Source organism: Lytechinus variegatus, chromosome 2 (assembly GCF_018143015.1).
Source record: "Lytechinus variegatus isolate NC3 chromosome 2, Lvar_3.0, whole genome shotgun sequence".
Classification (NCBI taxonomy): Eukaryota; Metazoa; Echinodermata; class Echinoidea; order Temnopleuroida; family Toxopneustidae; genus Lytechinus; species Lytechinus variegatus.
The window spans coordinates 35100289-35172377 of NC_054741.1; the positions used below are offsets into that span (position 1 = coordinate 35100289).

General features: G+C 37.2%; 4 protein-coding genes across 6 annotated transcripts in view; 3 read left to right on the forward strand and 1 right to left on the reverse strand.

Moving 5' to 3' along the window:
• The first annotated feature begins 4145 nt into the window (after positions 1-4145).
• Positions 4146-39915, forward strand: LOC121407950 (SNF-related serine/threonine-protein kinase-like). The gene is made up of 7 exons (XM_041599214.1): positions 4146-4962; positions 25336-25477; positions 34188-34394; positions 34884-35045; positions 35763-36039; positions 36424-36646; positions 38177-39915. Exons 1-7 carry the CDS (start codon positions 4368-4370, stop codon positions 39085-39087), a joined length of 2517 nt encoding a protein of 838 aa, XP_041455148.1. The 5' UTR covers positions 4146-4367; the 3' UTR covers positions 39088-39915.
• Positions 39916-50464: 10549 nt separating this feature from the next.
• On the forward strand, positions 50465-60362 carry LOC121407951 (ciliogenesis and planar polarity effector 2-like). Of its 2 annotated transcripts, none has more exons than XM_041599215.1 (5): positions 50465-50684; positions 52762-52927; positions 53565-53720; positions 58004-58128; positions 59215-60362. In XM_041599215.1, the coding sequence occupies exons 2-5, from the start codon at positions 52795-52797 to the stop codon at positions 59653-59655; spliced, it is 855 nt and encodes a 284-aa protein (XP_041455149.1). In that variant the 5' UTR covers positions 50465-50684; positions 52762-52794; the 3' UTR covers positions 59656-60362. The 2 variants fall into 2 exon arrangements, with proteins under 2 accessions (XP_041455149.1, XP_041455150.1); XM_041599216.1 differs by lacking the exon at positions 50465-50684 and adding an exon at positions 50902-50918.
• Positions 60363-61649: 1287 nt separating this feature from the next.
• On the reverse strand, positions 61650-65869 carry LOC121406788 (uncharacterized protein K02A2.6-like). The gene is made up of 2 exons (XM_041597658.1): positions 64892-65869; positions 61650-63749 (listed from the first exon to the last, which is right to left on the reverse strand). The coding sequence occupies exons 1-2, from the start codon at positions 65867-65869 to the stop codon at positions 61650-61652; spliced, it is 3078 nt and encodes a 1025-aa protein (XP_041453592.1).
• A 4039-nt stretch (positions 65870-69908) lies between these two features.
• Positions 69909-72089, forward strand: part of LOC121407952 — a 24521-nt gene continuing 22340 nt past the window's right edge. Inside the window, exon 1 of one of the 2 annotated variants that reach the window (XM_041599219.1) lies at positions 69909-69997. In XM_041599219.1, the coding sequence (XP_041455153.1) occupies positions 69982-69997 (16 nt within the window). In that variant the 5' untranslated portion in view covers positions 69909-69981. The remainder of the gene's footprint in view (positions 69998-72089) is intronic. The other variant, XM_041599220.1, reaches the window with a different exon arrangement.

Sequence of the window (72089 nt, forward strand, 5' to 3'; positions counted from 1 at the left end):
CGTAACTACGGGGGGGGGGGGCATGGGGGGCACGTGCCCCCCCCCAAAAAAAAAATTGTCCTATATTAGGTCAGTATACCTGACAAATGAGCGCGCTTCGCGCGCTCCCTAAGTGACCCGAATTTTTTGCTGGTGCCCCCCAATGCCGTGACCCACGGTACGCCACTGTGTAGGCCTATATGCAATTAAGAAATACAAAATAATATCAAACATCGATATTACACGGCTGAAACATTTTCAGCCGTGAACTCCGAAAAATACTCTGCGTACCCAAAGGTGCCATGAGCCTAATTACATCAGGAGGGCTGAAGATATTCGTTCGACCCAACCCCATTCGATTTTTTTTTCAATTTGATGTTGCTGATTGACAAAACTGTATGAATATGATTCAAAATCTTAAACTGATTCTAGAAATGGTAACTACTGAACTTCCTTCGCCCAAATTGGGAAGATAAAAAAGTGACTTGGAACTATTTTTTTGACTGGCGGACTAATTAGGGCTATTTTACTGTTTGAGTCGATGAATTTGCTCCATTCATAGTTATCTTCATTAATGGCAATTTATTTTTAAAATGAGCTGGCTACGCTACCCTTTCCTGGTCAGATATGGAATGCCAGATATATATCCTATCCAATGGTAGTAAACATTCCACCCTCTAATTTCACATTCATTTTTTATGAATTTTTCAAAAGTGCCATTTTAACACACAAGTCTATGGGGAATGTTTTACGCGCGTGACACCTTCAAAAAGATTACCTGAATCCAATCGGCTGGTGGCGCTGTACAAAACTCTGAAGAAAACCAAACCACAGGGGGCATTTCATCAATATTTTCATCCGTCAAGTTGTCAGATCTGACAACTTTCCTGGATTCTGATTGGTTGAGAAGCACTGTTACTATAGTAACTGTCTGATAAAACAAGACTTGTCAGATAAAATGTCCGACAAGTCCTTTCATGAACTGACGCTCCCCTGATATACGATCTTACGTATACGTAAGCTCCTGAAGGTATCTTGATACGAATGGGCAGAGCGATGCCCCCCCCCCATAAAAAAAAACGAAACAAAAAAACAAAATGAAACTAAAAAAAAAAAGAAAATCAAGTTTTCATCCAAATACCTCAGTAATTCCACTCACGCACACGCAAACATCCAGTCATTTTTGTTTGCGATGGCCCAACGACCGTATACATGGTGTTACTATTACTACTACTACTACTACTACTACTACTACTACTACTACTACGGTCAATTTATTACCATCATAACTTATGGATCTGATTCATGAAACTTTGGCATAAGAGCCCAAAAGAGTAATCAAGTATTACCGAACATCATTTGCGAGTTTCAGGTCACATGACCAAGGTCAATGGACGTTGGCCATGTTGGGGTATTTGTTGAATAACGATCATAACTCTAAAATGTGTGGATCTAAAACTTGGACATAAGAGTAATCAAGTATCACTTAACATCTCATGCGAGTTTAAGGTCACATGACCAAAGTCAAAGATCTTTTAAATTAAACTTTGGCCATTTTGGAGGTAATTATTAGATTGCTGTCGTAACTTTCAAAGTTTATACATTTAGTTTATAAAATGTGGATATAGTGGTAATTAAGTATCACTGACAAGTCTTGGGTCGCATAATCAAGGTCAAATGTCATTTATTGTCAATGAACGTATATATGAATGGTGTTTTTTTTTTAATAAGTATTTAATAGAAGTTTTCAAACTCAGCACTGCTGCTATATTGAATCGCGCGATGCAACTGATACTGCCAGAGGTGCTCCACTTGTTTTATCAGAAATATTTCCCTATTGTAATTTATGATATTTTGATGATACACATACGCAACAAGAAACATACAGACTTATAGCTATCTTCTGTTTCAATTCAATTCAAGATTATTTTTCTCTCTGCATAAAATGAACATATTGTGATAAAATACATGGAAACAAAGTTTACATAACATCAAATACATAAAAGTTAAAAAGAAGAGCATTGAGAGGGAAGCAGACAAAAAAGAAACAAATATCCTTATAAAACGGCCATACTTTAAAAGAATGATAATTATTGACAATATCAAATATGTATGTATTAAATGCCTTTCTTGTATTATGTTATTATTTTGTGTTGTGAAGTATTCCTCTTTCATTTTTTAGTGTTTTTTTTTAAATCTGATATTGTGTATTGGATGTTGTATGATGATTATTTTCAATGTAATGAATTTGACTATTGTGCAATTCATCCACATTGTGCTGCGCTCAACCCAGGTGAGGTGAATGGGTACCTGGCAGGAATTTATTCCTTGAAATGCCCAGCGCTGTTTAAGGCTGCGGGGCTAAAGCCAGGGTAATAATATCCAAGCCCTTTGGAAGCGCATATATAAAGACGTTATTTATAATGTGTTATGCGCTATACAAGAACTGTCTATTATTATTATTATTATGAGTATGTGCACCTGGAAATGAAATAAAATGAAAATAAAATAAATAAATAAAATAAATTAAACTAAATTCAATTCAACAATATAGGATAAGAACAGTATCTTTAAAAATGATTTCAGGAAGCTCTCAAACTGGCAATCAAAGTATATATGCAAATCAGCAAATTTGGAGAGGAAAAATACCCCTTTACTCTATTCTATCGCTGGTAATTGATAGTCTTTAAACGTGTGGAAATTTTTTGTGTAGTTTATGTTTTGTTTTATTTAATTTTTTTTTCCAGATTAAGTTTCTTCATTGGGTTTTGTAGATTTGAATCTACCAAAGATTCTGAATCGTATTGAATCAATGGAATTGAATTGAATATGATATGGGGAACAAAATTTCGGTGTCATTTTGTCCAAGAGCACTTATTCGGCATGTTGAAGGGAATTATTCGATTGTGAAAGGGTTTCTAATTATATCTGAATTTATGTACTTTTGGATGGACTGAGTCGTGCCCCCCCCCCCCCGCTAATGAAAGAAAAGATACTGACGCCCATGTTTGACAACGAATTTTTGAGAGGAAGGGGCAAAGCTCTTTGACCTGCAAAGGTGGCGGTATTTGCTCCGAAGTTATTTGCAATACTATTTCTACAGATTCGTTTTGCATGAACAGGCCAATATTTTTCTATGTCTTAATAGGTCCTAAATTATTGATTATTCAATATGGATATTTCATCTAAAAGTCGGCCTGTAAATCCTAAGCTAGATTAGTATAAAAAGTCAGAATTCGGAATTCATGTTTGACTATAGGAATCAGCCATGGCCCGGCCAAAAGACTGCATTATGATTCATGCATTGGGAGCCAGTTACCGAGCTGAAAATATCAGAATCTATAAAACTGAAATTGTTGGTTTCAAAATGTTTTTCTTGTTGCCTCCCCGGGGGGGCCACTTACATTGACGAGTGGATACCATGCGCGACCAAAAAAACACGTAAAAAGGATGTCCTTTTCACGATAGGGCACGTTACGTACGTAACGTGATAAGGGTGTCAAAAACACAAAAATAATGAAAAAAGGGTATCTATTTCGCTAGGAAAATTACGTGTTTAGGGTCGAATTTGCGGGGTTGATAAAACAAAATTAAAATGTTTTATAAAGGATGTCCTTTTGCCCCAACACTACGTGTTTAGAGTCCTATTTGCGCGAGGTGTAGAAGGTGGGGTCGTACTAAACCAAATAAGGTAAAGCCGACGACCGAAGGACCCGTAACAATAAAACATTCCTGTACTTGTTTAGGGGTTCATTTCAGGGAATATTTGCCAAGAGTATCGTTTTGTTTCCAATACTTGTTAAGGGTAGGGTTTCACACGCCAATACTTGTTAAGGGGTGCATTTTCAGAATACGGAAATTACGTGTTTAGGGTGCTTTTCGAGACCCCATGGTCGCGCATGGTATCCACTCGTGAATGGAAGTGGCCCCTCCCGGGTTGCCTCCCCTCAATAGTCCACGGGCCAGATATATGCCACTGAGTGAGAAAAGTCAACTCTTGAGTGTTTAATTAGCTAGCTAGCTTTGTACCGGTATGCACTGTCAGTCAATATGTCAACCGCGATGTGATTGGATGATTTACGACCTTTTCGATAGGCCACAGTGGTAAATCCAATCAGAAGTACCGTTTTAAGCGAACCGGTATTATGATCACTATATACTCACTCTGCGCATATTGTACGTTGTATATACCGGCGGATAATGGTGGAAATGAACTATGTACCGGCACAGTCAGGGAAGAGGCAGACGTCAACTTGTCATTGTTTGGAATCTTAAAAAAAACGGTTGATTTAAAGCAGGGGAGTGACACTTTTTTGGCCTAAAGTATGACCTGACAACCAGATAGGTAAGACCCTATCAACAAGTTTTTTTCTCCATCTTCCCGCACCATGAGTGGGTTATATTCCAAGCACAATCATGACGCGAAAATCGTCGGTCTCTACGACTTGGAGGAGACGCTTGGACGGGGCCACTTCGCGATCGTCAAGCTGGCTCGACACATCTTTACTGGAGAAAAGGTTGCAGTCAAAGTGATCGATAAATTGAAACTTGATGAAGTATCAAAGGCTCATTTATTTCAGGAAGTGCAATGCATGAAACTGGTGCAACATCCCAATGTTGTCCGGTTGTACGAGGTGATCGATACACAGACAAAATTATATTTAATCTTGGAATTGGGAGATGGCGGGGACATGTATGATTACATCATGCAACATGAAAATGGTCTTGATGAAGAACTTGCCAGAACTTACTTTCGACAGATTGTGGAGGCTATTTCCTATTGCCATAAACGGCGCGTTGTTCATCGAGATCTCAAGCCGGAAAACGTCATCTTTTTCAAAAAGCAAGGTGTTGTAAAGCTGACAGATTTTGGATTTAGTAATTGTTTCGTGCCTGGAAAGAAATTGGAGACCTCTTGTGGAAGTTTAGCATACTCAGCTCCTGAGATTCTTCTTGGGGATTCTTATGATGCTCCTGCAGTTGGTAAGATAGTTGTCACAATATTGAAAAAACAAATGTCTTCTGAATCTGATCCAGTCCAATAAGATATATTGCTAATCAGCTCAGAACTGCAATGAATCATGGGATCTAAAAAGTATGGTAGTGGATCGTATTTACCGAACACTTTTCATGAATTTGATCATATCAAACACATTATTCCAATAAAATTCACCAAACTTTCACCATAAATACACAAATACCTACAAAATATAAACATGCAGAAATTTTGCCGAAATTGTTTTTCATTTTTACGACATCAGCTTCCAATCGGACCCCTCTTCGCAAGTGAAATATTTTGGTCACTTGAAAAGGTATCGTATTACGGAACGTGTGTTTTCTATGGGAAAAGTTGGGAAAATAACAAAGTCACTGATGAGCTATTTTGACCATATTTTATTGTTTTGAGGATATAAAGACTTCGAAATTGTGTTTTTGATAATTTTTCATCATTTTTCTATTTAAGTTCCCTTTTAGTTTTGGAAGGAAGTTGCAAAGGTTTGAGCGTATTTGATTATTTTCTGACGCATATGATGCGCGCGTTTGGTAATACAAGGCCGGTCGGTAATACTCACTATACATGTAGACTAGGTTGTATGTTAACCCAGGGGGCTCCCGGCCGCGTAGCGGTCGGGAGCCCAGGATCGTACGTGCAATTTGGCATACTCACCTGACAAGCGTGAAGTATGGTCAAAATAATTATCCGAATAAATAGTTAAAACAGAAATCAAGCACTTACCACGATTATATGGATGATGGTCTAACGAGTGGCAGTTTTTCTGACATCTGGGCACAGACTGGAACCTCAAAAAACGAAAAGTTCTCTCCTACCCCGTCTCGATCGGCCATTTTGTTACAATTCATAAAAAAAATGGCAGATCGAGACGGGGGTAGAAGGAGAGAACTTTTCGTTTTTTGAGGTTCCAGTCTGTGCCCAGATGTCAGAAAAACTGCCACTCGTTAGACCATCATCCATATAATTGTGGTAAGTGCTTGATTTCTGTTTTAACTATTTATTCGGAGAATTATTTTGACCATACTTCATGCTTGTCAATTGAGTATGCCAAATTGCACGTACGATCCTGGGTTAGGTTGTATGTGAGCTACATGTACATGCAGCTCTGCGCATGTGCAGTGTGGGGGCCGTGAGCTAGCTAACGGCCCCCTTTTTTTATCCCAGAATGCATTGCTAAATGCCAAACATAGATTATTCTTTTTAACTGTTAGTGTTACATCATGAAATGTCAATTAACAAACAAATTGCAGCACACACGTACATTGTATGTTGGGGGGACCTAAAGCTACGCTCTTTGTTTACAAATGATAAAAACTATGCCAATTTTATTATTTGAACAAATTATCTTTCACTATTTTGTGGCAAATATTCTAAAGATCATTACGCAAGAAAAAAAAATCACAAAACAAAACTCACTAATACGAAAATCCCACCATGTTTTTCGAACACCTCTTGAATTCGCAGCGCGATGTTAGAAGGGGTCCTAAAGCTACGCGCGCGATTTATCATGCAGAAAGATAGTATTTACTGTGCCTCAATTTCTGAAATAGGTTCATAATATTATAGGATAATATGAAATTAAAGCGAATATACATGTAACTCCGAAATTCCAAAGAGTTGTGGGTTTTATCTGCATTTAGGGATTTACTGTAGCCTCTGTAGATCGAATTTTGAATAGGAATCGTTTGTCACTCTGCAGTCACAATTCCACACACAAAGTGCGCATTTGCCATTAAAAACTGCATGAGCGATGAGTGGTGCATAGCTTTAGGACCCGCGCAGCTTTAGGACCCCCTACCATACATGTAACTGGCAAGTTATTAATAAAACAAAAGAGAAAAATTTAAGTAAATCAGAGAAGTTGACGTAATCTCAATTACAGAACTGCCAAGTACATGTAGGTCTACAGTAATATGGATTTCCCATTCATCATATTCATGTACACCTGTATACATGAATGGATATCAACTTTCACATACATGTATGGAACAAGACTTTATTTTCCATGACTATTATAAAATGTGTATACACATGTAGAAAGGAAAATTGTTTTGGGGCTTGGCAAATAGACTGCTGAAATCTGTCTGTTTAGAATAAGAGGAGTTTGTTATGTTTTTACTTTCTCCTTCCCACACATGGAGGAGGTGTAGTGAAGCAAGACAAACATAGTCCAGCATAACAACAGAACAGAGAAGCTTTCGGTCTGGGACTAGGGTCAGGCATTCATTTATTCAGGAAAACACAGAAAAGGCCTTATGAAAATGAAAAAAAAATCAATCATGTACTGAAACTATGAATTCTTGGTCACCAAAATCTAGCATATTTATTTTCTTGATTTTCTGTCTGATTGTGCTTGATCACTTTGCTGTCAAAAAGTGCCAATATGGCAATTGCAATATATGCTACAGTGAGGTGCCTAAATTGTATAATCGTGAGTAATCTTGTGACTGAAAGTCCTTCAAAGGCTTTTATCATGAAGAGCCTCATTGAGTTCTTGCAGATGTTTATTACCATCCGAAAGATGTGTCCCAGAACCTATTGAAATCTCTGCATCAGTTTGTAACTTCCCGGATACGTGTGTACAGTGTATTTTAAATTGGATTACAGGCATTCTGTAGTCTGCAACAATACCCAGATGTGAAGTGTAATGTTATGTAGAAATAATGTATACTGTAAACTGTGTTGCAGAGTGGCGCATTGGAGCCGATATGAAAAAAGGCAAAGCATGGGAAAATAAAAATTTGATCTAATAAACCTGGAATCGAGGGTTTGATCATTTTGGGGAAATAAAATAAAACCTCGGCTCTGTTTGAAATTTAAATGCTCATTGATTTCCTTGGATTGTGTGTAGTCTTACTAGTCTAATACTCAATAACACCTTTTATGGAGGATCGATGGTGTTCTTCTTAGATGTATAGTTTGTATTCTATGACTATGTACAATGTACATCTGTAATACTTTGTGAACAGTTATTAATAATAATATCAGTAAACTTTGTATTAACCAGGGTAGCCATTTCAGTTTGGTAACTGCAGCAGGCCCTGCATATACATGTACATGTATGTTATTTTTTACCCTTCTCCAATCTACATGTACATGTAAATGCTGAGTGCCAAGCAAGAAGGCAGAAGGTCCCATTTGTACTTATGACTCGATTAGGGATCGAACCCACGATCTCCCATTCATAAGGCGGATGCTCTACCACTGAGTGAGTCACCAATTCACCATGCCCAGTTTGCTCTTCAAACATGAACCTCATCAAGAATTCAGAAACATAATATGGAGCAAGTCACTAATAATTTTTTGTTGTTTAATAAATTGTGTAGTACATACAGTATGTTGGCATTTGTATTTTTCCTGTTGATATTAATTAGAACCCTTCTTGGCCATTTAAAATGCTCCATGTTCAAACGCTTCTGGGGGCTCTGCATCATTAACCCCCCCCCCACAATATTTCGCTCGTTCACTTGTTGGATATTGGAGCAGTCCACATTCTCAACAAGAAATTTGGAGAATATTGAGATTTGAGAATGGCTTATAAATGTAGAGAGTCATACATGTATCTTGCTCCCCATTCGTGTCTAGATTCAGACCCCCTGTTGTACAGCACATTTTGGTACGAAAATTACCAAAATGTGCAATTTACCAAAATTTGGCAAATTTTGGTAACTTGTGGGATCATTCGCTCAGTATTACATGTAGTTGTCTGTACTAATCATCCATTGCATAAAATAACACAAGGAGGTCATATCAGTTGGCCACTTCTAAAACCACATTTGGTGTACAGTATACCATTTATTTTGTCTACGGTAATCACCAGTAAATCTAAGGTCTACATGTAATACCCACTTGGTTGGTTTTTGTCCACTACATCCAATGCCATTTCATCCTTGCAATGACCATGTAGTCTAATACCCTTTTTACACAGGCTAAAATTTCCTTAACCCCGTACTATAGGTGGGGCTAAATTGCCATTTAGCCCCACCTATAGTACGGGGTTAACCTTAGCCCACTTTCGTTTTACACAGCATTTTTGCAAAGTGGGCTAACCCCACCTTTAGTACGGGATTATTTGGCCCTGCAAAAAAGCAGGGTTATCCCAGCAATTGCGGTGCTAAGAGCGATAGTACGGGGTTAAGATCGCTAGTGTAAAACGAAAGTGGGCTAAGCTTAACCCCGTACTATAGGTGGGGCTAAATAGCAATTTAGCCCCACCTATAGTACGGGGTTAAGGAAATGTTAGCGTCAGTAAAAAGTTTACGAGTGATCGACAAAACCACTAGTCCGGGGTTAGTGAGTTTCGTGTGTAAAAAGCAAGCATTCCTTATCCGGGGTTAGCAATAACAATTTGGCATGTGTGAAAAGGAAAAAAAATAGTACGGGGTTAAGGATAGTACAGGGTTAGCGATAGTCTGGGGTTAAGAAAATCCTGTGTAAAAAGGGTATAATATAATTCAGTCCAATATCACTTTGTCCAATACCCGGTCTACATGTACATGTATGAGCCACTTCGTCTATATAGCCACTTTGTCCAATAGCCATTTGGTATAATGTTCTTTGGTTCAGTATCCATTTGGTCCAAATTGGTTCAATACCTACTTGGTCCAATTAACAGTTAATCCAATACCCACTTGGTAGAACTGACAGTTGGTCCTATACCCACTTGGGCCTACGTGTATACCCATTTGGTCAAATTCCCTCTTGGTCCAATGCCCATTAGGTCTAATGTGTATCTACATGTATGCAATCACATGGTAAAATGGTAATAATACCCCTCGGCTCTTGTCTCTCATACACACCTCCCCCCAAAAGCACACACTCATTCCTTTTGTGAACATTATTGATGTTCCCAGTATGAGATACAGTTATTTTCTCTTCAGATTTTCAAAAAGAGAAAATTTAATTGACTTTGTTTTCATGAAATTGTCGCTTGTGAATGCAAAAACAAAAACAAACAAAACATGAAACAAACTAAAAAAAGGGGGGTACAATTCCATGGATTACAAAAAACCTACACAAATACTCATGATTTCAAAATTTCAAATACATGTAACCAATGCCTTGTGCAAGAGAGAGACAAAACACGACAAAAAAAATCCAGCTGAGCAGTTCCACAGTTACGGAGTGACATTCAGAAACAAGTTTTTAGCATTCAAACAAAAATATCACCCATACATGTAGTTATTTGCAAAGAAATGGTACCTGACAGTAGTTGCTGAAACCACTTTTCAAAATAATAACATTTGTTATTTTGATTCACCAAATTTAATAATGAGATACAGATATTCATAAACATGGTTACGGAGTGACGTAAAATGGACATATGCATATTTCAGGAGAAAACATATTGCTCAAACTCTGTGAACTTTAAACGGCTATCACGATGTTGAGTTATTGAGTGGATTCTGTGTTGTTCTAGCTTTAATATGCTGCATTACATAAAAAGTTTGTGTATTTTTTCATTAGTTACAAATTACATGTAAATGATAAACCGATGCGCTGTAATGGAGTGACATCTGAAATATTCACACAAAGGCAACGTAAAATAAACTTATATTATAAAACTTTCTTTTGATATGATGTAAAACGATGACCTTTATATTATCCAAAAGAAAATTTTATAAAACAAGCAATAGTTTCTGTTAGATTGAAATTAAGTAAAAAACAATATCTGTAATATGTACATTGTAGTCCCATGTATAGGATTTTTTGTAAGGTTTGGATTCTCCTATAAGGAGATGCATAAGAAAAAATAAATTGTGGCTTATTATGTTCCCCTTTTGTATTTATGAAATCCCATGTGAGTTTTTATTTGATCCTGATTTGAAATAGAGCAAATATATTTTTTGTGGAAAATGTCCACTTTTGCTTGGAATTGCCCAATAGTTAGCTGATGAAGTCACTGGTATAGTAGGGTTTATCAAATATCAACAATATAAAAAAAAACAATATTGACTTAAACAGATAGGCCTATGAAAAAAGCATCTACACATACATGGAGAAGCCAGTCTCAGGATTTTTTTTCTGGAATTGCCATGAATGTTAAAAAAAAAACCAATGAAAGGAGACTCAAGATTTTTTTAAAATAATTATCCCAATGATGGCCACAATTGTGAATGTTCATAACATACATGTACATGTACATGTATGTACCTGTCCATTGAACAATAGTGGGCACAGACTCAGAATTTGCCTAATTCTGTGTTCAGCATATATAGACCACCTGCTTTTTTGCACTCCTTTTTTTTATATAGAACAATAGTAAGTGACACATGATTCCAGAAATAGCCACTACTGAGAAGCCTTATCAAGGTACATATCTTTGGAACGCTGACAAGTTGCACTTCCAATTAATACTTTTCTCTACATGTAAATTGTGAAAGTTTGATTCCCCCTTTTCTGGTTGTGTACAGTTGCACAATGTACAGTATATGAGCGACATAATCTGATGTATTATTCATGATTTTCTGGTGAATTTCAGATTTCAGTGTATTTCTGAAATCTGCAGGTTCTTAGTAGTTCTATGGGCTGAAAATGAAAATAAAGTAAAATTCTCTGAGCAAAACACTGAAACTTTCATCAAGATCTGATAACAAATAAGGAAGTTATTGAATGTAATAAAGTTTAATATGTACAGTACTGTACTATTAATGAAAACATGCCATCATGAATATTCATTAGATTAAGATGGACTGACAATTTCATGTTCCCACTTTCCTTTTTCTTATGAGAAACCTGTGCATGTACAATCTGTATGTAATTAATGTACTGTATTTCATATTTTCATGTATGTGTGGCACATACATGTACATTGTATGTCTCACTTGTAACAAACTGAATTGTAGCAATGATTATCTAACATCAGTATTCAATTCAATTCGTTTCATATTTGTAGGATAACATTTGATGCAATTTTACTTTACATGTACAGTAAAGTGGGGATATGTATGGAAGCAGGAGACCGTCAAAAACACGGATATACGTCGTGTCGTAATTCAATTTACTACACGACGTAAATAATTACGTAGTGTAGTAATTCGAATTACTACACGACGTAAATAATTACGTAGTGTAGTAATTCGAATTACTGCCCAACGATTTAATGCCATGACGTTAAATGAATTAGTGTCGCTACATCAAATAATTAAGGTCGTGTAGTAATTCGAATTACTACACGACGTAAATAATTACGTAGTGTAGTAATTCCAATTACTACACTACCTAAAGAATTACGTCGTGTGGTAAATAATTACTACACGACGTAATTCCGAATTACTGCTCAACGATTTAACGTCATGACGTTAAATGAATTAGTGTAGTGACGTTAAATCAACCAATGAGACCGTTCGTTATATGAGCGCAATGCGAAGAGCTGAGACTACAAAGTATTGTACAGGAACGTACCGGCAGGAAGTTAGTTGGATGTTCGACATTTGATATTCAAACTGTGAAGTTGGTTTGATATCCAGGTTCGATATTCAAACGCCTGTGAAGCTGGACCAATATTGCCACGGACCCGATCCGCATAGTACTGCCCCCCCCCAAAAAAAAAAAAAATGTTCTACAACCGAGAACAATAGGAAATGATAAAAGGAAAGAAAGATGAAAGATACGTTATTTTATGCATACCATGTCAAAATCAATCTCAAAGTTAAACGTGTTTTTTTTTCTCGCTGGCTCGAGACTTATTACGAAGCAAATTTTTGCTGCATGCGCCATTGTGTGCCCCCTCTTTTTGTTCTTATCACGCATTGAGCTTCGCCCTAATGCTCGGGGCACAATCATAAAACATCCTGTTCATACAATGATATGACCCCTCCGTTCTCCCTTCTCTTTCTCTCCCGTTCCCCCTCCTTTTCTTTCCAATCTCCCCCTTTCGCTTCTCTCTCTCCTATTATGTATTCTCTCTTTCCTTGTTTTTTTTTACTCTATCCACTGGCGGCACCAAGAGATTAGTCAGGAACGTGGTTCCCCATGCTTGAAATATTCCGTTTTGTTAATTTTAGCCCCCGTTAATGTGCATGCGCCGGGTAACCGAGTCAAGTTCTACAAGTTAGGGTAGGTGGTTACCCCGGATAGACCGTCGGGATATTCCTGGGGGCCCCTTGGAAAAAAATAAACAAAATGCGATAAATAGCCCTTTATTCCTTTAATTTTGTTAATTTGAGCCCCCTAAATGTGCATGCACCGGGTCAAACTAGTGTTTATATGGTTGCCCGAGTCGATTTCTACAAGTTAAGATACGTGTTACCCCGGCTAGGCCGTCGGGGGTATCCCTGGGGGCCCCTCGAAAAAAAAAATAAAAAAATCAAAATTTCTTGCCCTTTTATTCACTGACGTTTGTCCCATAAATGTCCTCGTACTTGGGCACGCCAGTGTTGTTATGGTTGCCCGAGACGTGCTGCACCTGTAAAACCCCTTAGCTTTCAAAAACCCCTGAATATATTTGAATATCGAATGTTGGTCCAGCTTCAGGTGATTGAATATCGAACCTGAATATCAAACCAACTTCACAGTTTGAATATCAAATGTCGAACATCCAACTAACTTCCTGCCGGTACGTTCCTGTACAATACTCTGTAGTCTCAGCTCTTCGCATGCGCTCATATAACGAACGGTCTCATTGGTTGATTTAACGTCACTACACTAATTCATTTAACGTCATGACGTTAAATCGTTGAGCAGTAATTCGGAATTACGTCGTGTAGTAATTATTTACTACACGACGTACATGTAATTATTTAGGTAGTGTAGTAATTGGAATTACTACACCACGTAATTAATTACGTCGTGTAGTAATTCGAATTACTACACGACCTTAATTATTTGATGTAGCGACACTAATTCATTTAACGTCATGACATTAAATCGTTGGGCAGTAATTCGGAATTACGTCGTGTAGTAATTCGAATTACTACACTACGTAATTATTTACGTCGTGTAGTAATTCGAATTGCTACACTACGTAATTATTTACGTCGTGTAGTAAATTGAATTACGACACGACGTATATCCGTGTTTTTGACGGTCTCCTGCTTCCATAGATATGAGACTATCAGCTTTCTCATTGCACATTTCGTGCAGACATACATGTACAGTATGTACATGTATAAAACTGCTTATTTTCAGCAAAGTATTGTATTTTTTGTTTGTGTCCTATTTTACATGTACTTTATAATTAGTTCAAATCATATTATTTTAAGCCTGAAGTACCCCTTTTATTTACAGGTACAGGTACCTTTAGTGTACTTTTTGCATACCGGTACGTTTTTCATACGTTCTATATTCATCGAGCATCCGTCCACTGTGATATCTTTGTTCGCTCATTTTGTCCATTGTTTGGAGCGGATGGAAACAGATGGAGCCACCCTGAAATTTAGCTTGTCCGCTGTATCTGTTAAAGCCACCGCACACCTTACGACTGTTTGCAATCCGATTTTGGAACAAATTGTACTTTGCTCATTTACTGAAAATGTTAATGGAAGATATCATTTTATTTGAGGTTCAAATTAATTGTAAGAATACTAATATAACCATTTAAAAAAGATTGCAAACCTTCATATTGGAGTAAAGGCCAAATTAGTTTCAAATCGTAGCCAATCGTACGACTGCTACAGTGTATGACATCGTTACGACTAGATATTAAATTCGCTTTTATTCTTTTGGAGGGTGATAGCATAGTCACCGATTTGAACATAGGTATTCGTACAATGATTTCGAACATTACACTGTACATAGTAAGATATTCCAAGTCTTAATATTAGCATCAAAATTCTACAACATTTTATTTTGAAATTGGGTCGCAGACCAATCGTAAGGTGTGCGGTTGCCGTAATGAATACATTTTGTGTCCGTCGGCCAGTGGGACCAGGCCTTTTAAGTGTAACTATAATCCAAAAATGAAACAATAATAAAAAGTAACTGAATACATGTAGATGTGCACCTTCCTAATTCACACATTGGTTTGAGAATCGTACATGTACTGTAGTCTGCAAGACAGACTCATATTTGACACTTCAACCAAAATCAGGCCTAGAGTGAAGACTAGACTCCAAATACTCTTTCTGTGTCAGCCAGCCACAGAACATACAGTACATGTACATACAGTGAATTCAGTCTCACTAATTCAGACTCTGCAATATGCACTTTGCGAATTGCAAAAACCAAGGATCTGTGCTTGCAGACCATGAGAATCGTTTGACAAGTACTGATTGAATTTACACATGTAAATGTACATGTTGTAGGCCTACTTGTAGTCACTTCTTTTTTCATGAATCCCCCTCCTAAGGTTCAGACTGCCCACTTTACTGCCACCAAGTGACTGTTTGTATGGTGGCACGATGATGTCAACGCATACCTGTATAAAGTGTATGAAAATAAAGTTTGGTGAATGTATGCTGCTAAAGACTGAAAACCAGTTTATTATTTATTTCTGCAGTGTTTTGTTTTATCAGATTTTGCTTTGATATTTCACTGCATTTTTCATAATTTGATTTCGTTGGCTTGATAAAATGCATTTCTGTGAAATTTTTTGAATTCTGTGTTCTTTGTAAACTTTGTGAAATATTTTTCTTATCGGGGAAAATTAGGGACTTTACCCTACTTGTACGCATCATGTGTCAATGTATGGGAATGTTTTGTTCTCACTGGTCTGCAGTGAATCCCATCCTCGCTTTAATAAAACACACATCATTAAATTTACCATGGTTAAAGTGAAGAAAAGCTGGTATCATTAAATTTAATAAATTGGGCAGATGAACTGTTCTGTAATTTTTTTCAACTAGTGGAGGATGTATACATGTACATTTGTATGCTACATGTGTACAAGGCAAGGAAGGCTTTTGGCCTACATGTATACAGTTGTACCATCGTAGGCGGGAGGGGGGGGGGGTGGTCGGCTTCTGGAAGACTCTGAAATTTAATTTAAATTAAAGGGGAAGTTCATCCTGAAGAAAAGTTTATTGTGAAAATAAAATAGCAGAATAAATGATGAAAAATATTGGTAAAAGAGTGAGAAAAAAATCCATTAAATATTATTTATTAGAATTTGAAGCTTTTGATTTGTGACTTCATAAACGAGCACCTGCCCCTTTGTGACATAATATAAAATGTCTAAATTCCATTTTTAAATGGTTCAGGATGACTGTAATTTCAAATGTCTTTTTTGGAGCAAGTGTGAAATGATTTGTGTATTGATTATAATTTGATATACTGAAGATACAATAGAAACCATTTTCAATTTTCTTAGAAATTTACATTTTTTGCATTTTTACCATACGATATGTACTGTACATGTACATAGGAAAACCTGCTTGCATGACATCACAAATCAAATAATTGAAATTGTAATAACTTTTTTTATTCTTTGATAGATTTCATCAAACCTTTGCCAATATTTTTTGTTGTTGCTATTTTTACAATAACTTTTTTGACTTTTTTGCACTGTACGCTGAACATAAATAATAAATAGTACCTTGAAAGTGCACGTCATTGTACAGTAGGCTCTATTTTAGGCCAATTTGTTCATGTACATGTACAGTGGTTCTATACTGTATGTCTGTTTTTTTTTGTCAACATACCGGTACATGCAAATGTATGTCGATCACCTAGGGTCTTTCTGCTATCACCTACATACATGTATCGTGCATCTTTAACACCACGCAAGGGTGTGAGCTTGGCTTGAAGTACAAATTTGAGGGTGTCGGAAATGGGTACAGGGTGTATTTCTATTGCTTCTGATATTGTGATAATTTGGGGGTACATGTGTAAGAATGGGGTTCTCGATTGCAGCACGTACATGTACTGTACACTACAATACAGGTATCAACATAAACATGCACTGAGTGTCAGCCACCCTCTCCAGGCATAAACAACAAATTTTATGCAGGAGGGATAACATGTACATGTACATGTACAGGGGTGAACAGTCCTGTACATACATAAATTTACAGAGCTGATTGAGGGCACATTTTATTTTAGTACCCTATGAAACCACATACTGTAGATTCTTGTCGGGCACTTACATGTACATGTATTTTGACCAATTGGGGCCGTGGGGTGTCATGTGGTTTTAAAACCTCTGCTCCATGACTAAGGGTGTGTTTATGCTTCCATTGCGAGGACAGAATCAGCGATTTCAAACGTCGATTCAAAACGCCGATCGTAAACGTGGTTCTGGGAGTGCTGTTTATGCTTAACTTTTCAGAGCAAATCATGATCTCCAGCTGGCTTCGCATCGTAAAGCGAGGTCAAATCGGGCGCGCCTTTTTTCGAAAGTTTTTTTTCCGATTGTTGTTATTACGTGGAGATAACATGGAGCAATACGACTGTATTTGCCCGCGGATTTTCATCTCACCGGAAGCATGTACCAAATGACGTCATTTAAACACGTTTACGATCGTGGTTCTGTTTATACTTCCCCAGAAAGCCTGATTCCGGTCAAACAACATTTACAAACGCTCCTTTTTGTGAGTTTATGATCGGCGTTTTGAAACAGCATTTAAATGAAAGTAAGCATGGACGCAACCGTGTTTTGGACTAATCACGTTTGGAAACGCTGATTCTGGCCTAAAAAGTGGAAGCATAAACACGGCCTAATACTCTTACCCCTCCCCAAGCCCCCACATTGGAGTGCCTTGAAAGGTGGATTTTATGCACTCTGCAAATGTTATTACATGTATTCTGTCATTGTATGTAGCACATACATGTAATTGTGTACTTTGTACATGTAGGAGAAATATATTACATACATGTACATTGTCATAAAATTGCTCCAATGCTCCTGCATGTACTGTAGGTTGCATTATTTAGAAACATTAGTAGGCATTTGATTACAGTATTGTTTTTTGTGTGTGAATTCTGGACTTTACAGTTGAATGTTTTAAAGAAGAGATTTAAATGACTAGATGAGTCTTTAATGATGCGTAAATGCAAGACCATGATACTATGAGCTAGAGCCATTGGGATAAGTTAATGCATCCACCATGGCTATAAATAGGGTGTATATCTGGGTTCAGGGATGCTGAATATATTGAATCATTCCTGCCTGCTGCTCGTGCTGATCAGTTGAAGATCATGTACAGAGGAAATGAGAGCTTGAGAGTAGCAATCAAAGCTCTCTTTCAACCACTCATCTTGACATCTTCTTGCTTGCTCTTGTTATACCCCGTTTAGATCTATAAAAAATCTGGAGTGACCTAGAAGGTTACCGCAGGTCGTCCTTTGTCAGTCGTTAGATCCTCTGGGTCGTCTGGTTTGACACCAGAGAGAGGTACATTGTACATGTAGATTTCAACAGGGTATTATTTTCAGAGATGGAATCATTACCATTTCTATTGTGGTACACTGTACTACAGTACATACATGTAATACATGTTCATACAACATACATTCATGTACATGTAATGTATGAACCTTTGGATCAGTTCTTCTGTTTCTTATGTACATACTGTACATACATGTAGGCATATAGCTGAGGGTATTTGGACAATTTCAGTCTCTAATACATACAAGTACATGTACATGTAGACCCTACATGTCTACATGACTTGTACATGTAAAATGATGTGTATCATACAGTGTTTGATGCCCGGGGGGGCCACTTCCATTCACGAGTGGATACCATGCGCGACCATGGGGTCTCGAAAAGCACCCTAAACACGTAATTTCCATATTCTGAAAATGCACCCCTTAACAAGTATTGGCGTGTGAAACCCTACCCTTAACAAGTATTGGAAACAAAACGATACTCTTGGCAAATATTCCCTGAAATGAACCCCTAAACAAGTACAGGAATGTGTTATTGTTACGGGTCCTTCGGTCGTCGGCTTTACCTTATTTGGTTTAGTACGACCCCGCCTTCTACATCTCGCGCAAATCGGACTCTAAACACGTAGTGTTGGGGCAAAAAGGACATCCTTTATAAGACATTTTAATTTTGTTCTATCATCCCCGCAAATTCGACCCTAAACACGTAATTTTCCTAGCGAAATAGATACCCTTTTTTCATTATTTTCGTGTTTTTGACACCCTTATCACGTTACGTACGTAACGTGCCCTATCGTGAAAAAGACATCCTTTTTACGTGGTTTTTTGGTCGCGCATGGTATCCACTCGTCAATGTAAGTGGCCCCCCCGGGGTTTGATGAACAATCCTCATCTCAAAACTGAGAATATTCATACATGTATGTTGCTTTTGACTGCTCATTGTCTTTCATTTTGGGCAAATACATACAGTACATGTAAATGTACTAAATGTACATGCTCACATGTACATGTACATGTACAATGTATGTACTGTACTTGGTCATACATGTATTGTACATGTATGATTTAAAACTGTCCTCATCTCAAAACCAAGAATGTTTGTACATGTACATGGTGCCTTTGACCACTCATTACTTGTCTTGTTAACTTGTTTCATGTTGTAGGCAAAATAAATTCACTGTAATGTATTAATGTATGTCCACATACATGTATATGAGCATGCTTATGTAACTTCAATACAAACATCTTTTATGAAGTGGCCACCAAGGGTACAGTATGAGTATGTATGTGCACACGATCAATGTACATGTTTACATATTTACAGTGTAACTTGAGCATAATCAGGGTCTTTTTAATGTTGTCAGTTGTCACCACTTGTGATGGATAGCGCTACATGTACCAATTGATGGCAACATGATCTACATTGCATGTTGGCTAACAAGCCAGGGTCTATATTAGTACAGTCGGGTACTGTAGTTTAATTTAAGTCTTGAGCTCTAATAACTTGCATTAATAACTTTGTTTTATGAATCTGAATTTGCATACAAGAAATGTATTTTGGCAATGAGAATAAAAAAACTACAGTACGTGTACTTGTACAGGGTGAAATCTTTACAAGTCTGAACACTTCATGAAAAAGGTTGGACAATGTACATATGTGCATATAATTTTTTTATAATTAATTTTTTTTTTAGATTAACATAAAAAAAAGATCATCTATTTTTGGAGCTGTTCAGGGTAATACAAAATAAATATTTCTGTATCTGGGCTATTTCGCCTGAGCACTACATACATGTACACAGTATGGCTGCTGTTCAAATTGGTTGTACCTTGCATTGAACCTATTATTACAAGGACTCTTGCAATGTCGTGGAGCTACATGTACATTGCAAACCTCGAAAATTGTGTCTGAATCTGATATTATTCAATTTGTGGGCTGCTTGAAGGCATTTACACAGTTATTTTGGTCATGTACAGTACATTGCAGAATCAGTGCATTTTTATTTTTGTGCAGATCGCCACATACATGTAGTATATAGTACAATGTATGTGCATTTTATCTTAATGTCTTGATTCATGACTGTATGCAGTTTTGAACCATAGCTACATATAGCTGCATACATGTAGCAATTGGGACATAACTATGCACAGTAAATGCAAATTTTGCAAATTAACGTGCAGTGTTCATGTGGAGTCCTAGGCCTGCTTTATAAATTTTATAGATGTGCACTACATGTACATGTAGCTAGTGTAGTTAATAAAGAGTCGAAGGACTCAATGACAAAGAAGAGAGTTGATTCCTTCATGAAGTTCTGACGTCAGTGACCAGTGGAGAATCACCTTACGATGGAGAATCATATTCAATCCTTCTACCGTCCTTTTCATAATTGGAAGTTTTATTCTTTATGTACATGTACAGTGTCTGATTTCTAACTGTATGCATGCACAAGACCATTCTCTTTGTATATTCTTTCTTTTAGGCTTTATATATTATCCAAAGTATTGTTCATACCAAGTTTATCCTTCACCATCTCTGATGTCTTGCTGTTGTGCTTTTCATCTGAAATGGCTTTCACTGTAATCATGGACGTAGGTCCATGGTACGACAAATATATACCTGCACTCAGGATAATTAGGTGGTCTGTCTACGACAGATCACCTATTGATTTCGTCAGAATTTTCTTTATTTCTTTCTTTCTTTATTTCTTTATTCATTGTACCTATTTTTTGTCGCCAATTTTTCTCGAAATTGGCTGAATCAATTTTGCTGATTTTTTCGTCATATATAGAATCTATCATAGAGACGGCAAAATAAGCTTTTCAAGGTCATATGGTCATGATGACGTCATCTACGCGCCATTTTGTAAAATTCTTCATTTGATCATATCTTCATTATCAATTGTCAAAAATTAACAATATTTACATGACATTAACTTCATGTCAAGGGTCAAATGTCAATGTCATCAAAGGTCATGTAGAGGTCATGACGCGCGCGTACGCGCGCGTCAAAGGTAAAAAAATCGTCCAAATGACCTATAAATTTTTTTGGGTACGTTTCAGGTCATTTTAAGCATTTCAAAAATTTGCGCGCGCGCACATATGCGCGCGCGTTTCCGCGCGTTATACCTTAACGCAACGCAAAAAAATCGTTTCTTTAATATCATTGCATTGCTAATAAAATTCTGAGCAATTTGATACCTTGATCAACCTTCTACAACCATTAATAACGAAATTAACACCCGTTAAACTTTGCAGCACGTGTGCGCGCGAGCTCTCACTATAGGCCATATATGGGCAAAAACATGCCTATTGTAAATTCACTGTAGCTCTTTAAAAAATCCGTTGACCCCCAATTTTTTTTTAATATATCGATAGAGTATTAATTGTAGATTTGATTTCATGTCACCATTGTCCCTAAATTATATCGTGACGTCATCAAATAGGCGCCCAAACTAAAAATTTCATTTTTTTCAAAAATGACGTCATCAAATTTATGCAAATTTGACTGTAACTTCTCGAATATGGATCATTTTTCGCCCAGATTTCATTATGTTGTAGTTTATAATGTACTCTTTCTCCTCAGTCAACATGAATATTCGTTTTGAGAAACGCATCATTGCGTAAAACAGCGATGAAAAGAGGCATGTCATTTTTCCTCATTTTGCGTGTAATCTCTATGGGACATGACTTTTTCCCAAAACTAGATTCGACATTCCTCTATTTCGTGAGCTATATGTCCATTTTTTCTTGTCAGCTTTCCTTGAGCTTTTAAAATGTTGTAGCTGAGATTCTGGGCTATCGGAAGTGTGCCCTTAATTTTTTGATCAGATGCCGGGATCATGCCCGTATTTCACTTGCAAAATTGGAATTGTAATTCTCAAAATTGCTTACGTGTAATCTCTATGGGGAATATCGTGGCTCAATGGATAACGCATTTGACTTGCTTTCTCGAGGGCGGAGGTTCGATTCCTGGGGTAGAAAAGATGATTTTTTTTTCATTTTTTTTCTTTTTGCCACCTCTGACATGATCCTTTATGATAATTAAAAGGTATGAAAGTTAAAATTTAGCAAGATAAAACAGATTATAATTGTTTTTTTCATATCACATGTATTTTGTGTGTAATCTCTATGGGACATGACTTTTTCTCAAAACTAGATTCGACATTCCTCTATTTCGTGAGCCATATCTCCATTTCTTCTTTTTGCCGGAGCTTTTAATATGTTATAGCTGAGATTCTGGGCTTTCGGTAATGTGCCCTCCACTTTTTGATCAGATGCCGGGATCATGCCCGTTTTTCACTTGCAATATTGGAATTGTAATTCTCAAAATTGCTTACGTGTAAAGTCTATGGGAAACATTAATAATCACATTGAGCAATGGTCAAAATTTATTCTTAGGATGTCTAGAATGAAGATTATCAATCATATCTAAATTATTCATTTTATACATTAGCCGACTCTGAATGAAAAATCATGACAGACCACCTAATTCGTCCGCATGACGAATTAAATTCTAGTATTTTAATTGTAGTGGTTAACATTTCATTGATATATTTTTCGCACCTATATTTGTCGCCAACTTTTCTCCGAATCGGCTGAATCAATTTTGCTGAATTTTTCGTCATACATAGGATCTGTCATGGACACGTCAGAATAAGCTTTTCAAGGTCATCAGGTCATGATGACGTCATCTAGGCGCCATTTTGTAAAATCACATTATCAATCATATCTCCATTATCAATTATCAAAAATCAATCAAATTAACATCATACCCACTTAAGGTCAAGGGTCATCAGGTCATGACATCAAAGGTCACCTGGAGGTCACGAAGCGCGCGTACGCGCGCGTCAAAATTTCAAAATGCTCAAAATCACTTTTTGACCGAAGAAGAGTACATTGTAGGTCATTCTAAGCATTTCAAAAATTTGCGCGCGCACACCTGTGCGCGCGCGTTTCCGCGCGTAATGCCTTAACGCAGTGCAAAAACACCGTTTTTTTACATCATTGCATCGATAATATAATTTTGAACAATTTGATACCCAATTTAGCTCTCTATGACCAATGATAACGAAATTAACACCCGTTAAAATTTGCAGCACGTGTGCGCGCGAGCTCTCACTATATGCCGTATATGGGCAAAAACATGCCTATTGAAAAATCACTATAGCTCTTTAAATAGTCCATTGACCCCCAATTTTTTTTTCATATATCGATAGAGTATGAATTATAGATTTGATTTCATGTCATCAATGTCCCTAAATTATATCGTGACGTCATCAAAAAGGCGCCTAAACTAAAAATTTCATTTTTTCAAAAATGACGTCATCAAATTTATGCAAATTTGGTTGTAACTTCTCGAATATAGATCGTTTTTCGCCCAGATTTTGATATGTTGTAGTTTAGAATGTACTCTTTCTCCTTAGTAAACATGAATATTCGTTTTGAGAAACGCATCATTGCGTAAAACAGCGATGAAAAGAGGCATGTCATTTTTCCTAATTTTGCGTGTAATCTCTATGGGACATGACTTTTTCTCAAAACCAGATTCGACATTCCTCTATTTCGTGAGCCATATCTCCATTTTTTCTTGTAAGTTTTCTTTAAGCTTTTAGTATGTTGTAGCTGAGATTCTAAGCTTTCGCAAGTGTGCCCTTCATTTTTTGATCAGATGCCGAGATCATGCCCGTATTTCACTTGCACAATTGGACTTGTAATTCTTAAAATTGCTTACGTGTATTCTCTATGGGGAATATCGTGGCTTTGACTGCTTTCTAAAGGGCGCGGGTTCGAGTCCTGGGGTGAACAAGATGATTTTTTTTTTTCACTTTTTTTTCTTTTTGCCACTTCTTACATGATCCTTTATGATAATTAAAAGCTATAAAAGTTTAAATTTAGCAAGATAAAACAGATTATAATTGCTTTTTTCATATCACATGTGTTTTGCGTGTAATCTCTATGGGACATGACTTTTTCTCAAAACTAGATTCGACATTCCTCTATTTCGTAATCCATATCTCCATTGTTTCATGTCAGTTTTCCCTGAGCTTTCGATATGTTGTAGCCGAGATTCTAAGCTTTCGGAAGTGTGCCCTCCATTTTTTGATCAGATGCCGGGATCATGCCCGTATATCGCTTGCAAAATTTGAATTGTAATTCTCAAACTTGCTTACGTGTAATCTCTATGGGGAATATGCTTGCTCAATGGATAACGCATTTGACGTGTTCGTCCGTATTGCTGACGTGTAGGTCCGTGTTGCTGACGTGGTGGTCCGTGTAGCTGACGTGTAGGTCCGTGTTTCTGACGTATTGGTCCGTGTTGACGACGTGCTCTGCCGGCATGATCCGTGTAGATCCGTGCTGCCGTGTTGATGCCGTGTTCACAGTCATCTGGGGCAAAACTATCCCGGACCTCCCCGGATCATGCCGGCATTGCCGTGTTGATCCGTGAGGTATAATCATCTATCTTGTATGTATCTGTTTGAAGATGTATGTCTGACGATTGTCATCACCACATCAATAATCACATTTAGTAATGGTCAAAACTTATTCTTAGGATGTCTACGATCAAGATTATCAATGATATCTAAATGATTTATTTCATACATCAGCCGACACTGAATGACAAATCATGACAGACCACCTAATTCGTCCGCATGACGAATTAAATTCTAGTTTTATATTTGGAGTTCATATTGTCCAGTAATATTGTATAATAGAATGTTCGCTATTTATTTTAGTAAATTGTACAACACCTACTATGCGAGCAAATGGGAGGCTTAATGTCAAACATAAGATCCAACGCATTTTACGCCTTTAGCTAATGCTGATGGGCAGGGCTTACTGGCTAAATGCGTATTGCCATTATTCTCCCTGTTCATAATAACACGGGCTTTACCCTCCAAAAATCGAAAGTTATATTGGACATATGTACAATATAACTTTTTGAAGGGAGGTCACGTGGTCCCAATTTAGCCAATCACAGCTCTTTTTTACTACCACTATTTACTATAATACATGTACTATAAAGAGCTCCTTTATGTATTCATGTTTTGTTCATTTCTCTATCACTTATGCAGATATATGGAGCCTTGGCGTGCTTCTCTACATGCTGGTGTGTGGGGAACCCCCTTTTAATGAAACTAACGACAGTGAGACATTGACGATGATCATGGATTGTAAATATCTCATGCCAGATTATTTATCCAGGGAATGTAAAAGGTAAGACTCTCTTTCTCTTGGGTTACAATTTTGACTGTTGCACTTGGTTATAACTTGTTTTGCAGGCATGGTCAAATACATGACCCCACTTTTGACCAGTCAGAGGAACAGATTATTAGACATTCTTAAAGAGAGGTTTATAATTACCAGTAGTTATAATAATCCATGGAGGGTCCACTGGTAGAGCTACACATGGTAAATAATGCATTGTTCTGATTATATTCATGAAGACATGCAAAGAACTGTTTCATCGAGATAATACAAAACTTTAAAATGTCATAACTTACATGTAGTTATTCCTTGTCCTTTGATGAAATCTTCTATGTATCGTTTGTCCATACATGTATGTTTAAATCATCTTATTATCAGTCTGGAGTACCCCTTACATGCCCTGTAGAGTTGCAGTAAAATTTACAATGTATGTGTCAAAAATTAATAAAAAAAGTAAAAGGGGGAGAGTTACAATTTTTTTCAATAAAGTATTGTACCACAAAACCCACAACCACACTGTGGTTTTCTGTATGAGAACATCAAGAGTGCTTTTGGTCAGAACTCAGAATGGTCACACTTCGGATTTGGGGTATTTTGAAAGGGTGTTCCCTTTCTATGGCCGTGTTTATGCTTCCACTTTTCAGGCCAGAATCAGCGTTTCCATACGTGATTAGTCCAAAACACAGTTTCGTCCATGCTTACTTTCATCTAAACGCTGTTTCAAAACGCCGATCGTAAACTCACAAAAATGTGCTTTTGTAAACGTCGTTTGACCAGAATCAGGCTTCCTGGGGAAGTATAAACAGAACCACGATAGTAAATATGTTTAAATGACGTCATTTGTTACATGCTTCCGGTGAGATGAAAATCCGCGAGCAAATAAGTCGCATTGCTCCATTTATCTCCATGTAATAACAACACTCGGAAAAAAACTTTCGAAAAAAGGCGCGCCCATGCAATTTGACCTCGCTTCCCTGCCCAATGAAACTTACGATGAGAAGCCAGCCAGAGATTGTGATTTCGCCTCTGAAAAGTTAAGCATGAACAGCACTCCCAGAACCACGTTTACGATCGGCATACTGAATCGACGTTTGAAAATGCTGATCCTGTCCTCGCAATGGAAGCATAAACACACCCTTAATACTACAGAAAACTGGATACAGTACATGTACCAATCAAAACCACAGTGCTCATTAGACCCGTATTTTATCCTTATTTGGATTAAATTGCAATTTGTCCTTGCGGAAGACCAAAATACTTTGAACTCCCAATCCCATGAATTAAAATCTGGGTAAGCTCTTGCATGAATGCTTGTTCCAAACAAGCAACAGGATGTGTGTTTAATTAACACTCAACTTTAGGGGGGGTAGTATGATGATCTTTTCTATGAAAATTCGGTACTGTTATCCTTTTTTTTACACCTTACAAAGTCGTGGGAGAGTAAGTGTGCTCTTAATAGATTTATTTGGAAATATCCCTCTATTCCCAGGAAAATTATCTAATAGTGACCATAATAAAGGTCATCCAATTGTAACAAGTTGTAAATATTTTTCCAGCTTAGAATCTCTTTCAGAAGGGATCTTTTATATAAAAAAATAATTTCTGGCACTGGCCTTAATCTTTGCATCACACCTATCGTTCTGGGGGGGGGGGGGGGTGGTCTATTGTTCCATCCCCCTGAACAATAGGTGTGACACAAGGATTTACGCCAGTGATTTCACGTAACTTTTTGGGGTTTTATGGTGCCTGATGTTATATTCTCTCTCTGTATTGTTGTATCAATATGAACTGCAATCAATGATATCAGTAATGATAATGATGAGTTGAGGGAGAGTGAAATTACTCTCATTTATTTCATTTTTAAAGAGTTTTTTTCAATTGCAAGTAAACATTTATTTTCCTCCATTTTACAAAAAATTCTTCATTTTTGTTGACAAGAATTCATATGAAATCAATTTCTATAAATATAAATATATGCAACTTACATGTACAGTATGTGTACAGAGGAAGGCATAGGTCCATAGAAGCACATGCTTGAGGCAGGATACACCTGTGGACATATAAATGATGAAAAATAATAACGTGGAGGTTTACGGTTCACTGTAAACCTCCACGTTATAAACTCCACCATGCAAAACTACAAACAATGATAATAATGATGGTGACAGTGATAATGATAAAAATATGATAAATTTATTATGATGATACTAACAATAGCAACAACAGCAACAACAGTGAAGCAATTGGTATAATAATAATATCTTCTAATTACATGTACACATTGTATACACAGGGTTGCCACTTCAGCTTTATTGTGAGCCCTGTCTCTATACAGTCTCCTATGCTGAGTGCCTTTCTAAGTGGCTGAGTTCCTTTCTAAATGGCAGAAAATCTCATTAAAAAAATCTTTTGTATGACTCAGCTAGGGATTGAACCCATGACCTCCTGTTTTTGAGGAGGGTACTCTACCACTGAGCCATTACATGTACATGTATGCCCTGTAAAATGAATTTTTTTATAGGAAACACGAAGGCTTACATTTTGAAGATGATAAACCCTTAAAAATTGTATGTATGACTGGTGACTATTTCTAGTGCTGAATTTGCCCAGTGTGTTCCCTCTACTATGTGTATCATCAAATTCTGAAATATCTTATTTTCCATTCATATGCTTCTAAAAGTCCTTGACTGAAGCCTTATAAAATATGAAGCTACATGTATATGAAATGTAAAATGTTATACAAATGGAACTCTATAACTTTAAAGCAACAATAAAAGTTTTATCTTCATCACTCGCCAGCTGAGTATTTTGCTTGAGAAGAAGTTGATTTAACCGGCTTCAAATATAGGCTCTAAAGTAGACAAAAAAAATCAGTCTATTTTGGTCAGGATATGCTCCTCTGAGACTTCATCGGGGGGTGGTAGTCAAATGTATTGCTGACACATGCGTGACCAAATTATTTCAAGATACCCCCTACACAAATTTTTCTCTGTGTGCAAAATAACCCCGTAAACAAGTTTTTCACAGGCTTCATTTACACATTTTTAATAGCCCCTTAACAAGTTGTTGCCAGAATATGACCCCTAAACAAGTTTTGTCTAAACAATAAGCTTAAATAGACAAATCTATATATTCATGGGTATTGCATGCCCCAGTGCAGTTAGGGTTAAAATACCAACAAAGGAATACAATGTTAACACTGTAAATAAGTCTCATTCAAAATTCATCACCATAGACCGTACTCACTGAAGTCGTGGACAGAAAGGTGACAAATTTCATGACCGTTTTCCCGTTTCCCATGCCCGTTCCCAGGGTCATCGCTTACAGTCGGGAAGAACCCGAACACTTTTCAAAAATGAGGAAGAAAAAGCACCGGGGGAAAAAGCTTCGGTGGAAAAATATATATGTACCCTAAAACACATTTGGCTAGTCTTGAAAAAACAAAAGCTTTGGAAAAAAAAATATCCTAAAATACGTTTGACCCTGCAATTGACCGTTGACCAGTCTTTCAAAACCACCTTTTTTGGAAAATTGGTGTATTTGATACTCTTAACGAGTGCACACCTGGCTCGCTTCCAAACTGAAAAACACCAAAGTTTAAACCTTTTTTTCGGGTCACGCATGTGTAAAGCAATATATTTGGCTGCCCCCCCCCCCCCCCGATCTGTCTTTGCATCATCCTCTTACATAGACTTAAGTATCACATACATGTATGCACCTCAGTGGTGGTAGTAGACATCATGCCATGATACACAAATGTGATTGGCTGGCATGCGTATTTACCATGTTCTCGCTACATATACCTTAGAAACATGAAGCTATACAATTGATGAGCCAGGCATCAGCTATTTGGAATCAAATATTGAGGAATTATGCCAAAACTCTACAATTTAACTACTTAAAAAAACAAATTATTGATTTTCTATTGAATTTTATCATGGAATATCATTTTGAACATCTCTCCCTTTTATTCTGAGCATGGTGAGAATCAAAATTTGCTGTGGAATTAAAATATCTGCAACTGATGTGCAAATTGTAGTTCACAGGTGGATCCAAGTGAAATATACCCCAACCATGAGTCATCTAACATGGATATGAATAGATTCTTCACCTGTAGTTTATGTACTGTACCTCTCAACCGTGATACATGTATCCCAGATAATAATACAATGTAGTCTCCAGTCCAGACCTGTTTTTCCAAAATATCACTTGAAACATAATGGTCCCAATTCAGGAAGGGTGTTTCAGTTGTACCATAATGCACAGCCACGGAGTCCATGGACCCTACAAATTTGTCCAATTACAAATATACGCATTTGGTGATAATACAAGGAATCTGCGAAGTCCATGTTTTTGTACCATGGTGCCATAGTACAGTTGTACATATGCAGCTCCATGGTGTTGTTGAAACCACTGAGAATTCAGGCCAATAGAAGTGATATTGGATTTTAGCATGTTTGTACATGGGTAGGTACATGTACATGAAGTTGGCAATAAAAAGTTTGGGAGTATCTTTCAATATGATCAAATTGATCAAAGTGATATTCAGTCCAGAAATATCTGGTGCATGATGACAATGTGAATTAAACTTTAAGCCCAGGCTTGCAAAAAAAATAAATGTGCAACCACTTCTTAGATAATACAAACTTACCCTTTTTACACAGGATTTTCTTAGCCTCGGACTATCGCTAACCCCGTACTATCCTTAACCCCGTACTATTTTTTTCCTTTTCACACATGCCAAATTGTTATTGCTAACCCCGGATAAGGAATGCTTGCTTTTAACACACGAAACTCGCTAACCCCGGACTAGTGGTAGCTCATGCTTTAAATACATTTGTCGATCATTCGTAGTACAAGTACTTTACTCGTACACTTTTTACACACGCTAAAATTTCCTTAACCCCGTACTATAGGTGGGGCTAAATTGCCATTTAGCCCCACCTATAGTACAGGGTTAAGGTTAGCCCACTTTCGTTTTACACTAGCGATCTTAACCCCGTACTATCGCTCTTAGCACCGCAATTGCTGGGATAACCCTGCTTTTTTGCAGGGCCAAATAATCCCGTACTAAAGGTGGGGTTAGCCCACTTTGCAAAAATGCTGTGTAAAAAGAAAGTGGGCTAAGCTTAACCCCGTACTATAGGTGGGGATAAATGGCAAATTAGCCCACCTATAGTACGGGGTTAAGGAAATTTTAGCGTGTGTAAAAAGGGTTACTGTAGATTACCCCACCCTTCCATTCATTTTGAAATGTGGTTTGTCATATTGAAACTTGTGACCATTTCTTATATCCTGTTACCTCATAGTGAACTGGCTGCATATATTCACTTTTGCCCAAGTTTAAAACATGTTCTTATACCCACTATCAAACACGCTTCTCAAAGTGTGGAGTTCATCATCTCATTACATAGTTGGAAAACTGGACTTGTCACTGTGCAGCTTGTTTGGGCTGATGGCTGTACATGTATACTCGGCATGGCATGCACATTTTCTCAAAAATCTAGAAACAGGTTCAAGTGATCAAAGTACAAAATAAAATGCATTAAAAAAACGTTTATCTCTCATGCAAGAACACATTACTGACTCAAAATGTGTTTTTGATCATCACACAGATTTGACACATTTTAGACCCACCAAATAAATGGTATTTTTGCCAGTATGAAAGCAAATTGCAGTAATATCCCCAAAAGAAAGTACCCCCATCATTAGGTAGCCTACTCTTCAATATTACAAAAACTTTTGCCAAGGTCATGATTAATTAGTATTCATCCCGTTGAGTATGTTCTGCTTAGGCGCCATACATGTACATATAGGACGGGGCGAACATCCGGTTATTTTTAATCTCGAGCCCTAGCAACTGAAGAAAACAATGCACTAGCGACCCTAATAGCAGCACAGCATTTTGGCATGCCTACAATGCATAAAAATTAATACACAAACATCGCATTTATACTGAACGATTTGATAATCGAGTTTACCCATTTCGTTATCTGGAAGTTAACAAATCTTTCTGAAATTTTCAGTGCTGTTCCTGACATTGTTTCACTGTGTTTCTTATACTTTGTTTTCATTGCACTAAGGTCAGTGCTGTCGTCGTTAAGCGGATGTGATGTCACTCCACCCCCGTCTGTACATGGGGGCCCTCCAGTTGTTACATGTAGCTTGCTGAGCTAGTGATCTTGAATAAAAAAGTTCATTTTATTGTTTGTAAATACTATGGGAACTCCTCTTGTATTAATGAGCATAAAACTGTGGGCATAGTAGTACAGTAATTGTTAGTTTAGGAATCATCAAGACAATGTCATTCGCAAGTTTCATAAACTTTTGGGGTAAAGAAAGGAAAAAATGAATAAAATACATTTATTATCATTCATCACATTTTTTTCTTAATTAAACAAGGATCTGTTATTAAAGTTTAACTGCAAGCAAAATTTAACTTCCCTATACATAACTTATAATGACAATGTAGGCTTATAATGTATACCACTTCTTGTTTTTTTTATCCTTGTTGTTTTCTATCCCTCGACCAATACATGCAACCTTTCCATATTTACGTGCACATATGGTCATTTAGTCAGGGAGAACTCCCATCACTCTGGGCATGGAGGTAGCTTCTACTTCCATGCTCTGGGTCAGTCATGAACTTTGTAGTGATATGCTAACAAGCTGTAGATTATTATATCGTAGATAATTGACTTAACATGACAGGTATCTGCATATTGATATACATGTACATGTATCTCACAGTAGGGTTAAATAGCACGTTCTCTCCCTCTCTCGCTCTCACTCACCCTCGAGGTTTCTTGCGCGCTCTCTCTCTCTCTCTCTCCGTACATGTATCTATAATACATCTACATTTATCTTTCCATCCATGTATTTTATCTATCTCCATCCATCCATCTATTCACCAATCCGTCCATTCTTTATCTATCTGTCTATCTATCTATCTATCTATCTATATGATCGATCGATCCGATCAAACGAACTATCTTTCTATGATCGATCAATCGAACGATCTATCTATTTTTCTCTCTATCCCTCTTTCTCCTGCCAGACAATTAAGATATTTTTATTTGAGTTATCATATCCTTGCAGTTCAAATGATATCAGTGTCGGGTATCCATCATTACAGACTCGGAATCCTACAGAGTCTTCCGATCACTGCTTGTACACAATAGATTTCTACCCCTCATGCATACATCCTCTTCCTCACAGTTAATACCAAAGGTTAATTGTAAAGCTGGCTGGCTGGCTGGCTGGCGAGGCTAGCGATATATCTGTCTTCCTGTTGCTATATGGACAACACCTGAGTTCAGTTTATTGCAATGTTTTCATATTGAAAAAATAATTTGTTTTTGCTTTTGATAATGTTTTGGTATTAATGGTTACAAAATTAATAATTGTGATCAAATTTTTTTAGTGATCACCAAGTAGATGCAGTATAATTCTTCATTAGATCAGAAGTCAATTTAGTGCCAAATGATTTCCTCAGGGTGGAGGGGGCACTCAAATGATATTTTTGGGGGGCAAATGCCTTTAAAATTTCTGTATCTAGACTAGAGGAGGTCTAAAGTACTGACTACAATAATTTATGAAATGCAGTGGCTTGGGAACTATTATCTACCAGTTAGAGTGTAAAAACAGTGTCCATTGCACATTGGAACAATTAGCAGCACCGCAAAGGGTAAAACATAGGGGTCTTGAGAACTGTACATGTATGTATCTGTATAACATACCAAATTATCTAAGCATGTTTTATTTCTGTTTTGCCTCTTTGATTTTAGTAGATGATTCCTCACTTTCATTCTGGATATTGCCAGTACATGTACATATGTCAGGGCCCCTTCTTACAAAGAGTTGCGATTGATCCAATCAACCTCAAGTATAGAGAAATCCATCAATGTCATAATTTTTTTCTTTAGGAAATTTGCACAATGTCATTTGTGCAACAAAGCGAAACATAGTGAATTGTCAAGAAAACAATGAATATACATCATATCTAGAAAATATTTTGAACAAACATGTATTGTAGATGTACATGTTGCTGGCTTGTCATAGTTGTAATTAATCGGATCAATCGCAACTCTTTGTAAGAGGAGTAGACAAGTTTTTTGTCGAGAAGACCTGGTGGGGATGAGCGATGACCAGCAGATAGAGTGATGGGAGTTCGGGAGTTCAAACCCCGGCCACGTCAGACCACAAGATGTTAAAAAGATCATGGGAGTACACGTACCTGCTACCCTGTTTGCCGTTCACAATACAAGGGATAGAGCTACGTCGATGTGGCGCTGCACAGTGGCTGGTAGGCCCACGATCAATTGGGCAAAAGAAATTTTCTGAGGATTTCTGTGTCGAACAATAAAATGGATTTTTGATGTCGATTGATTTTTTTTTCGATGATGCATCTCAACATTCCGGGCTTGACTGTCCATCCTTAGGAGAGCGTTTCATGAACATTTGTCATCTTGCAAGTTGTCTGAACTGACAACTTTCCTTGATTCTGATTGGCTGAGAAGCACTTGCTATGGTAACCGCGGGTTAAAACAAAAGATCAAATATCCAATGATTATTTCATGAAACACTCCCCAGGAATGAACATCATCTGACATTTAGTAGATCTTGAATTACATGTACAGTATTGTACATGTATATGTAGTACACTGAAATACCACATTCTCTCACTCTTTCTCCTATCTCCTTTCTCTTTCTTGTACAGTTTGATAACTCGCATGTTGGTACGCGATCCAGCCAGTCGTGTGACGCTGCGAGATATAGAGAATGATCCCTGGCTCCAGCAAGGCAGGAGGGCAAGGAGACCTTCGGATCCCATCATCACCAGGGAGCAGATCTCTGAACAACTCCATAATAGTATCCTGGACATCATGCTCAACGGCAAACTGGCCGAGAAGACTGCCATATTAGAGTGAGTGTAAAAGGGCCATTTCTTGAATTTTTTGGACAACCCATAAAATTGAGTGTGTGTGACTTTGTGTGTATTAAAACCAGAGGTGGAGTGTAGTATTCTAGACATAATGCTCAATGGTAAACTGACTGAGTAGACTGCCATATTATATTTTATTTCTTAGACATATCTTCTGCAAAATAAGGCTTGGATTGCACTTGTAAGAGATCACCTAATAACCCAGAGTTTCCAGGTCTAAGGCCACAAGTTTTGAGCACTCTGTGGTGAGTGCGCACATACATAATTTGATGTCACTTGCAAATCTTCCCTCGGTATAATTGTCCAAATTTGGCATTTGTACATGTATAATGCTTCTTGGTTCTGTGGAAATGATTTGAACCTGGTACCTTGTGGTGCAAAATCCAGAGACCAATCCAGTGGATCAGAACACCGCTGTTGGTATATCTGCAATTAATGATATTTCTGTTACGGTTTGTTGCCCATCTGTAGGTCTGTGGAGAAGGACTGCTATGATCATCTGTCTGCAACCTACTTCCTTCTGGCAGAGCGCAAGCTGAAGAGGCAGAAAGAAGAGAGGCTCAAGTTCTCAGCCAGTGACCTGAGAAAGGCCATGATCTCTGGTCAACCTAATCAAAGTGCTGGAGGTCAAAGGTAAGATAGCGGTCACTTACAATGCTTGACAGATACATGTAGGTTACATTTATGCTTCCTGTGTGAAGACAGTATTGGCATTTTGAAACAGTGGGGATTAATGCTCATCATAAACGCACTTCCACAGAGTGTAGTGCTCTTCTGCTTTTTTTTTTGAGGCGCATGCTAAAGTATGTTGACCCAAGAGGAAAGGTGTGCTGTTGTGCTGCAATCTTTAATCAAAAAGGAAATGCACTTATAATGACAGCATTCAAGGCTCCATGACTGTTTGCTCCTGTGACAAATGCTCCTGTTGAAAATCCACACATTATTAAGCCAAACATAAATCCAAACTTCAAACTTGACTTTAACCTTGATCCAAATCCTTGCCTCATTCTGAAACAAAAGCATTATCATAATAAACCTCACCTACACATATCTTCAGAGGAATTAGTGGAGGAGCAATTGTTTTTTAAGTGAATGTCTTGTTACCTCATTTAAATGCTTTTTGAAATGATGCTGCATTTCTAATTCCTCAGAAACTGTCTTTTTTAAGAAATGCTTTGAACGATCCCTTTTTGTGAATAAAACTCAGAACTTATGAGGCTTTCCTCGATATTTACCCCAAACTGTACAACGATGATAATAATCATTTGTAGGCATTGTTTGATCACCTTTTTGTCATGATTATTGTTATGATTTATCATTTAATTCCTTGTTATTTGATAATATTCAAAGGAGAGCCCAAGAAGATGTTCCACATCCAAGCTCTAAGCCTGGTGTCAACAACAACAGCAAACAGACTGGCCAAGCCCCACCCTCCACCACGCCCCCGGCCTCCAAGCCCGTTGCTATACCAGGGGCTAGTGCAGTAGGAAGCAAGCATGACAGCCGTGGCCTGGATGACTCACCCCTATCTAATAGTCCTAGAAGACATCTTATAGAGAGGGAACATCTAACCATCCATCCCAGGCATGGTCGAAGTATTGTCAAGGAGGGCCTGGGCTCACTAGATGTAAGTTTCAAGCCTTTCAAGGACTGGATTTTTTTTTTCAAATTGCCACTTGGGCTACACCTGATTTGTCTATTTCCTGTTTGGTCTAATACCACATGGTCTAATCCTAATATTGTCTACAACCAATTTGTGTACTTATCATTTGGTATAAATTCCATTAAGCCCATTCACCGTTTGGCCAAACACCAAATGTATGATAAGGTAAACTGTTAATGAACCATTTGATATAGTGCAGAATGATGTTGTAGAAGTGGAAATTAGACCATCTGGCATTAGACTAAATGGCATTTAGTGCAAAGGAGGTGACTCATGTATTTTAGTTATACCTACCTCGTTCGTTGAACCACAGCATTGAATTCTTTGCCACTATTTTCTATTCCTAAGGAGGACGAGTATCAACATCTTGCCGAAGACGAGGAAGTAGATGGACAGGAGAGCCAGGACGGCCATCAAGATCACCAAGACCCTGTAGCATCATCCACCTCGGAAGGCTGTGGCAAGGATACAGGAGGGAACGGAGGCAATAGGCAGTCTCTCAACAGCAACAGACAGGCCCTCCAGTCAAAGATATGCACATCAGTACTGAACCAAATTACAGAGGAAGAAGGTGAGTGCTCGACCTTTGACCTTTTAGAGTCCTCCTTCATGATTTCTTCCAGGCCCAGTTGCATAAAATTTCCTATCATGGTAACAATGCTGAACAACCAGTCAACATCAAAAATTCCATGGGATTCACCTTCCATTGGATGACAATGTTACTAGGGTGGTGTTTCATAAAGCTGTTCGTAAAGTTACGCACAACTTTACGCACGACTGGAAGTTCTTAGGCGCTAAATCAGTTACATAGAGACCATTTACCACAAGAAATGATCACCAGTCGTGCATAAAGTCATTCATAACTTACGAACTGCTTCATGAAATGGCCCCAGGTATAGTAAAGTTTATGCAACAGGGCCCAGGATAGGTTTGTTCGATCTAGTTAGGCAGTGGTGGAAATAATACTCAAGAGATTTTCTTTAGTCTGGACTGCAGGGCCGTTCCATGAAAGTTGAATTTTTTGTCAGCACTGACAAGTTGTCACTATCTGATAGTTACTACAGTGACTGTCAGATGCATGTGCTTCTCAGCCAATCATATCCATAGATTAGTTTCAGATCTGACAAGTCATCAGACGACAAATGTTAAAGAAGCTCCCGCAAGAAATGACCAACTTCAGGAACTGTGAGATCATCGTTGCTTCATATTCTGACATTAGCAGTAGAAAATTTCTTCAAGAAGTAGAAGTCTTTTATGCCATCTTTGATTATTGGAAATGTTGGAATTGGTACTACAAGAAGACAAAACTTGATATGTCGGTTGCATGTTATATCCTCCTTCATATTGTCCTGTTAATTTTGTTGTAGAGTATGGGAATGTATATGTATGGTAATTGTAAAAACTCATTTCAGAAACCAATCCAATAATGTGTACATCATTGTACTTTATATCATTGTAAGAACTTCCTCAGCAAAACGTTTCACACACCGCGTTGGTGCAGCAGAAATGCTCTTACACAATGCACTAATACGTGCTGTGGAGGTTGTTTTGCGAGCGTTCAATATGTAAAAGTGTGGTGTTAAGGGCATTTTTGCGCTGACACAACTACATAGGGCTGTGTGATATTTCAATATTATCAAAATTATGTAATATTGGAAAAATATTGAATATTCAATAATGGTTTTATTAGTATGTTGATATATCGCAGTAACATGATGTGCTCAAAATATTGTCAGGTATGTAAAGTTAATCACATTTGACAACAAATGCTGCTCTGTATTGTTAAAACCAACTCTGTAAAAAGTTGTTACCTAATGCCCGCTTCTCATGGGCAAGCACCGATGCAAACCCTAATTGTCATTTCCCCTTCTCTGCTCTGATGGAATTGAAACTCATAATGAATGTTTATTATAATGAATTTTCAGTCTTACTTTCATTCCCCGCTTCCCTGCTCTCAGGGTATTGAAGCTCCTAATGTTTGTTGCGAAATATTGCATTATCAGCAATGTTTTGCTGGCAATAATCGACCAACATTGTAATCACATATCGACCATTACTAGTAACTTATTGTATGCAACTTTTTCTTGTGTCTTTCTCCCAGATGAGTATGAATCTGACGAGGACCGAGGGGCATTACGGAGGTTACCTTCGCGTGACAACAGACAACCAAAGACTTCCTCAAGTAGCAAGGACAATGTACGACAAATCAAACCCAGTAGTAAAAAGTTCACGCCTCCATCACGAGGGGGTTACAGCTCCTCGGACGCCAGCGACGATGATTCAGAATCCCGAAGAAGATCAGACAGGTTTGATTTGCCCAACCCAACAACCCATCGGAGGGGGAGCAAAGATGGCCCTCCTAGCTCAGGGAGCGAGGGTGGAGGAGGATCACATAATACCCATGGAGGTGGTGGTGGTGGTGGTAGTAGTGGCGGAGGGAGTAATAAGCAGAATGGTAAGGCTGGCAAAGGTAATGATTCTGGTGGTGCAAATGGCAACAACACGTCCGGTGGAGGTACTAAAGGTTCTGGGAAAGAGCGCAAAAAGAGCAATGAACTTCGTGAAAGTCTAAAAATGAGCAATCTCAGTGTGAACTCCTCGAACTCGTCGAGCTCGTACAGCATAAGCAAATACGCCATTGACCCGGCTAACAACACGCCGAGTGATTCCGACGATCCCAACGCAGAGTCCAAGACATGGTCGCGGAAAAACAACCTGCGCAAGGACCACGTGACTCGGTCGGACAGTAACCTCTACATCATTCCAAAGAACGGAGAGAAGCCCAAGCACATTCACACGTCACCGTCCAAAACCAGTCTGAAGAGAGATAGTTCCAATCTAAGTGAGAAACTCAACTTGGATCTCAATAGTAACATGCCCCGGCGAACCTCGAGAGAGACTAGAGACATTCGTAAAAAGCGCAATCGAATCGCAAGCGCCAACGGTCAAGGGGGCAAAGGTAAGAAGGACCCGAACAAGAAAGTGGAGAGCAACTGCTGTCGTCTCATATAATGTTTTATCATTTGGCAGAATGTGTTTGCTGTATGTCTGAATGGAATATTAGTCAATATAACTTGCAGAGATTGAAGCAACTAGGTATAGAATTATATACGGACTTCATGAATCTGTTTTGATATCCTGTTTTTAGTGTAGTGTTCTCAGGACTGTTGATATTACCATTAATTCTAGTGGAATCCCTTGTTAGGTGTTTACAGCCTCGCAGTGCAATTCTGCTGGCTCCAAAATCCTTGTTTTGACAATATTGTCGTTTGTTGGTGAATGCATCTTCTAATAAACTTAATTTTTGAAGGATCAGCATGGTATGTGATGTACTCCTTCTATCACAACATCTTATTCAGGGCCATATTTGGGATTTCGGACAATTTAAAGGTAGCAAGCATTTAATTCTGCTTTATCCCTTCTCCATTTTTTTTAAACCTTGTCATAGCTACTTACAATAAAATAAGAGTTTATGCAGACATGAATTTATTTGAATTGGAGCAGAAAACTTGATTACAGGGCTCTTTACCCAAAACATAACAGTTGATCATACGACTTCATGATCGATAAGATTGATAATTCTGTGCAATTTGTTGTAAATATCAATTATATGATTAAAAATTAGGGTTTGTGTTGCAGCATCCCAATCAGTTTTGAGGTTAGAGAATGATAATCAGACATTAACTTCTCATGAAATAACTTGAAATCAAATTAGCTGTGTGGTATCTAGATATGACTCTTCCCCATATTTTTATGTAGAAGTCCAAATATGCAGTTAAATTTCATTTCCATCACAAGTGTTGCCATGCGTATTTTAATCAGATATGAATGACATATACATACATCCCTCTGTAGACAAGTCCTTCGAATCAAGTCCTCTGAAATGATAATCTTGATCACATACTCCCAATAGCAGTTTAGTTTTATATACAAATACTACAATGTGAATTACATGTGTGTAAAAAGGCAAGCACAATGCTGCATTTTATCAGGGGATCATTTCTCTTTGTATATTTTGATTTTTTTTTTGTCAAAACAAGTATTGAAGTTTTACATTTTATCGCCCATTTTCTGTTGCATCTGCAAACTTTTTAAACAAAAATTTCATTGTATTTTTTTTTCAATTTGAACTTTTTATCAGCTATTATTTATGATATCTTTCAAAATGACATGGTATATAATTAAAAAAAAATCAATTTACAGACCATTACCGGTATATAACTATTCCAATCCTGTTTTATTGATTTTTACTCCATAAATGGTATTACAGCTTAGTCAAAAATATCTCAAAGTGGTAATCATTATTGATGTACCTTGAATTTAGATTTTTCTACAACCCAGGGGAGCGTTTCATCAACATTTTTGTCTGACAAGTTGTCAGATCTGACATCTTTTCTTGATTCTGATTGGCTGAGAGGCACCGTTACTATAGTAACTGTCGGATAAATTTGGACTTGTCGGATAAAACGTCCAACAAGTCCTTTCATGAAACACCCCCCAGGAGAGTTTGAGTTCAATTTCTCTTTCAGTTTGAAGGGGTTCTCTGGGCTGAAAATAATCAAGCAAAATTCACCGTGCTAAATGCTGAAAATATCAAATCTGATAACAAGTAACAAAGTTATTGAATTTTAAAGTTTAGGAATATTTTGCGAAAACAGTTATAAGCACATCATCATGATTATTGATAAGGTGGGCTGATGCTGCCACATCTCCGCTTTCCTTTTTCTTATGTTTATCTTTTGGTATTGTATGAAATCATAATTATTTCATTTTTCATGACATGTGTGGATGATATGTCTCTCTTGTGATAAAATAAGCTGCAGCATCGAATAATGCATTAAGTCAGATGTCAGTCCAATTTTTTTAGTTCTTGGAGGAAAAAATTGAATAAACATAATTTCATGTAATAAAATCCAAAGGAACAAGTGGGGATATGACATCATCAGATCCTCATTGAATATTCATGCAGACTTTCATAGAACTGTTTCACCAAAATAATGGAAATCTTTAAAATATCATAACCTTGTTTTTCCTTGTCCAATTTTGAGTGTCTGGTTTGTCTGATTTTTCTTTATCCGTTCAAATCGTATCATGTTTCAGCCTGGAGTACCCCTTAAGGTAAATTTGAATATAGAAAAGGATAAGCATCGTTTTTAAATGGTTTGTTTCAATTAGTCAAATAGAATATGGGCAAATTTTAAGTTTTATTATGAGTAAAGCACTCCCCATTTTCACAGTACTTGGATGTTTATATTTCCTCAAGAAATTGATCATATCTTCCTCCGGACTTATTGATATTCCAAAATAGTTTGTACAAATCTATGCCATTATCTGCGAACGAGAAAATGAGTGTTGATGGAATTAATGTATGTAAGATACAGCTTGGGAGTTTATTTTGTTAGGATACTGATCACAACTTCATTGTGTAATGTTTTTATTTTGAGTTTGCTCAATTTTGGGTGTATTTCTGTGATCTTTTAAGCAGTCAAATTTGGGATCAGTTGGGTGAAATGATGTGTTTTGATGAAAAAATAATTGTGAAGGGATAACATCAGTCTGGAATCCTGTTCACTTTTAAAGAGGCTGGAAAATTCATTTTCTTGTCTTACTTAGTGAACTTCCGTTGGCATTGGAATAGATAGAGGAAACCATATTCATGTTGTATGATATTTAATTTTTTTAAAATTTATTTACTCATCATATATTCACATGTTTACAGGTTATAATGAAACGAATGACAGAAAAGTTACTCATATGAAACATACATGTATACTAGAATTTGAAATAGTATAAAAAATGGACCAGAAAATAGCACAGGTGCTAGTTTGGCCTAGCCCCACATTTAAGAAACTTTTGTGTTGTAAAATGAGTTTTGTTGATGTTTAGACAGACATTGTGATGAATTACTTCAATATAAATTGAGATTCTCATCATCGTTTTAAACGGCCTGTAGCAGCCAAATGCAATAGAAGTACAGAATGATGATATTTAAAAGCATTTGCTAGCTTTGCTAACAGCTGATTTAAAAAATTCTCGAACTATGATGAAACACGTGTACGAGTACATATATTCTAATTGAAAAAAACCTGAAAACAACCATTATTGAGAATGAAAATTTTAAAGTGCAAAATAATTCACAATATTATATAATTTGGCTTCTTCAAGACCTGCAGAGAACACATATAGTATATGTGATGAAATTAAGGTGGCATTTCCAGTCACTTCATATTTCACTATTTTGAAGCACTAAATAATGATTCCATCAGGATTTTTTTTCTGGGTTTCATTTTTTTAAAACATATCACTCACTTGTGAAGAGTGGGACCTTGCAGACCAGAATTTTAAAAGTCAAATCAATGTTAGGCTATGCCTCTAATGGAAGGATTTTACATGTCTATTATACATGGTTTTACCAAAAGATTTTACAATTTACAGTTTACTTTTTTATTCAGAAAAAAGTCATGTATGTAATAATTTTATTCAAGCTTCATTGGGCTTTTTTTGTAAAGGAAAATCTCTATACTAATCTAAAAAATGTATATTTCCATATGATTTTGTTTTGTTTGAAGTATGTGCTGCTTTTTTGTCCTGTTGGTGGCTGCATGCAATTTGAATTACAGTTCTGCTGGTTCAGAACTTGGGATGAAAAATGGACATCATATTCTAGTTTGTTTATTTTGTTTGTTTTTTGTTTATGGAAAATAGGAACATTTGAACATTACACTGTGTTTAAATGATTGTTACATTGTTTTAGATTATGTGTAGATCGGGAGTGTAAATTTACCCCATTCTGTACAGAAACTGGTTCTTAATTATGTTCTTCGTGTGTGTGTATATCAGAATCATAATATATATATGGACAATACAACAAATGCAAGGTATTATTGTTGACTTGGCTTTCCTCATATTTTCATGGTATTTATTGAATAGAATTGTGAATTTCCCTTAGCGACTTGTAAAATAAATTGTAATTTAGACTGGAATTATGTTTATAAGAATGGATTACTGGTAGATTGTCGAGCTACGGTGACCAATTTTTGAAAAACCAAGATCGCTAGATTGTTTTACTTGTATAAACAATATATGTCTAGTTTGATAGGAACAATGAATAAAATCTTTGATGTTGCTGAAGCAAAAAAAATATTTATAGATAATCCTAATGAAGTGAATTAATGTACTTGCCAATACACATTTTTTTTTGTCAAACAGTCATAATTATTATTAATCAGACAGTTAGAGATCTATAATGTGTGGTCATGTTTAGTAAAAGTAGACATAGTGGGTAGTATTGAGATTTGGAAAATCATAGTTAAAGACTGTGTGATCTTTGTAAAAAAAAAGAGAGTGCTATTTCATAATAATTGTCGAGGGTTGGGGGGGGAGGGGGTGTGGTTGCTCAGATGCTCTTATTCATTTATTTGTTATTTTTTTCTATTTTATTTCTGCGTGCGAAGCATATATTAGAAGTGACAATGTCTTCCCGTTGTGTAGACTGTGTGTCTGAAACTGTCTATCTGAGTGTATATGAGATTAGGCTGACACACTCATCAATAATGTATAATTGTCCAATATTGAAAGAGATTCTAAAAAAATATATATATTTTGAAACAAGACTTGTCAATTACATATATGTGTATCAGTGAACTCGGTATATATTTCAGTGGTGAAGTCATGATGTGTTATTTTTGCGCAAAACTGGATTTTGATCTTTTAGGTGTTGTTGATTTTGTCATAACAAATAATGAACATTTTGAGCTTAAGTGTGTGTGTCATATATTTAAATGTTGCCAAAACATAAGAGAAGTTGGCTGTAAAATCTTGTTTGAAGATGAAGCATGCACAATGCAAATGATTATAAGAACCAGGAGATAGCAATACATAGTTACATGAACACATTGTGTCAAATTTTCCCCACGTTTCCGGTACTTGTAGGATAAAAAGAAACGGCTTTAAATCATCAGTCAGATGTAGGTATTGTGTGTTGAAATATTCAGTTTTTGCAGTGTTTCTATCAACAGTATTCCTGACTTAAGTCACAATTCCATCTATGCTGTAAAATGACTGAAATTAGGGGGAGCTCTTCATGAAAAATTAAGATGGTGATTTTCCCTAGCTATTGTTATAAGCTATGGAAATCCTGACATCTGATTGGCTCTGAGCAAAATGCTCAGAAAAATTGACTAATTTTTTTTTATTCATGAAATACTCCGCTGATGATGGCTTAATCACTTAGTAATTACTGCCAGATGAATGTAACAAAAACCTGGGCCCTGTTTGATCAGTCTTAGCGATCGATCATAGGGCTGATTATACAATTGATTGCATTGATTATATAGTATAGTCACCAATAGGAATTGGCACATGGTCAATTGCTGAGCTTTATACTATGGGGCCCTGTCCATATAGAGGTAGCATGGGGCACTTCTAAGAATACAGGACTTGATAAATACTATGATCACTTTGTTTGTTTGGGGGAAGGGAGTTACTGGAGAAGGCAGAGATCACAGACTAAATTCCCCCCCCACCCCCCATGAGAACTATGAGCATTCCATTAAAAAAAAAATTGGCAGTGATTTTTACCGACAGATGTGATAAGCTATTGTAGACCTTTTACCTAATTGGCCGAGAGCAAAACTCTTCGGTGAAAATCACTGACAAATGTTTTCATGAAACCCTCCCCCTCCCTTCCAGGATGGTTGAATGGTCCAGTTTGCACGATCTACATGTACATGTAGTACTATTTTGTTTATACATTGGTGCTCTTTAGATTGTATTTATATAAATCTTTGAGGCCAGGGGGGTGATTCACAAAGATTTAAGTATGACTTAGAGTCGCACTTCAATGTCTAGTTGCCTGCGGTATAAAAGGCATGACTGCATTGGTCAGGTCATGCCAAGAGGACGCGCACTACTGCGTATTGATCAATAATATTGAGCGTTGCATATCATGTACGTGTTCGCATGTAAGTGCGACTCTAAGTCATTCCTAAATGTTTGTGAAACACCCCCAGATTATTAGTTATTCTTAAGTGGTGGTAATAGCCAGGGTTACACCAACACCGAATTCTCCCAAATAAATTCGGACCGATTCTAGCTGAATTTGAATGGTTTCGGTGGATTTGAACGTTCCCAATTCCTTTCTGAATTTTCTCGGATTCGCGGAGGGAGAACAGAATACTTCCCAAGCCACTTGAATACATGTATTCGGATGGATTCGCAGCTGATACGGTTCCGGTGTAACCCTAGCTTAAGACAACTAAATTTACTGTGTAATAGATAATTAAAAATAATTTGCTGATATTCCTCAAGATTTTTAAATCTTTATCACCAGAATCTCGAGATAATTAATGTTAATGTTCTGTGGAATTTCAGGGAGAGATTATCATTTTTTTTCTGAAAAAAGATGACTGGTATGTTATATCCAAGTATTAAATGGAATTACATGTAATGTAATTATTTACGGCATGATGGCAGAGATTTCTGAATAAGCATTATCCTATGAATTCCATTTCTCAGGGCTAGAGAAATACATTAGAATATGGTGGCAGATTCCATCCAAAGTTCTCTCTTTTTGGCACTGTGTGTGAGTTAGAATTCACATTACGTTATGCATCTCGATGAAAGTGCATATCATTTTAGATACAAAGACAGATGGAAAGAACTGATAAGAGCCAATCATGAAGACTTCAGAGCATGCTTGAATTTAACACAGAGTTGCATGAAAATTCCTTATGTGAGAGTGAGACATTCATATCAAGCATATTACGGTATGAAGAGTAAATACGTAAATATGTATCTCCCCCGTCCACCTCCCTCTCTCTTTCTCTCCTTTCCAGGAGCCAGTATCACAATGTGTTCCCTCAAATTTCATATATCGATCAATGTTATCATGCTTAACTGTCAAACCCTAATCTTTGTATTTCAGGGCCCTGTCCCCATTTACTTCTCTTTTTGTATGTCTATCTATCTATCTATCTACATATCTATCTATCTATCTACCTCTTTCTTCTCTTTCTTCTTGGTATTCACTGTCACCCTCCTTTTTTCTCCCTCTACCCCTTCCCTTTCTTGTTTCCTTAGTTTACCAACCACTCTCTCCTTCTCTTTCTCCTTTCTCACTGTCTGTCTGCCTGTTTGTCTGTCTCTCTCACTGTCTACCCATCTCTCTCTGGTCTTCTCCCTTGAACCCCCTTTCATTCTTTTTTCTTTTATAACTCTCTCTGTCTGATTTTTTCTGCACCCCCCTGTATCCTTGTTTTCTTTTCACTCATCAACTCGTGTCTCTGAAAAATCTGGAAAAGGATGACTACATGTCTGAAAGTCTGGCTACATGCACAGTGTCCACCTTGTAGCGAGGGTGCTCCGTCTGATTTGATATGCCCTTTCAAAATCACATTTAGTTGTGTTTTAGATTACATCAGATCTTTTAGCAGTCATTAACAGCCCTGTATCAGTGAAAAGCAACGCATACATTCCAGGGTTTTGTTTGTGCAGCATTTGTGTTTTATATGGTGTTTTGGAATCTTATGGTTTTTAATAATAGTGTGATGCCATGGAAGTTCTGGCTTAGCTGTGCTGTATTTTTGTTTTGTTTCGTTGTCACAGACAGTATTTTAATTTGTTTTAATTGTGATCTCTCGCCTGGCTTCTGATCGGTTTGTTCATACGTATCTTGATTAATTAATAGCATTGATAAAATTGAAGGAATGTTTATGTCCTGACACTGCTTTATTTTGACATGGACCATGAATATGAACCCACAAAATGGTAATATTCTCTCTCAATTCAACCTTTTTTTTATGCTGTACCATATGATCTTGGAATGTAGGTTGATGGATTGTAAAGGCATAAGTAATTTTCTTAACTGTTATCTACAAAGGTATCTGAAACCCTTTAAGGAGTATTATTTTTTTATGACTAATAATAATAGTAATATTAAGACTAATGGTGATAATAATTGGTTCTTGTATGATGCTTATATCTGCCAGATACAACTCTTCTTGCATTTTAATAATTCCCATAAAAATATAAGAATTATTTGAAAATGTTCTGGCCAATTTCAAATGTAGGTCATTTGATGATTCTAGCATAGTTTTATCTGGGAATTTAACAATTGTATGAACTCTGTAACAGTGTAACTGAACATTAGCTTTGAGTCCAGTGTATTAAGACAATAAATTTTCAATACTTTATTGAATATGATTGATGAGTTGGAAAATCATGCTTAATGGTACTACCATACCAAGTTTTACAGGTAAAACTGATAGAAAATGTTTTATATGTACTTTTCAAGATATAATTTTTAACTGTTAACCAACATAAGGGGGGGGGGGAGTGGTTGTGAAGCACTCAACTACATTGTTGCTATTCACAGACCACAAACACGTGCTAAACATAGGTTTTAAAAACACTTTTCAGGGATTAATTTTCTTGGTATAGCATCACAATCTTTTTTTTACACTCTGCTACACGAAAAGTATTTTGTATCAGATTTTTACATAGGACTGGAGTTCCAACATATATTACCATTAAAATTGTACCTGTTACATTTTATTCAAGGAAAAAAGGGTGATTTTAGAATGATTTTACTATTTTGGAATGATGTTTTAGCAATTATATAAATCATATGAATTTATTTAAAATATTAATCAGCGATGATATGTACTCTCTGTGTATAATAATATACTCCTTTTTGAGTGCTCAATTGTAAAATGACCTTTTGGGTAAATTTTTTAATGTCCCTAATGTACAGTCACATTTCCCCTATTGGGCCGTAGGCAAATTGAAAACAGCCGTTCTATTCAATTTTATTCAAACCACCTATATGTAGCTGGTACAAAAAATGTTAAAACGGCTGTTTTCAATTCGAAGTGCGGCCGCCGTAGAGCAAATGTGACTGAGGTATAAAGAGCCAGGAAATCCATTCTGAAATGAATAGAATAATATCATCTGGTATAGGTATTACTTTACTATCCATTGCTACTCGATTGGTAATAATAATACGAGGGCAAGATTTGACCATTTCTGTCTCTCTTGTGCATTTTACGGGTCATTGCTTTCATATTCATGGTTTTTAGATTCAATATTGTGTGAAATAAAAGCAAAAACAAACAAAGGATTAATTGCTGGATGTGTGAAGATTTCATGGTAGTTTTTCTACCATGCGAAATGCAAGCATTGTTTGGTACGTTTTCATTTCATATTTTTAGAAAAGACTGGATGTCGAAATTCCCTCCAAAATGTAAAGAAAAAAAATGCAATTTTATATCTGTAAATCCTGTATGTTATATAAGAAATCTAAGTAACTTATTGTTAGTCATTTTGTACTCCTCTATCTGCATATCTTGAATGAATTATGGTAGCATTATTTATGTTTTAATCTAAGACTATCTAGACGGAAGAGAAGAATAAGAAACAGGACAATTTGTACTATATAAATCTGTGTGCTGTGTACATGTTGATAAATAAAATTAAGGAATGAGGAAAGGAGGATTGTAAAATACAAACGAAGAATCCTTCATTTACAGTGCTTTGACGGGGAATGGATATGTCTGAAAGTTGTAACATTTTTCTGTCACTAGCAGGTCATATTGTAGTGATATATGGAGTAAAAATCAACAGCAACTAAAACACTTGACAAGCTGTGTTCTTTTTGTAATGTGTAGGTGTACTTGATGTTAGATAATAATCTTTCTTTGAAGACTCGTGTGAACAACATATGCAGATCTGCCACATTTGTGTTGCATTAAATCGGTTGGCATCCATCGATTCTTATAAAAGAAAAAAAAGACCACCCAGAGCCTCGTTCAGACGCTGGTCATGTCTCGCATTGACTTTTGCAATAGTCTTCTGTATGGTCTTGATGCACAAAATAACATACTGCAGAGTACAAAATTTAGCTGTGAGGATTAACGGTATTGCATAGAGTAAGGCTCACCTCTATTCTAATTCATATTCCAGCTAAGTGAACTTGCATTCATGATGAATCCACATGCTAGAATTTAGGTATGCAAAGGGTTTTTACCAATTCCATCAAATGATAATGATGGCAATGGTGATGATGATAATGATGATAAACTCATAATAATACGAATGAAATAATCATCACCATCGTCATAGTGATAATAGCAATAACAGCAATATCAAACACTGACGATGATGGTGATGATGATGATGATAATGGTGATGATGATGTTGATATGGAGACAATGATGGTAGTGGTGGTGGTTTGGGTTACTTTTTTTAATTTTTAAGTGTTACTGTGAGTAATGAGACAAACATTTTGAGGGGTTGCATTTTGGATAGGGTGAAGATTTCCGGAAATCAAGCAAGAACCCCTCCCCAAAAAATAAAATGGAATTAAATAAAAATAAATAAAAATGTAAAGAATATTAAACTAGAAAAAATAAAAGTAAGCGATTTGTGCAGAATATCTCACAGATCTGGGGGAAAAAAGAAGTATTATGGCCAGATATCCATGAAAATTCCATGAGAATCTTGACATTAGCAATAAAATTTGATAAAATATTTTGATACTATTTAAGCTCCAGCCCTTCTCTAAAATCTCACCATATTCCCTAGTTTTTGTATAATATATGCCAAAGCTGAGAAAGAGTACATTCCTCATCAGTAGAGGGTTCAACTTCAACAGTTATCATTCTAATGAATAATTTGCTATTGGGTCCTGTATAGCCTATGCATAACATATAATTGTGTATTTTGGCTCGCTCGCTTCACAGTCTCACATTTTTCACAAATATCCAAAGTTATGTAATGTTAAAATTCCCATTTCTGCTACTTGTCTTTGTTCCTTGCTCCCCTCTCCCTATTTATTCTCTCTCCTGCCCCCCCCCCTCATTCTGTAGAGCTTGTAGTGGGAACCACTCAAAATTGATGTACACACTGTACAACATTGTTTTACTAATTCAATATCGTGCAAAGCCATCTGGGTAAAATGATTATACCCTAGACAATAAGACTTAGACCTCTCTTTTTAATAAAATTGATTCCATTTTCTTCTTTATCATTTTTCTGTTTGCTTTTTATTTCACTGGTTAAATAAATCAAAGGTGGTACCATTTTTTATTAGGTCAACAAGATAACAAAATATAACAAAACTTGCCTATAAAAAATAATTACAATACTTTTATCAGATCCTAAACACTATCTGTCTTACTTGTCTACTCCTTTCTTCTTAGCAAATTGCTAGGAAATTCTACCCATCCCTTCCCATCCACTGGATTTCACGGCTGACTGATTTTTATTTTTTATAAACATCCGTTTTCATATTAAACTATATAGGTTAAGTTTCATTTTCTTTTTTATATATTTGTTTCCTCGCCACTGTTTTTTTTTTCTCTTTTGATTTTTCATTTGACAATACCTGTCAACTCGCAGGCTACGAACCTAGCTAGCGGGCTGTGCGACCTACCTGCGCCAGCGGCTTCGGGTAGCAGCACATGCCATTTCCGTTAGATCACTCAATTTGATTCTCCCTCGCCGTGCGCTTCTGTTTTCAATTTCGTGCTGTTCTACTTACTTCTTCAAATTCTAGCTCTCAGATCAGGGATCGGACCATTTCTAAACAGAATTTTCGAGCATTCAAACCCGTAAGTTGATGGGATGGGATGGAGGGCTGCCAGATGGAGCACTGACGTTAACTTTTGATTGTCAAAAAAGTTAACCATGTTAACGTTAGTCAGTGAGCTTCTTCAAGTTCTTGTGTGAAAACCAGTGGCAGAACTTAGAAGAAAATCACAAAGATTTCATGGGAGTTTGAGAAAAAAATAAACTAACACAAATAGAATAAGAAAGTCGTGAGAAAGTAACAAATATTTCGAAAGGTAGGCCCTAATCGTTTGTGGGCCAAATCGTGGTTTCAGGCACTCATTCAATTTCAATGAACAAGGTTATAATATATTTTGTTCTCAGTTATATCTCCATGTGTGACAAAATAAAGGTGGCAATGTTTGGCTTATTTTCTCTTTTTCTTTGGGGCAAATGCTTGATTTTTTTACACTGACAGTTTCCATTAGACCTGTTAATTCATACCGCTTGGCTCTTATTTAAATTTGATTCTTTATATAATTTTTTCTTAATTAAAAACAGAGATAAAAAAAATGAAAATTTTCTTGCCATATTACTTTCCACCTATAGAGGGCGTACACAAAAATATGCCCAAAATTCAAGTTTTTGAGCGCTCTGGTGAATACAAAAATTATTCCCACATTACTAATGATAAATGAATTAAAACTATATGGAAATTAGTAATTTTGGTCACAAAAGTGACATTTTAATGATTTTTTAAAGTGTGTGCTCGAAACAACATTGGCATACCATAGTCCTTCCTGTAGATTCTCCACAGGCCAGATGGTAGCAGTGAACAAGTGGTTTCAGGAACCACTCGTCGATTGTATACGCGCACTTGCACTTGCAATGACTTGTGTACAAAGTGAATGGAGATTGGAGGTGGAAATAGGGAACCGTGCGTGTGACAGAATGAAGCGCTGCTGTATGAAGTGAATGGTGGTTCCCAATATGACGATATATGACGATATATGACGATAATGCCCGTTTGGATTGCCAGTCGGCAGTAGACAGCTGGCTGCCATCTGTTTTGAGGAGTTTTTTTTAACATATTTGACTTTATATGAGGAGGAAATTTGCTGGAGAATTGCCAAGGATTAATACTAGAAACAACACAAACGGCCAACAATAAGAATATTTTTCACCCCAAATTTTGTCTCGCTGAGGTCAGAAGCCCATTTGTTTTGTTTGGAGATGACAAAAATCCTTATGAAACAAAAGTATGATGGTGGGCCCCAAGTCTGCGCACCTAACAATTTTAGTTAAGATTGAACATGAATTTCTTCTTATTTCAGAAAATCTTTCAGTTGTTAATGTTCCTTACATCATAATGAGTTAGTGTACCAAATATCTCATAAAAATGTGAAAGAAATATATGATTTTCTTGGAAAAAACCTCGGGCAGTCATTTTCAAATTGAAAAAAAAAAATGGTACCCCATGTCTGCGCACTCATTCACTTTGCACACGATTCAGGGATTTTGATGAGAAAGGCTGCATTTTAAGGCTGTCACATGAAATGCCCTGAAGTCATTATTTTCCCACCATTTTGAGTCGGATTTTTTAATGAATACCTCTCTATGTATTGCATGTGTAAAGTTCGTGTTCGTTGCGTATCTCTTTTACTATAATATCGCAGATACGCGGGTGCGCAGACTTGGGAGACCGCGCAGACATGGGGGAACTGACCATAGTAAATTTGAAAGTAGACTGAATAGGGGTAGGGGTAATTTTTCATGATGACTTTGCTTGCCACATAGATTAAAATCCAAATTTTAATGCAAATGCTGTTTTTACCCCAGTGTGCCCCCCCCCCATTTGAAAGTCACAACATATATTTCTAATGGCAATATATGTCATTCAGAGACAAATGAGGACTTGGGGGGGGAGCTTTTCAAATTTTATGTGGAGGAAATGAACTTCAGTTTTGGTTGAAAACCTTTTTTATTTTTATTTTTGCTCGTCAAATTTTCCTCGGGGGAAAATGTGCCTCCCCTTTTGGAAAATCCTGGATCCGCCCCTTTATCATATGATACAAACTTCATTGAACTTAATTCTGTGTCATTAACTGTGAGAGATGTACAACTTTTTTTTTTAAACAGATGTATTTTAAGTAGTCTGATGCAAAGACCCTGATGGAAGAGGAGAGGTCGAATTGGTCCTTTCACACTCTTGGTACCTACATCAATCATGATGGCTGGCATAAAACACAAGAGGGTAGAGAATACTTTACAAGTATCCTCAGACACGGAAAAAGGAGAATGTTTGGTGAGTACCCGGGTATTGAATATTATGATTAGCTACTCAAAGGTTAATCGACTTTAGTCGGGGAAGCATTTCATGAAAGGACTTGTCAGATGAAAAGCTATATCCGACAAGTCCTGTTTTATCTGACAGACCGTAGGAACCGTGCTTCTCGGCCTATTAGAATAAGGGAAATTTGTTAGAACTTGTTAGATGTAAAATGTTGATGAAATGCTCTCCTGATCAAGAGGCCTTGATTTTTATAAAAATAGCTTGTTCTTCAAGATATTGTGGGAAGCACCCAGTAAATAGAGCAATTTCAAATTGCATGATATGTATGCATACATTAGGCATGAACTTGTAGGGTAATGTGGTCAAAGGTCACCAAGTTTGGCACATCACTTCAAATGTAACCTAGTATGTGCATAGATTATTAGATTGAGAGTGAATGATTCTATTGGATTTGTGGAAAATGCTTTTCTTCAAATCAAATAAGATATGTAGGCATATTAACTCATATTGTGTATAACTTTTTTTTGTTGAAATTTTATAAATTCAGAAGGTAATATTAAAGTTTAGAAAGTAGGTCAAAATTTCCCAAGTATATAGAGATAGGAATTTGTTTAATTCCTTGTTCAATTTGCATTTTTATTTTCAACAGGCTGTCTGGAGAGTCCTTCATTACCGTCCCATCTCGAGCAGCCCAAGATATTAAAATATAAACTGTGCTTGGTTGGGAAAGCTGGTGTAGGAAAGAGCAGTACTGTAGCTAGGTTATGTGGGCAGCAAGTAGCTACCAACCATGTGGAAACCCCAGGTAGGTTTAAAGGTCAAGTCCACCCCAGAAAAATGTTGATTTGAATGAAAAGAGAAAAATCAAACAAGCATAACTTTGAAGATTGCATCAAAATTGGATGTAAAATGAGAAAGTTATAACATTTCAAAGTTTTGCTTTTTTCAGAAAACAGTTAAATGCACAACTCAGAGATATGCAAATGAGAATGTCAATGATGTCCTTCACTCACTATATTTTGTTTTTATTGTTTGAATTGTACACTAATTCAATTTTTACAGATTTGATTATAAGGACAAACTTAAATGAACCATAAGATGTTTTAAATAATAGTATTTCCACATGTTCATGGAGGAATAAAACTGTCTACCACATGGCAATGAGGACAAAATCAGAATATTTCACATTTCATATAATAAAATACAAAATGAAATAGTGAGTGGGTGACATCATCAGTCTCATGTGCAAACCATACATTTCTCTTTTATTTGTCATGGTATTAAAATCTATTTGTATCGTTTGTTTTAATCCTACTTGAAACCTATCGGGATACAAGGTTTACACCCTAGTCACCAAATATATAGGACATCATTGGTGTGTGCTTGGTAACATTCATGTATGAACAAACAACTGTCCTGGGTTTTGTCTCACCTGCATAGCAGAGTGAGACTATAGGCGCCGCTTTTACGACGGCGGCGGCGGTGGCGTCAACATCAAATCTTAACCTAAGGTTAAGTTTTTGAAATGACATCATAACTTAGAAAGTATATGGACCTAGTTCATGAAACTTGGACATAAAGTTAATCAAGTATCACTAGACATCCTGCCTGAGTTCACGTCAAATGACCAAGGTCAAAGGTCATTTAGGGTCAATGAACTTTGACCGAGTTTGGGGTATCTGTGAATTACCATTATAACTTTGAAAGTTTATGGATCTGATTCATGAAACTTGGACATAATAATAATAATCAAGTATCAATGAACATCCTTTGCAAGTTTCAGGTCACATGATCAAGGTCAAAGGTCATCTTGGGTCAATGAACTTTGGCCAAAGTGGGGGTATTTGTTAAATTACCATCATAACTTTGAAAGTATATTGGTCTAGTTCATAAAACTTGGACATAAGAGTAATCAAGTATCACTGAACATCATGTGCGCATTTTAGGTCACATGACCAAGATCAAAGGTCAATGAACTTTGGCCGAATTGGGGGTATCTGTTGAATTACCATCATAACATTGAAAGTTTATTGATCTGACTCATGAAACTTGGACATAAGAGTAATCAAGTATCACTAAATATCCTGTGCGAGTTTCAGGTCTCATGATCAAGGTCAAGGGTCATGTAAGGTCAATGAACTTTGGCCACATTGGGGGTATTTTTGAATTACCATCATATCTCTGTAAGTGTATTAGTATATTTCATAAGACATGGAAATAAGAGTAACCAAGTATCACTGAACATCTTGTGCGAGTTATAGTAGTTTTCAAAGTCAGCACTGCTGCTATATTGAATCTCGTGATGCAGGTGAGACCGCCAAAGGGATTCCACTTGTTATTGAATTAGATGATGAATGTGAGAGTTAAGGAAATGCTTAATTTGGGAATCTTATCTGGAGCAGTTGTCCTCCTACTAGAGGAGTTACAATGTTACAATTACCTGTTACAATTTTACTATGATATAAAAAAAAAAATAATTACAATACACGTATCAAATATGATGTACTCTATGTGTAGAAAGGAGGTTGATTTAGCATGAAAATAAAATAAGTAATATAGTTTTCTATTAGTTATGATTCTAGTCCTTAAAATTAAGATTATATTTGATAATCAATGTCAATTATTAGACTGTTTTTTTATTTTTTATTCTGAAGGCATCTTAACTGAATAATAGACTAGAATTTTAATTCGTCTTACGGACGAATTAGGTGATCTGTCTGTGAATCTTATGATTATGATATATTTTTTTATAATGATCACCATGTCAATGCAGATCAATATGAGCATCATGATATTAAGCGCAGTTTTATTAATGAAAGGACATGTTGAATACTGTTGAAAGACATTATTTGAAAGAAAAGGTTGTAAAAAAAACTTGCTTTTCTAAAAAATGACAATTCAAATTTAGCAAGTGATAACACGAAATAGTGAGCAGTGGTGATGAAATCAAGAATCTAGAATCCAGTTTTGAAAAATTTAAATCAGTATCCATAGACTAGATTTTTGGTTACCTCATGAACAATCATGACCAAATGACCTTTCATTTCTAACATTACGATAGGTAGATTTCATTGCAAGATATTATGCAGGCATGTCTTACTTAGCAGGATGGAGAAATTGCATAGACCAAAGTGAATAGAAAGCAAAGCAATGAACACTGATGGAGGTATTTGGAATGCGTTCAGCATGTTCTTATAACAATACTTGGCCAACTCTGAAATACCAGTTGCTAGTACACGCATTGTTGTTTTTATGCGTGTATTGAAACGCACAATTCAAAAGAAAAATCAAGACATCAAGGTTGTTGCTAATATCTCATTAAATATAAAATAATCATGTCACTTTAGTACGAATGAACTTCTTATCATGCGCAGAATAGAACCACAAACTGGCTTATGGGGGGTTACACGCAAAATGAGACAAAATCTAATAAATAAAAAAAATAGATCCTGATGGGTTTCGATCCAGGGACCCTCGCATTACAAGGCAGATGCACTAACCATTCGACCACAGTAACTGCCATACACTTTCTAGGCAACGATGAAATATAACCTCAAATTGAATTATTCAAGTGCAAGTTTTATCATAATGATATACTTTTATACATTGTTAATATTTATGATGATCTCTTGCTTAAAATGATAAGATTGTAAAATAATTTGGAAGAATATAAAACCAGCTACAATATGTAGAAAACCGGGCCAAAAACGACCAATGATTACGGAGTTATAGTCATATTTCCAAAATTATTAAAACGTCATAAAACAAAAATGGAAAATTTTAGTTCTGACGAAAATTTGAAGACGTTATGATAAAATTTATTGTCAAATGTGACATGAAATCACATCTACAAGTCCTATTCTATCCGAATATAAAAGAAAATTTGGGGGTCAACGGACTATCTGAAGAGTTATATAGAATTTTGTAAAAGCATGTTTTTGCACATTTTTGGCCTATTGTGAACGCGCGCTTGCGCGCGTAATTCAAACTTTGTCGGAGGCGCATTCCTTTATTACTGGTCGTAGAAGGTCGGTTAAGGTATCAAATTATTGGGAATTTTATAAAGAATGCATTGATGTAAAATAAAGTGCAGTTGTGCGTTGCGTAAGGACGTTACGCGCGTAAACGCGCGCGAAAACCTGTGAGCGCGCAAATTCCTGAAATGCTTAGAATGACCTGATTCGTACTCTGCTTTGATCAAAAAGTGATTTTGAGCATTTTAAAATTTTGACGCGCGCGTACATGCGCGTCGTGACCTGTACATGACCTTTCATGACATGGACAGTTGACCCTTGATCTGAAGTTAATTTGATGTTAATATTGTTAATTTTTGATGATTGATAATGGAGATATTGTTGATAATGTGATTTTACAAAATGGCGCGTAGATGACGTCACGATGACCATTTGACGTTGAACTTGTTTCGTACACATTGTATGATAACTGTCCATAATTGATAATATTTTGATGAAAATTGATTGAATAGTTTTGATGATTTTGGTGGAACAAGAAAAGGGTGGAAAAAGAAAAATAAATAAAAAGAATAAATAAAGAAATAAATAAAAAAGAAAATTCGTAGAAACACAAGAGGTGATCTGTCAATTGACAGATCACCTAATAATCAGATGATGGAGACGTGTAATACCATTTGAATATTCTCTATGCATGTGGAAGGTTTATTCTAATATTTTTAGTAAGGGTCAATTCCATAAAAAATGTACATCCGACCCTATATATGTGGGACCTTCATGAAATTTTCTGTCTCTAATTTCTTGTTCTTTGACAGTCTGTAATGTTCTCAAAGGACCACGACTTGGTCTGTTTATTAAGTGAAGTAAAACTTGAGAAAAATAGGGGTTGGACGTACAAAAAAAAGTTGATCATTTTATGGAATTGCCCTAAGGCTAATACAAGTGCTCCTTAAAGAGGTATGCTTTTAAATAACACAGATTTGATACTGTCACTGTCTGTTATTAATCTCATAAAATGAGGTAGGTTGATACGCAATTCTGGTGCCAATTTAAAAAGCTCTATTACCAAAACCTGGATTTTACACGTATGTGTTTATATTATAATGTGTTTTGTTAGGTATTGTTAAAGCTGTGACATACTGGCCTGCAAAGCTGAAGCATTCTGGGAAACCTGTCATGTTCCGTCTTGAGTTCTGGGATGCTGGGCATGCTGTCCAGCGAAAGTTCGATCACATTCATCCAGTAAGTATTACTGAAGTACAGCCACTGATTTACATTTAATTAGTAAAAAAAAAGTTAGTCCTTTTCTCATATTATTTCACTTTCATTCATGCTCATGAATGGAAAATGTGAAAAGTTTCTTGACCACTTGATTTTACAATATACTGGAAAGTTCTGTGATATTTTTCCTGTAATCTTATTAAAAAATAAGAAAGGATACAAATTACCTGCTTAGTACACGTACCAGCCTGCTTTAACCCCATGTGATGAGCTGACAACAATTAAATTTAAACAGCTGTTTCAACAATGCCTTTCAAGTGTTTCAACAATAGAAACATTTTACTTTGGCTACAGTTTCTCAGAGCAACAAGATAAAGTCAGAGTCATATTTGGCTTGTCCAGTTCTTAATGATCCATTAGTATGTTTGTGGGCATGACGGGAATCCGCGAACAGAAATAACCATAATTCAAATAATATTGAAAGTTAATTATCTTAGATTCATGCAAGAACATCCATGAATTATACACAATATGTTCATAATGATACATCTTCCATAATGAGTGAGCTCTAAAATATCTCATAGGCCAATTGTTGGATAATGCTGAAATTAGTCAATTTGTAAGTATTTATGAAATTGTATACATCTTTTTTTTTCACGATTTATATTATATTGGCATACAAATATCACAAGGGCTTCCCTGCTGTTGTCCATGACTTATTTGAAATTTGCAAAAGAAATGCCTCTAGCGACAAAAATAGTAAATACTGATATTTCGCTTCTGCAGAAGCCAGACGGCTCCGAAGAATTAACATCGGCACGCCACATGAAATATCAATACCCCGTGGAATTCTTTGTCAATGATCTGGATGCTTTATTTTCCTGTATTGTGCTTGAGTTTCCTACCCTTCCTATCACGGCCATGCCCCAGCTCTACAATTACTATGAGAAATAGATAACAGCATGTATCCCACTGGCAAAAACAATTCCAGTTATTTGTTGTGAATACTCAAGGTGTGTGGTATATTTCTGATATATGGTGCTCAGTCAATCATACAACAAAATTTTTCATATATATATTTCAATCTCTGTTCTCTTTACATTTTAGGCTTGCCGAGAAAAGGCTCAAGCAGTGCTCTACTTCTTCTCCTTCATCGATCGTTCCAGCTTCGAGGATTTGAGAACCCAGTTGTCCAAGACACTCTCAAACGAAGACACACCTCTCCTGTTTGTCATTGGCACCAAGTATGACCAGTACAACCGCAGTGAAATCACATCCAGGGAACTTCTGGACTTCCAGAAGCAGTGGCAAGTGCCAATCCTTAAGTTGAAGAACGTCCTGAAACCCACGGAATCGAACGCTCTGTTGGCAGGCGACTCCTGCGCCGAGGTTGACGATGTTGCTCCCGCCATGAACACGTTGGTGGAATACCTTTGGATTCATGATCAAGTTCTGACAGGGAATATTGAGAGGACTCCAAAGGTGAATACTTCATCAGGAGTCGAGACACATACTGCTAGTGACGATGATGAAGCCACGTACGTCTGACACGTCTTGATATTGTGGTGTTACTGTGATCTCTGGCGGGTGTGCTTTGTAGCGATATCTCTTGAATTATGGTAATGATGGCTGGATTCATCATCATATAACACTTATTGCCAGAGGATACAAAGCATAGTTATTATAACACTGGCTTGAGCTTGAGCTATCACATTGGGTAATTTCAAGTTCAGTGTTGATCTATTGGTGTTGGTGTTAGGTCAATTTTTACACGAGTATAACATCAAACATAAACTGAAGATGGTCCTGAAAAGTCACTCACTAGTTGTTGAGATGTCAATAATGTGATCTGGATCAGGTTTACAAAGTCAGAATAGATTTTGGAGCTAGGGGAAGCAATCCGGATTCCAGCAACAATGCCAACACTTGACTTGAAATCACCCATTATCTGTAGTGCTCAGTGGAGTCAGTGCATTCAAGGAATCAATCCTTCCTGGAAGGCTGGTGTACATTCACTTCACCCGGGTAGAGAGCAGCACAATGTGGATAAATTTCTTGCGAAAGAAAAACATTCCATGGCTGGGATTCGAACCCATGACCCTCCATATGGGCGATGACAGAACCACTAGGCCATGATGATCAGTCAATCTATAGGTTAAGCCAAAATTATTTCAATGTGTGTGTACTTCAAATACTTTTCCAAACTTAAATTTTATCAGTTTGATCATGTAATTTCGTCTATAAGCATCAGCTTATCTTGCCAAAAATATGACATGGCTGGATTAGATTATGAGAAATCCTCTTAACTCAAAAAAATTAGAAGTATTGCAATTTGATACAGATATTGCAATTTGATACAGATATGTTATTAGGTTCAGTGGTTTTTATTTGAAAAAAAATGATCGCCTTGTATTGATTGATAAAACCTTTAATTTTTTAAATGTTACATGCCAATTTAGTTCATTATATCATTTCTATTCATTGTGTAGAACAACCAATTGGTTCATCTGACCATATCAAATTGGATATTGGCTCATCAGTGTTTACAATCAAGGACCCGACTACAGTTTTATCCAAATTTATTTTCAAGCCAGAATAATTCCCTAACTTAATAACATCTTGAATTATGAACTTCCCTGCGGAGACAAAATTTGAAAATAGGGTGGTATCACTTACTAGCATTTGGAAATTGTTAATTTATTTTTGTAAATGTTACTTTTACAAATTAAATACTATAATTACCACTCTTATTCTTAGTTGACCTTATCTGGGATGCCATTATGTCTACAACTAAAAGGAATATCATGGCATGGTAGTCTATGTTTCAGGTTATGTATCAGGATGGCTGTTGCCTTTATTCAAGTATAATCATGATGGCGATGTCGTCCACATCGCTGTCGATACATGGAATAATCCCGTGATACATTTGCGTCGATCACGTATGCTGAACTATGGCAAGCTAACTGGTACGATTCCCAACATCCCCCTTTTCATATGAAAGAATGATGCAAATGAATTCTTTTCCAGAAAATCAGTGTATAAAAATACTGCATGTACTTGACGCAATTTTCTAACTGACATGGAGTTGTAGCTATGATGTTTAAAATCAATATCGTTTTTTTCTCATCTATCCTTTCTTCCTTCTCTTCCTTTTCTTTTTATTGTTTTGTTTTGTAACTATAACAAAAATATTGTTTAAAACTTTGCGATTGCTTGCATGTCCACATACAAATCGACTCAACTGTTTACATCAAAATAAACATGGAAAACATAAAAAACAATATGCATCAACTATCGCAGTTAAAGCAAAAAACATATCCAAAATCAACTTGGACAATAAACACTAAAAAATTATCTTACAGTCCTTGAAACTTTTTTTTTTTTCTCGCGATTGTTCTTTGTTTATTGTCCGCGGTTAATTGTTTCGTAGGCGTCATTGTTCATATGTTCGCTGTTAATTATATTGTGAGCGTTCCAGGTAAATTTAAGACTGTCAATTTCTGTCTTCTTTGTATTTACAGTTATTTGTTGTGTTTGATATTTTACGGCTGGACATAGTCCTTGTAACGACTTTGTGGCCTGATGGTTCGCGTGCGGGTGTGGGCTACTTCCGGTGATGGCGTCGCTTGCTGTTGTTGCTCGCGTTGTTCTTCATCTCCAGGATTGTTGCACTGTGGGCCTGTTGTGTTCGTGGTAGGTTGAATGTCGGTCCACACATCTGGAGTCGCTGGCAAAGATTCATAGGTTGACTGAATGCGTTTGCGATTTCGACGGTAGAGCTGTTCATTGACTTTTACCACATAAGACCTTGGTGAAAGCTTTCTCATACAAACACCTAGCTGCCATGTTGGTTTTCCTTTGTTGATCGCTAATTGAACTCTGACTGCTTGTCCAACCTTCAAGTCTGGTAGCTCTTTTGTTGATTTGTCAAACTGTGTCTTTGCTTTCTTGCCTTTCTCTACCTTTTTTCGCTTAACTCCTGTCACTACTTTCGGCTTCAGCAGGTGTTGTGCTGTTGGCAGTGTTGTCTGTGTCCGACGTGACATCAATCTCTGGACAGGACTACTCTGCATTCCTTCGGTGGGGGTGTTTCTCCACTTTAAGATTGCTTTGTAGATATCTGTGCCTGACTTTGCGCACTTCTTCATGATGTTCTTGGCAATCTTTACAGCAGATTCTGCCTTCCCGTTGGATTGGGGGTGATGAGGCGAAGATGTGGTATGATGTATCTCCCACTCCTCCATTAAGCATTTGAACTCATCACTGGAGTACTGTGGACCATTGTCACTGATGACTTCCTTGGGAATGCCATGTCTGCTGAACTGTGATTTCAGGCATGTAATCACATCTGCACTTGTGGTCGACTGGAGCTCATCTACTTCCCAAAAGTCTGAGTAGTAATCTACTGTAATGAGATAATCTTTCCCATTCAGTGTGAAGAGGTCTGTGCCAAGTGTCTTCCAAGGTCGGTCTGGAACTTCCCGAGGAAGTAGTGGCTGTTTCGCCTGCTGTGCCTGATGTTCGTTGCAAACACTGCATTGTCGAACTACATCCCGTATCTCATGGTTCATTTTGGGCCAAAAGATTGTCTCTCTTGCTTTTCGCAGGCTAGATTCCATGCCTTGATGGCTGGCATGCACCCTTTGCAGTAGTTCGCCTCTGAGCCGCTTCGGTATAATGACTCTGTTGGCCTTGTAGAGAATACCATTGTGCGAAGTTATCTCATCGCGATAAGCCCAATACTCGCGTATTTCTACTGGTACAGTGTTTACTGTATCTGGCCAACCTTCGATCACGACTTGTTTGAGCACCTGTAGGATCTCATCCTTCTGGGTCATTTCTTCTACTTGCTTGAACCGTTTGTCTGTGAAGTTCACCGACTCTCTTGGATTGATTTCTTCGAATTCTCTTTGTCTTTGTTGGCTGACTGTGTAGATTTCGTAGTATCCTCCTTCTCCTTGGGTTTTCAGCGGTAGTGCTGCTCTTGACAACATGTCAGCCACATACATAAGCTTCCCTTGTTTGTATGTGACCTGGAGGTTGTACTTTTGCAATCTTAGCAGCATCCGCTGCAGACGCTTTGGGGCTGACAGCAATGGCTTCAGGAAGATAGACTGTAGAGGTTTGTGGTCTGATTCTACAGTTACTGTCTCCTTCCCAAATAGGTACTGATGAAAGTGTTCGCATGCGAATACTATCGCTAGACATTCTTTCTCTATTTGAGCATATCTTCGTTCTGTCTCCGTCAGAGCCCTAGATGCAAACGCAGCTGGTTGTGACATCTGCATGAGGGTTGCTCCTAAGCCTGTGTCACTGGCGTCACATTGGATTGTAACTTCTTCGTTCACGTCGTAGTACCAGAGTACTGGAGCTGTTGTCACCAACTTCTTTACTCTGCTGTAAGCTCTTTCCTGTGCCGGACCCCAGAACCACTTTACTTCTTTAAGTGTAAGTTGCCGCAGTGGTTCGCACTCTTCTGACAGATGTGGCAGGAACTTGGCAAGGTAATTGACGAAGCCTACAAAACGTTGAACCGTCTTTACATCTCGTGGCCTTTCCAGTTCCGCAACCGCTCTGATCTTCTCTGGGTCTGGGCAGAGTCCTTTGTCAGTAAGTACATGACCAATGTACCTGACTTCGGTCTGTTTCATTTGGATCTTGGTTTTATTGTCTCACCTGCATAGCAGAGTGAGACTATAGGCGCCGCTTTTCCGATGGCGGCGGCGGCGTCAACATCAAATCTTAACCTGAGGTTAAGTTTTTGAAATGACATCATAACTTAGAAAGTATATGGACCTAGTTCATGAAACTTGGCCATAAGGTTAATCAAGTATTACTGAACATCCTATTAGAGTTTCATGTCACATGACTAAGGTTAAAGGTCATTTAGGGTCAATGAACTTAGACCATGTTGGAGGAATCAACATCGAAATCTTAACCTGAGGTTAAGTTTTTGAAATGTCATCATAACTTAGAAAATATATGGACCTAGTTCATGAAACTTGGACATAAGGTTAATCAATTATCACTTAACATCCTGCGTGAGTTTTATGTCACATGACCAAGGTCAAAGGTCATTTAGGGTCAATGAACTTTGGCCGAAATGGGGGTATCTGTTGAATTCCCATCATAACTTTGAAAGTTTATGGATCTGATTCATGAAACATGGACATAATAGTAATCAAGCATCACTGAACATTTTGTGCAAGTTTCAGGTCTCATGATTAAGGTCAAAGGTCATTTAGGGTCAATGAACTTTGGCCGATTTGGGGGTATCTGTTGAATTACCATCATAACTTTGAAAGTTTATTGGTCTAGTTCGTTAAACCTGGACATTAGAGTAATCAAGTAACACTGAACATCCTGTGCGCATTTCAGGTCACATGACCAAGGTCAAAGGTCAATGAACTTTGGCCGAATTGGGTGTATCTGTTGAATTACCATCACTTCTTTGAAAGTTTATGGATCTGATTCATGAATCTTGGACATAAGAGTAATCAAGTATCACTGAACATCCTGTGTGAGTTTCAAGTCACATGATCAAGGTCAAAGGTCATGTAAGGCCAATGAACTTTGGCCATGTTGGTTTTTTTTTGTTGAATAACCATCATATCTCTAGGTTTATTGGTCTAGTTCATAAAAAGTGGACATAAGAGTAACCATGTATCACTGAACATCTTGTGCGAGTAAGAGTAGTTTTCAAAGTCAGCACTGCTGCTATATTGAACCGCGTGATGCAGGTGAGACGGCCAGAGGCATTCCACTTGTTGAACTTGAGCCCAACTTGTCTTGCTCTCTCTAGAAGTCTCCTCAAGTTCTGGTCGTGATTGATGATCGCTTCCTCCATGGTTTCTCCACTTCCATAGACTAGGAGATCATCAACTATTGCCTCTACTCCTGGTAACCCTTGGACTACTTCATGTTGTCTTCTCTGGTATTCTTCTGGAGCAGTAGCAATGCCAAATGGCATCCTCAGCCATCGGTAGCGACCAAATGGCGTCCAGAATGTGGTCAGGAAACTACTCTCTTTATCCAACTTCACTTGCCAATATCCATCTTTGGCATCGAGGATCGTGAACACCTTGGCTTGTGACAATTGGGGCAGGATCTCTTCTATGGTAGGCATCGGATAATGTGATCTTTTCAGGGCTTTGTTTAGATCCTTTGGGTCTATGCAAATCCTCAGTTTCCCTGGTTTCTTCACTGCTACCATGCTGCTGATCCACTCAGTGGGAGTTGTCACCTTCTTTATGACTCCCTTCTCCTCAAGCTCACTTATCTTGTCTTTCAGGCTTGGTTTGAGTGCTGCTGGTACCCTCCGTGGCATGTGTTGTACCGGTTTCACTGTCTTGTCAGTCTCAAGGTGATATTCTCCAGGCAGACATCCCAGCCCTGTGAATACATCCTTGTATTCCTTCATTATCTGCTCTTTCGTCAAAGGCTGTTCTGTTGCTTGACTAAGGATCTCTATCCGCTCTGGGTTGTTTCTTGTGACTAACCCTAAGTCCTTGCTAGAGTCACCTGATAGGATTGGAACTTGACTTGATCCATCAACTATCTGAAATTGAAGCAGGTGTACTGGACCATTCTTGACCTGGACTTCTAGTGCTGTCTGTCCTCTTGGTTTGATTAGTTTTCCTTTGAATGGCTTCAGTCTGACCTTGCTGTGCTCCAGCCTTGGGTTTCCATCTTGTAGGACATCACATAAGTCAGTGTAGCTCAGCACATTGACTGTAGCACCTGTGTCAATCTGACTGTTCATCTCTTTTTTGTCAGATCCATTAGCTCGATATATGACATTTGCTCTCCATCGCTTACCATTGGATCCAACACTGCTTATCCTCTCTATGGTGTAGATGGATTCATCTGACAGGTCATCATCCTCATCATCAAGAGACCTCACTGGCTTCTGTTCTTTTGCCAAACATTTTTTTTGAAAAATGATTGTTTTTCTTGCAATTGCCGCACTGCTTTCCCCACGCTGGGCAAGCGGTCTTCTCTCTCCTGTGTTCTCCACCACAGTACTTGCAATTCCGTATCATTTGTGTCTTCTGCTGTCCTTTGCTGTGGCTCTTCTTGTGACCGGAATTCGCCTTTCTTGGCTTCACATGCTTTTTGTACACTGCTTGCACTGATTCAGTATGAGTGCTGGCACTTTCGATGCTTTTGAGTTGTTGTTTAGTCACTTCTGCACTATGGCACACATCTATCACCTTTTGTAGCGTTAGATTTTCCCCATGCAGCAACCTCGCCCTTACGTCTGGATCATTGGTTCCTAGGACGATGCGGTCTCTGATCAAGTCATCTCTTAGCGTGTCGAACTCGCAGGTTTCTGCCAAACTTCTCAGTGCTGTCACATACTGATCAATTGTCTCCCTCTCACCTTGATTTCTAGTATTGAATTGGTACCGTTCAAATATGACATTAGTCGTAGGATCAAAATGCTTCTTCATAGCATCAAGGATTTGTTTGGTTGTCGTTTTCTGACTCTCTTCTAGTGTAGTGTAGAGCTTATAGCATTCTTTCCCTATGAGTGATAATAAAGTTGCTACTCTCACTTTGTCTGGCTTCTTATCTAGCTCTAACGCAATTTCATAGTTTTCCCATTGCGACTGAAAAAACTTCCAATTTCCCCTCAAATCCCCCTTCATATCCATGGGTGATGGGACTGGAAAATTGCTTGATGCAGCCATCATTTATCAAACTATAGTTCGAATTTATGCTTGAGTTTGTTAAAGTCTATAATCCTTTATAATCGTATGCAAATCTTGGGCTGAAGTTTTTTGACCCGGCTCCCGTGCTGGTATGCACTCTTGGGTAAGAAAGGCTTCAGCGGCTCCTTCACTACGCTAACCCACTCATCCGCGGGGGCGCGGCCAGGCCTTAGCAGGTCAACTTCTGCCCGCGAAATGCAATCAAATTCTACCGAACTTACTTGACATCTCGACGAACTCTGGCTTTCTTACAGGCTCGATGTGTTGTCAAATCATATGTCCGGTGATCCCACTTCTGACACCATGTTTCAGGTTATGTATCAGGATGGCTGTTGCCTTTATTCAAGTATAATCATGATGGCGATGTCGTCCACATCGCTGTCGATACATGGAATAATCCCGTGATACATTTGCGTCGATCACGTATGCTGAACTATGGCAAGCTAACTGGTACGATTCCCAACAGTCTATAAGTATACAAAGGATTGATGATGATATGTTTGGTTTTAGGGGTTCATGGTTATTAAGGTGTACATTTCATTATTCATTATTATATATGTATTATAGTAAATAGTGGTAGTAAAATACGAGCTGTGATTGGCTGGATTTGTACCACGTGACCTCCCTTCAAAAAGTTATATTGTACATATGTACAATATAACTTTCGATTTTTGGATGGCAAAATCCATGATGGGGGGCTTAGATTGAGGGATCTATTTACTATAATAAATAGTGAACGTTCTATCATACAACATTACTGGACTATATGAACTCCAAATATAAAATTATCCCTCGTGCAAGCCTATTTCACCTCGGCCTTCGGCCTCGGAGAAATAAACCTGCACTCGGGATAATTTTATATTTGTCGTACATATAATCCAGTATATTGTACAATAGATTGTACACTATTTATATAATATATTATTATATCAAGTAAAGTATCAAATGATGTGTGCAAACTGGAGTCAAAGTATTGTAGTTTCTTGATTGCAAGCTGGTTGAAATTCAAATGAATACCTTGTTACTACATGTACAAGGTTCCCAGGAAGGGTAGGGTTGGCCATTTTCCAGGAAATTCAGGTATTTCCTGCACATTTGGGAAATACTGGGAAAACCTTGTAAAATTATCGAAGCTGTATTTATCAGTATTTTACCACCAGTGTTTCCAACTCCATTCAACCCTTCGGCAAAGAAATATCTGTAAGTTTGAATCAATTAGCTTAAAGTGGAAGTTCACCCTGACAAAAACTTTGTTGTAAGAAATAGCAGAAAAAATAATAATAAATATTGGTGAAGGTATGAGGAAAGTCCATTAAAGATTAAGAAAGTTGTTAGACTTACAAGGTTTTAGTTTGTGACGTCATTTACGAGAAGCCGTCCCATATGTTATGTAATATAAACTGCATAAATTTCATTTTTTTAATGGTTTGTGATGATTTATTATGTAAATTTGTATTTCTTTTTTTAGGAGCGGTGTGAAATCATTTGTGTGTGTATATATATATATATATATATATATATATATATATACCATTGTTCTCTTCATCCATTTCTTTACAATATATATATATATACATGTATATATATATACTAAAGGTACAATAAAAGCCATTTTTTAATTTTCTGAGAAAATGACATTTCATTGAATTTTTGCCATACGATATGGAGGAAAGCTGCTTGTATCTGATGTCACAAATCAAAACTTAAAATTCTAATAACTTTTTTATTCTCTGATAGATTTTCCTCAAACCTAGGCTAATATATTTTTTCTAATGCTATTTTTACAATAAACTTTGTCAGGGTGGACTTCCCATTCAAGCATGTTGGTTGTGGCTGTTGGTGTTGTGAGTGACACTTGTTTGTTCTGAAATATTTGAGGTATGGTCATTGTTGCAATTGGTGGGTGTTAGTTTTGAAATGATTGAGGTATGATTATTATTGAGAATTGTTTTTTAATTTCTAGGTTGTGTGACACTTGCTAGTTTGTGAATTTTTCATGTATGGCCATTAGTGCTATTGGTTCTTGAAATATTTGAGATATGGTCGTTTTTGTGATTATTTCTTGTAGTGACACTTTATAGCTATGAAATATTTGAGGTATGATTATTGTTGAAAGTTTAAACTGGTTGTTTTTGTTGTGTCACTTGTTAGTTTGTAAATGTTTGAGGTATGGTCATTTTTGTGATTACTTGTTGTGACACTTCAACGATTTGAAGTATTTGAGCCTTGTCTGAGGTATGACTATTGGTGGAATTGATTGTTGTGAGACTTGTTTGTTCTGAAATTTTTGAGGTATGGTCATTGTTGAGATTGTCATGTTAATTGGAAATAAATATGTACAGTGGCTGCATCTGGTTAGGGGCAGATTACCCCTCCCCACCCCACAAATTTTTTTTCTTCATATATATTAAAAACAACCAGCATCATTTGTGTTGTTAAAACTTTAACCTAATTTTATTTTTCTTCTCTTCTTTTTTCTACTTTGTCTTAATTCTGTTCTCTTACATTTTCTTTTTCATTTATCATCATATTAAAATCAATGTGGGGGGAAGGCATGGGTCTATGGGGTTTGAAGGCCCCCTACAATAGAAAAGAAGAAATAAAGTAAGGTGAAATAGAAAAGAGAAAGAATTGAATGTGAGAGGGAAAGAAAAATAGGGAGGGGAAAAGAGAAAGGAAAACAAAGAGGGGAAAGAGAGAGATTGGGAAGCTGATCAAACGGAGAGGAAGAGAAGGAAGAAAAAGGAAGAGGAAAATCTAGAGGGAGAGGAAATAGAAAACAATAGAAAGAGAAGGAAAATTGAGAGGGAACAGTAAAGGGAAAACTAAGAGAAAACAAGGGGAGGGGAGAGAAGGGCATGGGCAAAGCCAAAGAGAAATAAAGGAATAGAAAGCGATTAGGGAATGAAAGAAAGAGAATAAAAATGAAATAGTTATAAAATAACAGAGGAAAGAAAAGTTTTTGGAAAAGGACAAGGGTTTACATATACATGGAGACGAATCCTGGGGACGAATCATTTCTTTTAGCTCTTTCATTTAATATTCAGGTCCTTTTCTTTTACGATTTGCATTATCGAAGATATCCTAATTCGGATGCGATCGATGGTGATGGCGTGATGGAGGTAAATTTTGGAGCGACAAACACTTTAATTAAATAATCATGCTACACAAAAGAGGTAAGGCTTTCATATTTCATGGAACTGTGGACGGGAAGACTTCTAGGTTTTAAGTCTAAAATTTCAGATGATGTATGTTACGAGAAAAACAAACTTGCGTTTTACATTATCGTTTATTTTGTGCCACCGATATTTCTCGTTCATAAACCGGCAGGCGCAGCTCAGGCCTCGGCCTACCGTGGTAGGTAGGGTAACGTACCGTACGGTACCGCGTCAAAGAGATCTGCCGTGCCGCTACTGTGCTAGAGCAGCTAGAGCTGGAGCTCTGCCTGTGTCAATAATGTGGCCCCTTACCCATACCCAGACCAGTGTAGGCTGTAGCCAGGAGGCTTCTAGAGAGTAAAAATCATTTAGTAACGTAAGGTTACTCTCAACGAAGCCAGGTCTTCCTTTCTATTCATTTGCGACAGTGGTACACGCAAATTAATACGTTAGTAAATGATTTTTACTCTCTAGAAGCCTCCTGGCTAGACCAGTGCACCATGCAGTGGTGAAGAATTGCTGGGGGGGGGTGTAACTGTTGGACCGTCCCCATACCTTGGGCCTAATTTTTCACTGAAATGAAGTTTGCATTTAAAATATAATATATATTAAACTTAAAGGCTCCATCATTTTGTTTTTGTTTTTTGCATCACTTTTTGTGAGAAAAGCAATAAAGGAACAGTGTAAGAATGACAATACATGTACATATACATTTACAGAACAAAGGAGAGCCAAGGACATGGTCACATTACTGACACAAGCAGGGCAGATTAACATGATGTTACAGTTACATAGTTAAACTACCAAATAAGATGGAACATTCGGTGAAAGTATAATGAACTGTTAATCATCATGTTAATTTGTAATTAAAGTAATTATAGGCCTGTAGATAAAATCATATTTGGTAAAAACCAAACATTGAAAAAAAACAAGACCATGACGTATGTGGACTCATATTAGCATGATTACACTCTGAATTGAATGGACCTCAAATTAATCCAGACCGGGTGCAGCCATACGGGGGTTGGCCGAATTCCCGAACCAACTCGAATCCCAGAGACAGATTGCAATCCTTCGTCTCAGATGACGGACCCAAGTCACACCGAGAATCCGGCAGGCCTGAACATGACCTTAGCCAATCTGGACTCGCCAGGGCGTATAATCTAGGCGGAGGCTGCAGTTACCATCCCCCTGCTATGCCGACGCAAGTGACACGCCCGACACGGCGAGACCACGAATAGCTTTGCAATCCCATCCCATCGGACCCCGCCCGCGCCCAGCACAACAGCAATGACAACTGCAGTCCCCGCCCAGATTGCAGGCTAGATCCAGCAAAACTCCATGCAATTCAGAGTGTACAACTTTACACTATGTACACAGAGGAATCTGATTTTCCCATCGCACTTTTTATTTTGAGTAGTATATTACGAAAGATGATGTCACTGCCAATTTAGAAATGTTGTCTCTGAAAATTTCGTAAGGGGTTGGTTTGCCAAATTCATTTAAGAGCATTTTAAGTCGTTTTGTGTTATCCGGGGTAATGAAGCCTCTTGATCCCACCTCAATTGGAAAGTATTTTACCGAGTAGCTTTTGGATTCAATGTCAGAAATGAGTAGGGCGTATTTTCTTTCTTTATATTCATGTGTTTTTTCTGTGTTGGTTTCAAAAGGGACCGAAAGTTCCAGGATCACTAGTTTCTTTTCATTTTTCCACAATGCACATATATCAGGGATCAGATTCGTCTGCCTACATTGCAATGGGACGGTAGATATCCCCTTACGTAACACAGTCACACTTTAATCTTCATGTTGATTCCAATTCAATTTTGTTTTGTAACAAGTTATAGTACTAACCTCGTACTAGTGTGAGTGGTAACATGTGTAATGCCTGGCATGCCTAACAACACGTTGAAGGGTCAAATGTTCTTTTTCACAGGACAAAATAACTAAATACCAATTGGCAATCGCTTTCAATTTGGAGTACATGGAAAGTGAAACAATAATAATAATGGGTGCCCATTGAAACCAATTGACTATTGCCCATGGCGTATTGGTCTGAATTGAATTGGTTTCAACTGGTAATGAAGGCAAAAACCAATTGGTCTCAATT

Coding starts and splice junctions, on each gene's coding strand:
- LOC121407950 (XM_041599214.1), top strand. CDS start 4,368: ATGAGTGGGTTATATTCCAAGCACAATCATGACGCGAAAATCGTCGGT. Junction 34,395..34,883: donor GAGAAGACTGCCATATTAGA/GTGAGTGTAAAA, acceptor GCCCATCTGTAG/GTCTGTGGAGAAGGACTGCT. Junction 36,647..38,176: donor CCAAATTACAGAGGAAGAAG/GTGAGTGCTCGA, acceptor TCTTTCTCCCAG/ATGAGTATGAATCTGACGAG.
- LOC121407951 (XM_041599215.1), top strand. CDS start 52,795: ATGGAAGAGGAGAGGTCGAATTGGTCCTTTCACACTCTTGGTACCTAC. Junction 52,928..53,564: donor CGGAAAAAGGAGAATGTTTG/GTGAGTACCCGG, acceptor TATTTTCAACAG/GCTGTCTGGAGAGTCCTTCA. Junction 58,129..59,214: donor AGTTCGATCACATTCATCCA/GTAAGTATTACT, acceptor TTTACATTTTAG/GCTTGCCGAGAAAAGGCTCA.
- LOC121406788 (XM_041597658.1), bottom strand. CDS start 65,869: ATGAACAGTCAGATTGACACAGGTGCTACAGTCAATGTGCTGAGCTAC. Junction 63,750..64,891: donor TTCTAGAGAGAGCAAGACAA/GTTGGGCTCAAG, acceptor CAAATGAAACAG/ACCGAAGTCAGGTACATTGG.